The sequence below is a fragment of the Setaria viridis genome, chromosome 2, assembly GCF_005286985.2.
Source record: "Setaria viridis chromosome 2, Setaria_viridis_v4.0, whole genome shotgun sequence".
Lineage (NCBI taxonomy): Eukaryota > Viridiplantae > Streptophyta > Magnoliopsida > Poales > Poaceae > Setaria > Setaria viridis.
In genome coordinates, this window is record NC_048264.2 from 8,705,933 (window position 1) to 8,775,771 (window position 69,839).

A 69,839-nucleotide genomic window follows, 5' to 3' on the forward strand; every position below is an offset into this window, starting at 1 on the left:
TGTCTAGAGAAGAGTGAACAGGATTTTGAGGTTAGAGAAATTAATTTTTGGTGCTTGACTGTAGGGTGTGTAATACAATTCAGGTTAGTACTTATATGTAAATGTATTTTGACATGCTGTAGATGGAAAGAATTAACATGCAAGTGAAAGTGTTAGCATTTAATACTTGTCCAAATTAAAGTTGTTTGAATTGCAAGGACAAGTGAATTGAAGGATAGATGTTCTTCGGTGGAATGAAGATGGTGTACATCAGTACATGTGGGTGCTATTGTAAGGCAGATATGATGTTGGTCATTGACATAGTCACAAGGTCGTGATGCATTTAGAGAGCCAAGATGACGCGCCCTGCCTGACTCCTCCAAAGACAACGACACAATGTGGTGTGAGGACCTCCTGCGCCAGCGCATCCAGACAATGATGATGCAGGTAGACAACATCAAGATTGCCACTCACCACAGTGAGATTAAGCAACCTCATTGTTGGAATGTGATTACGGCCTTTGGTAGTATGCTCATGAAATGTGTCAAATACACAAAAATACATATGATTTCAGTTTGGTCTATGTTTGTAACACTAGGAGTATTTGAGGGGTCCTTAGCACTCGAATTCTATAACCGTCAGGTTTAAAATAGATGACCCACATCAAATCTATCTCCCTCGTTTCCTTCTCATCCCTATCCGCTCTTGACTCACAGCTGGGAGGACAGCCACACACAAGCGCGACCTAACCCATCATCCTGCTCGGCTCTGATGCCGCCACCATAGTAACCCCATCCTACACTGATCTCTTTCGGTGTTGCTCCTCCTCCGTCATTTTCTTCAATTCAGTTGAGCTCTCTACCACCACCACAAGCTCCTTGCCCGGCTCCGATAGCACAATGCTACCTCTGATAGTGCCCACAACCACTGTCGATGCTAACTCATCGGACTCTGATGCCCTCACCTTGCCACCCACCGGGGGTCTCTAGCTTCGATGGGGCCCTTATTGCCTCTGCTACCATGTCATCTCTCCTGCCTCCAGCGCGAATCAACAAGCCATCCAGGGACTCCCTATAGAACCACATGCCACCGGTAAACCCTAACCTAAAAGCTCATCAAAGAAATCTCCATTGCCGGATGAGGAGAAACAGAACACTTGGCTTTCATTGATTTGTAAGAAGTTGAGTGTGAGAACACTTTTTTATAAAGGAGTGGGAGAGCACTTGAGTGTGATTTAGCATTTCCCTTTTAGTTCTCCGAGGAAATGTGCAGTAGTTGGATCGGCTTTAAGGGGGACTCCTATCTGGCTTCCGCGAGCCAGATAGGTAACCTGAGTGACCTTATATATTTGACTAAAAGCAGCGATTGCTTGACCCTCTTCACCGCATTGGTGGCCTGTTCCAGGTGTCCCTCCCCCTTCTGCAGCTCAGCGGTAGTCTCTTCAAGCTCCATGTTAGTCTTTGCGCATTCTTCCTTCCACATCCTTGCATTGTTTTCAGCTTTCAAATTCCTGTTACGATTACTCAATTTTAGCTCCAACATCACTGCATCATTTCTGGCTTTCTTTCTCGTACTCATCATCTCATTGGTGGTCTCCCAAAAGTATCACTTCACCTTGTGCAACTCAAAGATTGTTTCATTGAGCTCCTTCTTCTCAATTCCACATTCTTCTTCCCACATCCTTGCTTCCTCTTTAGCTTTTTCCTTCCTCTTCATCAACTTCACCAGAATACCTTAGTCCTAGCTTCCCATTGAGGATCAACCAACTTAAACGTCGCGCATTTCTCCCCTTCATCTTGCAAACACCGATTATATTCATACAATGAACTCGCCATTTACAACACTAACATCAAAAGTACAAGCAAGATTTATTAGAATTGAAACAAGTTATCGTTTACCTCACAGTAGCATGCATACCAGCGCCTAGGGTTGTCAAATGTCCAATCATACCTCACATGGAGAGCCATCCCATGCTCACACTTGTTTTCAGGATCCACAACAACATCACAATCAAGTGACGGCGATCTATAGCTATCAATGACTCCAAGCATCTATGGAAGCTAGTAAAATATAAGAACCTATCAAACTATAAACTAACTGCATCATGAAATTCATTGTAACTTGAAATCAATGTTTTGTTTTGCAGTTCATAAACTATAGGCTATCAACTTCTAACACCAATCGGAAATCACCTAGTATCTTCAACCCAAATCTCCAAATCAAGAAATCCCCTTCCCTAGGACGATAGGGGAAAGTAGCGGCACAAAACAGGGGACTAACCTGACCGTAGCTCCTCCTCCTCCCTTCGCCGCTAGGATGCACCATTCCCGCCATGGGCCATTGCAGATCTGCGCACCGACGCTCTAGTCTTTGCCACAGCCAATAGGAGCGTGGTGTCGGTGAGTCTCTTGCAGTAGTATACGTCGTGTCGAGAAATGAGAAATATACCCGATGCTTGGGCCTACAACTAGCATGTGGACCACACTTATTAGAAGCAAAATATATAAAATGTGTCCTTTCTAAAAGAATATACATAGTTCCATGTCTAGTGGTATTTCTATCTCAGCACTTTCCAGAGGTCACAAGTTCGAGCCATTGCTACGGACACTCTTTCCTTTCTATTTTTCTTCCCATTTTCATATTAAACTAACATAATTTACCAAAACTTCTGCCACTAACTCACCTGAAACTTACATGTGGGATCCAGTCGTGGTAAAGACTTCCCATTCGATCGATAACAGGTTTGACCCATGGGAGGAGCATGTTTTCCATTTATTTTACCATCCTATTTTTCAGCTTATACTTACATGTGGGATCTTGCTTGGTTTATGACGTTTTAGTGGACCTTATATCATCACAAAACCACCGTGTAACAGCGAGTGATGTTTTCTATTTGGCTTTGGTGCCAACTTTTATAACGTTTCATAACTTTATCAATAAATTTGCTCCGATGGTAAATTTTATGACGTTTTTGGCCAAAAACATCATAAATTTATGATGATTTAAAATGTGTCAGAAAATTATTGTCATAGATCGGAATATTTCTTGTATCATATATCTTGGACTTCTAAAGAAAATTTTTACAACTTCCCTATTTAATTATAAAACTAGATTAGTTGTTGGATATATTGTCTAAAACCAACCGGATTGGATCTGCTAATGGGCTCGGATGAATTTTGATCCATTAGGGTTTTAGAGTCATAATTAATGGGTCACAAATGTTGAGGACCTATTAACAATGTCTATGTACATAAGAGGATGGGTGGAGGTGGTTCCTGACCTGATCATGAGCCGCCGTCGCCACCTCCGGAGGAGTATGTCACAACAAAATAGCCTAAGACATCTCCTTACAAGCACTTTGTGCTAGATATATAACGTGCTACCCTATTCTAATCTCTAAAGAATGAATAATCTCACCCTGACGGATCTCATCAACGAGAATTTTTTACACAGGCTAAGAAAGCTGTTGAATAGTAGCTAATTTAAATTTCAAGCCTTCCTGAAAGGCAAACAATTCAGCTTCTTGTACATTAACACGCACGAAAATCACCTGCCTTGCTGACAGCACCTATTTCATCTCTCGCTACAAGACCAAGCACAGCCATATTTGATTCTCTATAGAAGAAGGCAGCACCCAAACTTAGTTTAATGTGATCCGGACTTGGTAGTTCCCAGCTTCTTAATGAGACCTGATCTGGCCTTGAACTTCTCTTCTTAATTAGTACTGATCTAGTCTTAAATTCCTAAGATAATCGGTCAACCACGATTTACAAATTGCAACAATTGCGCTCGTATTATGAATCATTTCTTGCTGGTTTTGTCAACTGCACCGCCCATGTAACTGGTGCGAAACTAAACTCTTCTCCCCGGTGGTTGACAACCGCTTCACCTGTGGGATCTGGGGTGTTTAACTAAGTTGGGGGACACTAACTGATGAGCGTGCTCCTGCTCTGTCCACAACTATGCTATACAAAGTTCCCTACCTCTATTCATATTATTGGTTCTTAGCTCCGATCCCCTACCAGTTTTCGAGTAATCCAACGTTTTATTCCTTTCGACCTTTTTGTCTGATAGGTTGGTAAATTATTTTGGCATCTAAACAACTTAAAATAAAAAAATAACTATATGGTTGTAGGTTATGTCAAGACCTATGTACAGTTTCCATATATATAAAGTCACCTTTTGAGTTGGTATGAAAAAGTTTTGAATTCATGAAGCGAGCTGAAATTCGAATGGCAACCCTAGAAGAGTACGAGCCGATGCGGGTAGTCAATGAGGTATCCCTATCAGGTCTAACATGATATGGCGTAGATAGTCAATGAGGTATATATATCCATGCTGGTGAATAACACTCGGGGCTTAGCTTATCACTGCAGGGTTGTATTATGATTGAACCGGCATAGATGCCTTATTTGTGTCGATTCGGCAGGGATGAGTGTTTCTTGGTAGTGCACCTGGTTTTCTTGCTCGCATTCTTAGCTTATTACTCTTTCAATAGTAGGTGATGTGCTTGTAGATATCGACGTGCCTGTGGGTACTTCATCTATCTCAAGATTTGGTGACTCGGTCTTGAAGATGTTCACAGGAGGGTAATAAGTTGTGCATGCATGTGTGTTCATAGACATGAGTGTTTGTATTTGTACTGTACATCTTTTTTAAAAAAAAAAACTTGGCGGGGTGGTGATAGTCTAGTAGACTGTTAGCTTTTTAGTGTGGTTTGGGCAATCTCAGCACTTGTTTGGTTTGGACAATGAAATGAATTGGTGTTAATGGCACCTCGTAGCAATTATACTACCAGATTGTCACGAGCCCACTTGTTTGCCCTTTTTCCTGTCAAGTTGATACCAATCAGTTCACCTATAAATACATGTGCTGCAAAACTGTAACATGCTTTGGATTTCATTGACCTGGCTTGATCGAACTCAAGCAACCATGCATTTCTTTTTGTTGACATAATCACATGAAAGTCATCCCTTGCTTAGGTAGTGTGAACATCTACGGTTTGATCGAATAGGTCCCGTATATGATGTCATATTGAGCGAATTATTTTCGTTGTGCTCTTCACCAGAAGCACCTGGGACAGCGACTTTTTACAATTAAGATTATTCTACTGCAAAGAACAAGCCTTTCACTACGGTTGTTTAGTCAAGAAGTAGCTTTGCCAACTAGATTAGGGCTGTGTTCAGCTCTAATATGTATTGGAGAGGACGTGTATTATTAAAAAGAAGTCTTGTCCAAAGGGCTAAAAATTAAACAAATGCACATTTTGCTCGATCCATGTGGCAACAACCAGCTTGCTGTCCAAAAATCCATGAAATTGTGGAAGACACGACCACTATAAAGTAGAGGCAAGGTTGCGTCATATACATGCTCGTGGCATTCTTGACCAAGAACAGGCAGCAAAGGGGGCGCTGAACAGTGCATACAGGTCGTCCGATCGAAGTGTTTGACCTTTGGCCATGGCTGGAGGAGCAGCGAAAGCCGCCGGCGGGCCGGAGATAACGCTGGAGCACACGCCCACATGGATCGTCGCCGCGGTTTGCTCCGTCATCGTTGTCATCTCCCTAGTCTTCGAGCGGCTGCTCCACGGCCTTGGCAAGGTACGTAAGCTAGGTATGTACCTCCAGCATCAGGGAGCTAGCTGCAGTAATTCTTCATCTTCTTTTCATGTCAAGAAAGTATAGATACCAAACCATCTTCTACTGATGCATAAACAGAGGCTGAAGAAAGGCAGCAAGAAGCCACTGTACGATGCCCTCCTCAAGATTAAAGAAGGTTGGACACCATGCATCCTATTGTGTTTTTCACTGTAAGAGTGATGATGAGACTGACAATTGCGCGCGGTGGGTGCAGAGCTGATGCTGCTAGGGTTCATATCGCTCCTGCTCACCGTGTTCCAGGGCACAGCGCAGAAGATCTGCGTCCGGGAGAGCATCATGCACCACATGCTTCCCTGCCCGCTGCCGAGTGCTGGTGCCAAGTACGGCGGCGCCGTCTTCGCCGGCGTGCTGGGTGGTGCAAGGCGGCTCCTGGCTGGAGGCGCCGCCGATGACTACTGCCAGAGGAAGGTATTTGCATTGCTTTCTTAATTTGCCGTCCGAAACTGTTGCAAGCAGCTGGCAAATGACAAAATTCTGGGTATATGGCTTTAGTGCAAATGGCACTGGATGCGTCGGTTCAAATATAATATTGAAATTAGTTTTGCAGATATAATAGAACCTGTCGGAGTTGGTTGATTTTTTCTTTTAGGATATGAGTGTACTGCCAATGTCATAAAAAACTTCGCCGACTTTCAGATAGATTATCTCTTTTTAAGATAGACCGTTTGACTTGGTTCATCCCTTCCTTCTAACTTCATTAAGAAAAAAAACATCTATGATATCACTCCGCTCAAACATTGGTAATTAATTTTGTGTTCAGGGAAAAGTTCCAATTCTTTCGATTGAAGCTATGCATCAGTTACACATATTCATCTTTGTCTTAGCAGTCACACATGTGGTTCTCAGTGCTATTACAGCTATTCTTGGAATCGCACAGGTATCAGAGCTTGCATCTTGGTATAGATAATGACCTATCATGTTACAGTTTGCTAAAGATTTCATTGTCATGCATGTAGACAAGAAACTGGAGACGGTGGGAAGAAAAGATCCAATTCAACAATGACAGTGGTATAATACAACATATACTTTCATACTTCCAAGTTTGCTAATTAGCAACTTCATGGTTTCGCTTATATAAATTCTCTTGTTCTATAGATCCTCAGATGATAAAACATGTGCAAGAATTCAAATTTATCCGAGATCATGTTAAGGGGCATGGAAAACGTTGGAAAATATTTGGCTGGCTGGTATTTATTCCCTTGTGCCTTAAACCTCTAAAAAGTTGACTGTTTTTGTTTTACTGTTAACATCAATGGAATAAAGAAACATTTATACATCTTACATTCAGAGGTCTTTCTTCAAACAATTCTACGGGTCAGTCACTGAGGAGGACTATACAGCCATGCGACTTGGCTTCATCACGGTAGTCAGACATATACTTTGATCTGTCAAACACCTCACCAATTCCATAGTATGTCATGTAAACATACATTTGTTGATCCCATGTCGTAGAAACATTGCAAGGGGCACCCAAAAATCAATTTTTACAAGTACATGATTAGAGCATTCGAGGCTGATTTCAAGAAAGTTGTTGGTATAAGGTAAATGACTGAATTATTACTGTCAAAATATCTGACCTTTTAATATGGTTTGTTGGTATATTAGTAATGTTGAAATATAATGCAAATGTATTTTCCTTTCGCAGTTGGTATCTATGGGCTTTGCTAGTGGTATTCTTACTATTGAACGTCCATGGTATAATTTCTATCTGAGAAAATATCATTTCAATTTTTCTTACTATGTATCGCTAAAGTTCAACATGTGGCCGGATTTTAGACACATCATTTCTAGATCCACTTTTATAAGGTGTAGATCAGACATCTGGTGCATTATAATATATTATATGGTTGTAATATATGAGAGCCTAGTAGAGTTGTGAGAGATCATGGGATTCTTATATCTGAATTTCATAGGGATTCTTTTACCTGATTTCATGATCCCTATTAGATCCAAACAGGGAGTTGTAAATGTTTATACCTGACTTGTCGGGCTTATTCGCAAGCCATCTCAAAAGTTATCTAGAATGTAGTTATATGTTATTATTTACACTAAAAGGTTTGCACCTTACTTTTATAAAGTGCGAGCATACTATTTTTCAAGCATACTTACAGGTTCATTGGCAGCACATGGATATCAAACCCTTATAAATATTTTATGCACTACTAACAATGGGTAAATTGTGCTTATAATTGTGAAAAGTAATGCTACTCTTTGTTATGTTTTTCGTAGGATGGTATGTCTACATATGGTTAACATTGGCCCCTTTCATTGTAAGTAAAACAATATCCTTTGTCAAGACAAAAATTTATATCTACATATATAAAAATTCTAAGTAAATATGAGGGTTATTGGATGTTATTGTAAAACTATATAAATAATGCATATTATTATTATTTTAATAGGATCTCCCCACATTAAAAAATATTATTATACAAATACAATTCAAGGTAAAGTATAGCATATATAATCTTTTTATTATTTGCAGTTGCTACTTGTGGTTGGAAGTAAGATGGAACATATCATTACTGAGTTGGCTGTTCAAGTTGCCCAGAAGCATACCGCAATAGAAGGGGATGTGGTGGTCACTCCTTCGGATGATTTCTTTTGGTTCCACCGGCCTAAATTAGTCCTCCACTTGATACACATTGTTCTGTTCCAAAATGCATTTGAGATTGCATTCTTCTTTTGGCTTCTGGTAAGGATACCAAATAGAAGCTCCCCAACCCCAAATCGTATTGGATTTAGGACAAAGTTACATTTAAGATATAAGGATGAACTCTTACTTAAATTGTGATAATTGGAAATGGTGATGGTAATTCATAGAGTCACAAGTAGATAGTTTACATTCAGCTATATGTCTTAATTCTATGTCTGATGTACCATGCTATTTTGAACAACAAGAAGTATATGTTGAAAGATAACCAGCATAATCAAATGTCAACATCACACGTGTGGTCTATCAAACTATCACCAAATGTTTTACTTTTACTACCATTTATTTTCCTTTCAGGTAACATTTGGATTTAAATCATGTATTATGGGAAAACCAGGATATGCTATTTCCCGACTTGTAATAAGGTACCCTCTATAAATATTTATATTAGCAGTAACACTTGAAATTAACATCTAGGGGAACAAGAATTCATATATGTTATTTATGTGTGTTACCAGTGTCATCAGCCAACTACTTTGTGGTTATAGCACACTACCTCTCTACGCTATTGTCTCTCATGTAAGTTTATAATATTTATAAAGGAATTATATTTCAGTTTCTACTTGATCATTTAGTTTTTCAAAGAACTTTAACCATAGGTAAAATATTAGCATAGTTAAAAAATGAGAAATAAAAATGGCACTCCAAATATTAAAATATCACCATAGCTTTAAATTACTATCCAAATAAATGTTCTGCGAGCACAAAGATAATTTTAACTCATATGAATTTATATACCTTCATGCTAAAAGGATAACTCACATGATTTAAGCATTGAATGGAGTCTTGTACCTTAGTATCAGGGAAATATCTTAGGAAATTAAAGGTACATCTAGTAGTGTATTCTGTATTAAGCATTGAATGGAGAAGTAGTGTATTCTTTATTATATCTTTTGTATGGCATACACACATGTTCAACTATTGTAGCCATCATTGAGCGCTAGTTAACAATGTTCTACCACTACTTTTGCCCTCAAATGTAATGCTAAAATTCTTTTGTTCCATACATGTAAAGATGGGAAATTCATTCAAGAAAGCCATATTCGATGATAATGTATCTGAAGGTCTTGTCACCTGGGCTCAAAATGCTAGAAGGCGTAAAGGAAAGAACACAACAAATGCAGACAGTAGTGCCTCTTCTGTTGATGGGAGATATGGTGGTGCTATTCAAATGACAAATGCATGAACGGCAGATAAGATAATCTATGTGAATAAGGAAAAAACATGTGCTTCACAATATCCTGTAGCGACCTTTAACAACCGGATAGTCCATGCATTTGTTGTGATGCTCCATTTAAATATAATCAAGTTATGTTTCATTTGTGCGTCAAGTTTATGATGCTCCAGTGGCGTATTTCAATTTCTAGCCAATGGTTATTTTTCCAATAGTGTTTCCTTTTTTCTAGCCTCAATAATGTTGTATTACATTTTAAAATGGTTTAAAGTTCAGCAATGTTAACTTCAGCTGTGCTATGCGTTTTAGATAAGTTTTCAACTGAATTAGGTTTGTTAAAAACAAATTTAAGAATGTTTTATCAGGCTTCAAAATAAACTCCATGAATGTGACCATCCAATTAAACAGGTAAAACAAAGATTGACTGAATATTAATAGCATGAGAGGCATCAAAAACAAAACCAGAAATTCTTCTTGGTTGCATCCTCCATCCCCCTGAGCAATATTGGACTACTACCCTATTCTTTTGAAATTCTCACGTCATCTTCTTCAACTGCAGCTAGCTAGCCATCCCTAGATATTGGCCCTATTTGTTTCCCCATATACAGCGTCCACTATGAAAAAAAAAAGCAAGAATGCTATCGAATCTATACAAAAAGCAAGAATGTTACCGAATGAGTTTCAAAAAAAAAAAAAGAATGCTACCGAATGATCTTCATCAGACGCACTTTTCCTCATGACCGTTAAAACGTGGACTTCCAATATATTGTGGACAACTCCAAGACGCGAAAAATAATCCTCGCTTTCTCACTACACGCTTTTGCAAAGTGCTGGTACAGGGCAGAAACAAACGGGTCCAACCTCGTCTGCCCCTCTAATGAGTAGGGTGTTTTTTTTTTCCATTCTTTCCGATGGAAGTGAGCAAGGAAAATAGTATTAGTAACTGAACGTCAGGATGGCCACGCAGCCGTTGTAGTCTAGCTGGTTACGATACTTGGCTCTCACCGGAGAGACCAAGGTTCGAGTCCCCGGCAACGGAAAAAATTTATAATCTTTAAATAATATGTGCAATTGTACACGTCACGACGCTAGAAATAATCTTTGTTTTGGATGAAGTTAATCTAATCAAAGGACATTTGAATGAGCAGATTATTCGGAGCACCTCTGCTGCCAAGGCAGTGTTTCTATCGGGACCTCAAACATTCTTGGTCATTCCTCCTCTCCTGTCTTACAAAGAAACAGAAATTAACTTTGATGACCTATAGTCCCTGGGCACTTTTTTTTTGAAAAAATTAGTAACAAGACACGATCACACGATAAACAAGAGGTCCCACAGATTGTTCTCCTGTCTTCTCTCTTGGGGGAAACAACTAGCCCCGACATACTTATGTTGAAAATTTTGTGCCTGGAAAGAGTGAAAACAGATATATAACTGTTAAGACCAAATTACAGCATGTAAACGAATGAGGGGGAACATAAAGTTTGTAGCAATTTGAAGAGAAAGGGGTATCAAAAAGGGCAACCTAAGACTTCAGTCCATCAAACTAAGATTAAAAACTCCAGAACAAAATAGTGAGGTGATTGATTGAATGATCACTTGACTCAAATTCAAAACAGTATGCTGGAGAAGAATGTCCTATAAAGTATTGGACAAGAAATAAAAAAGAAAAGACAGGTTTTCTCTGAATATGAATGTGCCATTTTCCCCTCTGTTTATAATTTGGAATAGTTTCATCAGTTATGTTACTTAATATTAGAACACATCTGACAAATAAATTCAGAAATGCATATAGAATATCTTTTTTTAAAAATCACAATGATAATCCAATCAGAAGTGATTGCATAAGTGGACCCCAACCTCAAACAAGTGTTAACTGGATTTCCAAAAAAATTATGGTTTCAAAGCCCCAGCTGAACGACAGCCATCAGAGTAGCAAACATACCACATGATGATCAAACTTGCACAAACTAATCATGGAGACAAAACAAATTATGACTGCAATCTTACATATTTGTCTATTGGCAACAATTTATCTCAAGCTCCAGGATATTTCTGGTCAGTAAGTTACCAATCCCTGTTTTTATCATCACATACTGATGCAAACTTCAACTCCAGTTATATTATCATGTGCTTGGGAAAGAAGAGATTTTTCACCAAGTGCACAAGACAAAAATAACACAAGGAGGAGCACGTCAGTATACGATTTGGCTAACTTTCATCATTCCAGGTTGAAAAGTTATTAACCATAGCTCATAATGTTTTTTTAAAAAAAAGACCTAACAGGGTACATTACTCTTTCACAAGGAAAAAAAAGCATCATGTTCTTGATGGCAAAAGATGGAGCCTCACAATATCTAGACTGGCAAAAAAAAATGTAACTAATGTTTAACAGTAATCGGTACAGACAAAAAATAACACAGCAATAATAATACTAGAAAAACAAAATGTATCTTGCATTTATGTTTTAGAAAGTACAAAAGAAAAAGGCAAATCAAACCATTGTGACATTTCTGAACAGGGAATGATACCAGGGGGGAAAATGTATCTTGCCTTTATGTTTTAGAAAGCCTATAAAAAAACAAATCAAATCATCAGAACTGGGAACGAAGTAATGTGTCTGAAGTAATAGATGCCAGAAAATTTCGGTCAGAAACCGGCCAATCTAAGATTTTATGTGACATTTCTGAACGGGGAATGATACCAGGGGGGGGAAATGTATCTTGCCTTTATGTTTTAGAAAGTGTATAAAAAAACAAATCAAATCATCAGAACTGGGAATGAAGTAATGTGTCTGAAGTGATAGGTGCCAGAAAATTTCGGTCAGAAACCAGCCAATCTAAGATTTTATCATCAATGGTGCAAACTTCAACTCTACTATGAAGTCTTAACACATGTGCTTGGTACTTCAAAAAAAAGAAGAACAGGAGCACTGATGAAGAATAGTCTAGAGGTCATCATAGTACCATACCATAATTTGGCTAACTGTCATCATTCTGGTGGCCAAATAGTTGAACATAGACCAGAAACACAAAGGAATAGTTTGAAAAGGTAAACAACACACAAGGAAAAAAACTAAAGTTTGTGCAGTAATTCTATGCCCTGGAGATAAAATAATTAGAAATATAAGGGTGACAAATGCTGCTTAACAAGTAAAGTACAGGACCATTGGGGGCTCACAATTATAGGGAGTTAATGAATTCTTTGATTGAGGGATAGCTACATACACAATTACCTGTCTTGAAGTTTCATTTAAACTTCTGAATCTGCATGCTGAGCCAGGGATTCTTTGACATCTCCAGAGAACAATCCTCAGTAGATCTGAAGCTACCAAGTAGCAATGGAGCAAGACACTGATATTATTCTCCTAGTTAGCTGGCTGAGATTTGGAGATTCAGACCTCCTTTCCATTATCAGCATCGGAAGGAATGGCTGACGAGGTGTTCACACCGGATTGTAGAACACTATCTTAACGTTGAATCACAGTAATCCGGTCAAACAGTACGAAGAAGCCAGATCAATTTGGCTGATGTACCGTAAAGATAGCAACCAGTGAAGCTGAATTTTACAAGGATCTCGAAGCATGCTGGGACTTGGCAATCTCTCTCAAAACTGCACCCACAACAGCAGCCTGCTCAAGACATTCAGCTTTGTTCAAAGCATCTAGAAGACTTATGCATGCCTTTACATTAATTCTACATCCTCGTAATCGAGTTTCTTCAAATACCTGATATGCCTCAATTGCTCTATTTGCATGGCTCATTCCCTCTATAAGCGCATTGAAACTTGCTGCATCGGGGATTCCACCATTGGCCTTAAACCTCTCAAAGAGACTGCAAGCGTCTGTTATGTTCCCTACCTTTGCAAGCCCAGAAATCATGGTTGTGTAAGTCACAACATTAGGAACCAATCCCTGTTTCTGCATTTCTTGCCAGAACACAAAAGCCTTATTGTACTTCTGTACGCGGCAAAGGCCATTTATAAGAATACTGTATGTATAAGTGTTCGGTGAACATTTCATTTCCTTCATTGACTGGAAACAAATAAGGGCTTCATTGATTTCTTCAGCTTTCACTAAAGCATCCAGAAGGCTGTTCCATGTGTAAACATTCGGAGTCAAACCCTTCTTCATCATCTCTTCTAATATTAAATAAGCTTCATCTATCCTACCAACCTTTCCAAACCCATCAATGAGGGAGCTATACACAATAACATTCAATTCTATTCCTTTTGATTTTGCTTCCTCAAAAAGCATATAAGCTTCATCTAACCTGTCAATCTTAGCCAAACCATCAATAATCGATCCATATGTAGCAACTGTAGGAGGTACCCGCTTTACCTTCATCTCCTCAAGAACTTCATATGCCTTGTCCACCTTACCAGATTTACAGAACCCATCAACGACAGCATTATAAGCCCGGGCATCAAGAATAAAACCCTGCTGCTTCATGGCATGAAAAATGTTGGAAGTTTCTCTAGCATGGCCAGCTTTAGTGAGACCATGAATCAAAATGGAATAACTTCGGACATCAGGAAGGAAGCCATAACCCTTGATGTCATCAAATATTGCTCTTCCCCTTTCAATATCACCAGCTTTGAAAATACAATCCATGTATGTATTGAGTAGGGTAAGATCAGGATGGCATCCTCGACGGTTCATCTCTTTGAAGATTTTGTGTCCATCTTCTTTCCTCCCATGCATGAAGAAATTCCTTATCAAGGATGTATATACGACAGGATTAGCATTGTGGCCTGCATCTAACATATTCTCAAATAACCTATAAGCGTCATCAACCATTCCCTTCTTTCCTAATCCGTCAATAAGAGAACAATACGTCACAGAATCAGGATTGCAACCTCTTTGACTTGCAGTTTCAAAAATCTTATAGGCCTCCTCAAGCTTCTTTGCCTTGCAGAACCTATCAACCATTATATTCACTGTCAGCAAGTTAGGGAACAGACCAGCATGCTCCATCTCATCCCGTAACTTATAGGCCTCCTCAACCTTTCCAGCCATGCAAAGCATATCAATGATGATGTTATATGTCGAGGAATTTGGCTCTGCATCCATCTTCATGGCCTCAAACAAGGTCAGTGCCTCTTCAACTTTCCTCTTCTTCCCAAGGCAAGTGAGAATCGAATTAAACGACACGACAGATGGAATACAACCCCTCTCCTTCAACTGATCAAGCAGCTTATAGGCATCCTCAAACTGGCCTGCAGACCCATAGCCCATAATCATTGTATTATACGCATATGCACAAGGCACAGCTCTTTCTGCCTCCATCTGACCAAACAGCTCCTCAGCCTCACTTAGCCTCCCCGCCTTGCACAATACCCAAATCATGCTCGTGTACGAGACATCATCAGGCTTCAGCCCTTGCGCCTTCAATTCGTGGAAGAACTTCCAGGCCATGTCCACATTCCCAGCCTTCCCAAAACAATCAATGCACACATTGTACAGGACGATATCCGGCTCAAGGCAGCTCCCCTTCACCTCATCCACCAGCTCCAGTGCGCCCCCAACGCGCCCCTCACGGGCCAGCGCCCGCACCAGAGTCGTGAACAGCGGCACGCCCACCTCGTACCCAACCTCCTGCATCTGCCGCAGCAGCTCCAGCGCGCGCTCGGGCCGTCTCGCCTCCGCCAGCGCGCCGATCAGCACCGTGTACGCCGAGAACGCCGGACGGAACTTGAGCCGCCGCATGGCCCCAATCGCGCGCTCGGCGTCGTCGAGGCGGCGGGCGCGGACGAGGGTGGCGACGAGGTCGGCGCAGGCGGGGTTGGGGACGCCGTACCCGAGGACGCTCATCTCCTCGAGGATCTTCTCCAGGGCCGCGAGGTCGTGGGAGAGGAACGGGAGGACAGCGTTGTAGGCGTCGGCGGGGAGCGGGTGCGGGGATGAGGCGGAGGAGGCGAGGAGGAAGAATGGGGCGGCGATGGAGGGGTTCTTGAGGACGCGGAGGACGGGTATGACGACGTCCGCGGCGGAGGCCGGGGCGCTGGAGAGGGAGGAGGAGACGGCGCCGGCGAGGTCGGGCGTCCATGAAGGGGCGGCGGAGAGGAGGCGGAGGAGCTCAGAGGCGACGGGATTGGGGTGGTGCGGTGGAGGTGGTGGACTGGTCGACGAGAGGTGGCGGCAGGTGCGAAGGAGCGTGGAAGCGGCGAGGAGAGGCCGGCGAACCGCCGGCGTCCGCAGCGCCGCCGCCGCCGCCGCCATGGGTAGGGAATGGTAAAAACCTAGCTGAGGTACAAGGCGGGTTTGCCCGTTTGGGCCCTCGCTGAAACTTGGAAATGGGCAATGCCAGGCCTATTTGTTTGGAGATGGGCTTGAAGGTTATTTTCTCTTTTCTTTTTTTTTAAGAAAAAATGAGGTTGGTACATTGTTTTGCGAAAAGAACTACCAAACCTGCTTTAAAAAAAATACTTACTCCTATAAAGCTAATTAGACTGAGTACAACAGGTACAATAATGTGTATATATGAAGTTTAATGACAAATTTTCTCCTAGTTGAAGTGACCATCCATTCGGATATTATCCTTGCTGAAAATCCTGACCAGGTTATAAATACTTTCTCAATTAAATTTGGTTCCTTGTCTTTTGGTAAAATGAATATGGAGAGAAGTCGAAGAATAAAGTTCAAGTTACAGCCGTGCCAGGCAATATGGTATTTATTAATTCTAATATTTGCAAGAAGCATCTAGAGAAGAAATCAAAATCAACTGTTCAGATTGGAACCATGCTGTTGGAGATCGATTAGGATTATTTTATATTATTTCTAAATGTGAGTTGCTAGCTTGTGCTGAGTCCAGGTTTGTTTCGTCGGGTGTTTCACCTAAATCTGGTACTCCGGGTCGGTTTGGTCTCTTTTGTTTTGAGTCAGACTTGAGTTCACTTTATGCCAGGGCCTGCTAAGTGCTAGTTAGTGCTTGCGCGCACTTTTAATTGGCCAGGGGTCGGTTTTGTGGTCCTAGACTTAGGGGGTGTTTGGGAGGGGAGGGTTAATTTTTAGTCCAGTCACATCGGATGTTCGGATACTAATTAGGAAGACTAAATATAAGCTAATTATAAAACTAATTGCAGAATCCCTGGGCTAAATCGTGAGACGAATCTATTAAGTCTAATTAATCCATCATTAGTGAATGCTTACTGTAGCACCACATTGTCAAATTATAGACTAATTAGGCTTAATAGATTCGTCTCGCGATTTAGCCTAGGGGTTGTGTAATTAGTTTTGTAATTAATCTAGGTTTAATACTCCTAATTAGTGTCCAAACATTTGATGTGACGGGGGCTAAAATTTAGCCCCCTCCTCCCAAACACCCCTTAGTTTTATTTCGGGAGTTTTTCCTCTATCGTCGGGCGCTACTCCAGAGAAGATAGCGATCCCATCTACTATCTGAAGTCGATCCAATTTTGAATTGTGAAGGAACGCGATCAGATTGTGTATAATCTGGGTGCGTTGTGAGTTCCTCCTCTTTGATCGTGGCTGCTTTTGTCCACGGGTGAAGAGTCGTCAACAGTTAATCTAATTATCCTAGTTCTAGCTGGTTCTATTTACTGTTGTTTTGATTAGTTCCGCTGCTATTGTTCATTGTTTAATGAAATTAGTCTGTGATAGTTATTTGGCTGATAATTTGGAAAGGGAAGATTGTATTGTGAAAGTGAGGGAAATTAGTGCATCGCCGTTTTCTAGTCCAAGATCATTTACTCCCATTTTTTACGAGGTTAAGGTGTGTTGGGTTGAATGCACCACAGGATATATGTATGGAGTTCAACCAATTTGCTTGAACCATATGGTTCACTCCTCTTAGTAGATAGTTATATCAAGTGGGATAACATTATCCTGAATGAGTCGGTACAATTCACCCAACCAAATAAAAAAAAAGATAAATATCTATCTTAAACTAATTCATATATATACCAAATGAAACTAAACATGCCTTAAGCTTTCTGACGGAATAAAGTTGATTCGGGATTGAAGGGTTAGAAACGCAGGGGGTCGAGGGATTGCAAGATCAACCTAGTATCAGTAGCCGATAGTGATAGGTGACCGAGGGAGGATAAGGCAAGGGTAACTCATGTTGATAAGTTATTGCATCTGCGGGATGATAGCAAGAGAGCAAGATTGAGATACCATATATTGCTTGAGGAAACCGATGACACGTTCTTGAAAAAATGACTAATAAGAGAAATGTCTCCTAGTATATATTAATTAATGAGATTATGATGAATTTGTATCATACCCTTATCGTTTCCTATCTAAAAGAGTTTTATTTTTTTCAAAAATATATAGTTAAATCTTCTAAAGTTCTATATAAACAAACATTTAAGTGGGACATAGGAAAAGCCATATATGCATATTCCAGATCAAATTTTCCTTTTGCAATGTATAAATCCTTTAAATTTTGGTAAAAATTATAATATTGTTAGTAGTTGTATTTGATATGAAAATTAGTGTGTCATGTCAAATTACTACAAAATTTCACTGAAATGTCCCTTTGTCCTAAAAGTGCCATGGTCCAGTATAGAAGTGCCCAGAGAGAAGTTTGGTTGAGCGGCGAAAGAGAAAGAAGCAATCAATGTCAGCAGGACAAAGGTCGCAAACAATGGAAGTGGACAGGCAGTCCAGCACGAGAGTGCAAAAAAGCAACCAGAAAAAGCCGACCGGACGCTGGCAAGCACAGGCAGCACGCATTCCTACTCCAGCATTGACTGACAGCGTTCGCCACTGCACACTCACGAGCTTCACTCTCGCAGTCTCGCGCTCGATACTCTCCCCCGGCACCAAGAAACCGCCGGAATCGCCTCCCACCAGCCACCACCTTTCCTTCCTCGATCCCTCCCTTCCGATCTTGCCAAAGAATACGAGATCCGGCCTGCGGTGGCGAGCGGCCCTGTCCTGATCCGATGGCGTCGCCGGCGCCCGGAGGGAAGGGGGCGGGGGAGGGCGGCGACAAGGCGGAGTGGCTGATCTACGCCTTCGTGGCGCGGGGCACGGCGGTGCTGGCGGAGTACACCGAGTTCACCGGCAACTTCCCCTCCATCGCCGCGCAATGCCTGCAGCGGCTACCCGCCGGCTCCTCCTCCGCCAGCCCCGGCGGTAGCGGCGCGCCGGCTCGGTTCAGCTACTCCTGCGACCGGCACACGTTCAGCTTCCTCCTCCACCGCGGCTACGGTGAGGCGTTTTCATCAATGACGCACTCTAATAGTAATCTAGAAGTAGGAAGTGCTACATGTGGAAGGATTCTACTTTTGTGTGGCATCTTAGTTGTGCTAAACATGGTAGTAGCAAAGTTCCAATCTTGATTGCTGCAGCATGTACATCAGTAAAGAGAATTACTGATCTCAGGTTTTGTCACAATTGGATAGCAAGATCACCCCCCTGAAAAGGCATTACCAATCCTTATGGCAACTGACATTCCACACCGGAACAAAATTAGAAGAGAAGAAATGGAAACCATTTTCAGGATCTTGTGTTGAATAGTGCTCTTCATTGTCAACACCAGGATCTTGTGCTCTGTTCCTGACAATTGCAGTCTGATACATGGAAGGAGACATTTATTTTGTGCATATGGAAGAAAACTCTATCCTCCTGTAGCTATAAAAGCTTAACAGCAATGCTGTGGACCTTGAAGATCTGGCCACAACTTTTTAACTGCTATAGATCACACGATGATATAATAATCTGTAGAGTGTAGATCCATGGTGACACCTTTCTCTTTGAATATTTTGTAGCCTATTGTGTAGTTGCGAAGGAATCCGTTCCAAAGAATGTCTCGGTGGCCTTTCTTGAGAGGTTAAAAGATGACTTCATGAAGAGATATGGAGGTGGTAAAGCTGATACAGCTCTTGCAAAAAGTCTAAATAAAGAATATGGGTATGTCTTGCAATAAGTTGTACTGAGAATTTCATACAATATTTTATCTTTTTTTCCTGAGAATTGAGCTTTTTATCAATGCAGGCCAGTTATAAAGCAACACATTCAGTATGTTCTTGAACATTCAGAGGAACTAGACAAAACTTTGAAAGTGCAAGCCCAAGTTTCAGAAGTTAAAAATATCATGTTAGACAATATAGAAAAGGTATGTTATCCTTTCCTTTGTGTAGAAGGAGCATATGCTCTTGTGTTGTTATTGTTAGGCATTTCATGGGCCGAGGTTACATGATTAACGTGTGTTATCCACTTATCCTTGGTTAAGGTGCCATCTAAACCCATCGATTGTAACACATGGACTGAGATCAGTTTCACTGCTGCTATTATTTTATTAATTGGAGTGTCTCATTAGTACATATAACTTCTTAAGCACATAGAGAACAATCAAAGTCAGTTTTCTATTTTCAAAGGGACTGATCATATGCCAACAGTAAAGTTTATTTGCCCGGTTAGGTCTTGTCTCAATTTTTATGCCACCTGACCCTGTTTTTAGATGTTAGTTTGATTTCATCCTCAATAAAATTAGTTGATTTTAGTAGGTTAATGGATTTACATTTTATGTTTCCTTACATTTAAATTTAAACGTCCAGTTCCAATGAGTTGTTTCAGGTGTACATGACTTTCTATCGAAAAAAAATAATGTTCGATGTTAGAAGAATAATAAGATTACACCAGTATGATAGTCACCATGCAGAAATCAGGAAATCATTCATAGTTGTGATCCCTTGATAGAAATGATTAGGGGGCAAGTTTAGTGTGTTGCATGGAAATCATCAACTTGCTCTTATGGCTGATATGGACCTTGTAATGATCATGTAAACAAAGTTAAAAAAATAGTTGGAGATGTTGCCATGCTTCTACATATTGTTGAATTCCTGGAGCACTTCAGCATTCCTATTATTGTTAGCTTGAACTGGGCATCCCTATTATAGTTTCTTCATTTCTGCCTCTTTGGGTATTTTCAGACATTGGGCCGTGGAGAAACATTGAGTGAACTCCAAGACAAGACTTCTGATCTACGTAGTCAGGTACATGTCATCCGATCCCCTTGTCAAAATACCAGTCTTGTGCTGCTTTTCCTTCCTGACGTGCATGATCAACCTGCATGTAATTCAGGCACAGGAGTTCAAGAAACAAGGGGTGAAAATTCGTAGGAAGACTTGGTTGCAGAACATGAAGATTAAGTTGGTGATTCTGGGAATCCTTTTGCTTCTCGTAGTTATCGTCTGGGTGTCCGTGTGCCAAGGCTTTGACTGCACGAAGCATGAAACATAATAAGAACAGTACAGCACTACTATAGTGGTAGCTAGGAGTCAACTGAACGTGAATTCGTGCTGGTGAAATCAAGTGTACCAACATACATACGCTTCTCTAGTTTGATTCCACTGAATATTTACCGCTATACAAATGTAAAGCTGAGTTCATCTTCCTGCACTTATGAGGTGTATTCAGAATGTATGCCCAGCAATGATATGAAGTGATAGTACGGTTTCTTGTGTATCTAGCTGAAAATGCATTCCTTCTTTCCTGTTTCCTGAATGTAGCATATATCCATATAGGGCAAACTAAGAGTTATATGTCAGCTCTATTGTGGCCCTGCGGACAATTATGACAATCTCGTTCGGTAATATATTTTTAAGACAGTTTGGTTTTAGATTAGCTATTTTTCCCATAATCCGAACGATGTCAAAGGGATAAACGCGTGTTTTGAATAACAGTACAGCACGAGTTGTTTGCAATTTCCATTTTGTTTGCTTCAGCGGATTTGTTAAACTCTACAGAATGGGTGATCTTGCGCCTTGTATCTGGAACTCCAATCCACTAGGCACTAGCTTCTCAACTATACCAATCGAATGCATGCGGTAAGCCCACATTGAAACTAAGGTCCCCATTGCACATAATCCATCAGAGAAGAGAGTTATTTTGTAAGGTGTTAAAGAAGATGCAGGCGGAGAAACAGAGCTGAAAGTGCGCCTGCACCTTTCCTGCATCCACTGGAAAAGTGGAAAGCAATATACAAATGGTAATAATACGTCCAAAACAAAGTTGGCCACCAAACCTGGTGAACCAATAAACAAGTGGTCTTTCCAGTAATTGCATATATGTTATAAACTGCAGTAAAATTGTTTGCCCTCCACAAAGGAATATGGATCCAACACTTAGCGGACACCTCTGGAAGACCATATCATTGATTTGTGTATTAACAAATTAACTCCACCATGTTCAGTTGCACAGAGAATACATAGCAAACTAGCAAAGTATAGAATAAATAACCAAAATTACATGCACAAACTCCCATTTCTCATCATCGATCACCATCGCCAACCTCGCCAAGGGGTTGCCAGGGCATGAATAGATATAACTCCCTTTGTTGTAAACCAACTTTAGCATCAAGCTTTGAAACCATAGGAACAAGAAATTGTAAATCTGTACTTTGGACTCGTCATTGATGCCAGCTGCATCTTCAATAACTTATTTGTAAATTGGTTGGACCATAATGTATAAACGAACAATTCCAAGTCTTGGTAGGATGGCATTGTTCATGCTTTGCATGGTAAATCTGATAAAAGAACATCACCATGCACCCTCTTGACATACAAGTATAAACTAAACAAGGAGCAAATTTCAGTAAAACAGAAACCCCAAGGTGATGCCTAATCTGCTCTATAACCTCAAGGTACACACCTAGAACTAGGAACAAAACTCAATCCAGTACACTCCCCCTCAGCTCCCACAATTTCACTGTGCCATCGTCGCTCGCAGATGCCAATAACCTCGGGTCCTAGAAATTTGTTTGAGAAGATAAGTATCTCTACCCGAAATTAAGAAGCCATTATGGGCAAAAGTAGAGGAAAACAGACAGGTAGGTGCAGATGAAATTCATTACACCAAGCCACCAGCTAATTAAATTTAAACTATATTGCTGCTAATTCTCAGGCATTACTCGCCAGTTAAATAAATTGAGATTATTTGTTGATCATTCTCAGAAATTACCTGAGGACACCATCGGACACAGTTTATGTCCATGTCATGTGCCTTCTCTTTCTTCAATATTAGTTTGTACAAAGGCCCCTCAGCCTGCACCATCAAGATTACATCAATCCTCTGAGCAAAACACCATATATCATTTCTTTCCCTTTTCTACAATAATTTCACCGCCAAATGTGTGAAAGCTTATATGCTTTGCAAAAGAAAAATGCCATCTTGGTACTGCAAAATAGTGTCATGCACTTTTTTGGGGGGAAATAAGAGCCATATATCATTTGGCAGTTGATCCAAACCAGTCAAATTGCTAGAAAAATGAGAAAATAAGAAAATTGTTCATAAAAAGGTAATGTGTACTTTCCAAATTTATAAACAGCCCTTGACATTCATTACCTGAAAAGCTTGGACACTAAATTATGACTAGAAAAGTGTATTTCAAAATTTATCGCAAATATGGGACAGGGAAACATACCACATATATTGGAATCATGGAAAAAAAAAGGTGGAATGGAAGGATAGCATACCATGCTACTCCTCTCCTCAGCAAATAAGCAGATCGCATCATCACCAGCACCACTAGCTATAATATCCTCACTGCCATGTACAAGGAACATAGAAATACCAAAGAATAGTATAAGATACAATGCCACTAAATTAGCACGGAATCATTAGACAGATCACAGAATGGGAGTAAGTAATACGTTAGATGATTCAAACCACGAAGCAACAGTGCCACAGAAGCTGGGGAATTAAAACTTAGGCCACAAGAGAACACTCAACCTATAAGATACAGCGATGATATTTTTAAGTTTAAAGCTATAAAAATCATGGTCTGATCCAGGCAGAAATCTGATTTTTACCAGCATAGTCTGATTCAGGCACAAGTTCTTTAAGCAGGTCTTTTTTTGGCCTTTGTCCATTGGTTAATAAAAATCTTGACACGTGGCATAATAAAGTTTATCAACATAAATACAATGGGCCCCAATTTGTCAAATAGTGGACTGCACAATTCTCTCAATTATAAGGCAGAGGCCAATATGACATGATTCATATAGATGGACTCAATTTAGAACTTTCGTTACATTTAGTTGACAAACTTGCCAAAGAATTTCATTCTTCTGATTTATCAAGGATATCTTTGGGGGGAGAATTCAACTTACCTTGACCAATGGGCTGAAAAAATAGTTCGGTCATGATATCCTGTGAGAGTAGAAAGGTGTCGCCTGAAATCAAATAATAACCATTCTGCTTAGGAGGTGTAATGCAGAAAGACAGCAGAGTTTCTGCATCTAGCTTCAGCTTCACAGAGTGATGTAATGATACTATCAATTGTCCTAAAAGATAATATCAATTATCAAGAGAACTTCAAAAGTTATACTTAAGTCAACTTATGTCCGTTAAGTGAAGCATAGTAGGATGTATGTCTTAGCTAGTCAACTTTAACCAATCTGAAAGGACGATACAAGGCAGACACTTCCGTGCAAAGAAAAGGTACATCCTAGTTAGTTGTTCTACATTTGCAATGAGACAAGACTAGTAGAAAAAATAAAGTTTTGATACAGAAAATTCGAAAATTAATGGATGGCATAAAGATATTAATGTGTTTGATACGTAGTCCATAGTAGATGTTTGAGGACTGGTGATGGAATTGTTACTACAACAGGTTCTTCTGCAACCTAATCTTTCAGCCACAGGTTTGCTTTTGCCAGGTTACCAAATACATATGCAGAGAGCGTATGATTAATTATAGAAAAGAAAACTAACATCTTACCAAGATTCATGACCTTCACCAGTTTTTGGTTGAGACAAATCAGCACTGGTGTCCCATATTTTTAATGTGCGGTCATCACTGAATAACAGGTGTATGGCATTAGTAACTGCTTTAGGGAAAAACCCAGCAAAAGAGAAATCTTAATCAAGCGTTGTAGCACAAACCTGCATGTGACCATCCTATCACCTTTATGGTTGAAGGATACTGCCCATACTGTTGATGAATGACCACTGGAATTAAGAAAAATGTGATCAATCAAAAACACACTAATGCAAGCCATCAAGCAGTGAAACTAGAATGGAATTTTCGTGTTCTGTACTTCTGCTATAAGTCAGCGAACATAATGTCAATAGATAACTGGCACTGGACAATTAAAAAGTAAAGAAAATTATCTATTCCATATATTTTGTAAGAGGGGTGGCACAGAATTGATCTCAATGAGGAACTGTGTGGAGAAGAAGATCCTACAAGTTAACAGAAAAATCCAAAAGCACATTGTTAATTTCTTATGTTTGACTTGAACCAAGAGGTGGCATTTCAGCAAAGTGAGAACAGGGGAAAAGACGCAGGTGAAATAACTAATGGAGGTAGAGATTAAAAATACGCAGGGCCAGATATTGAAGGTGGTTGACATAGACAACAATTTAGTCCAAATTTTAGAATCAATAACAATGCAGTGCAGAATAAGTAAAATGGGATGAAATTCATGCATCACATCTTACAGACAAAAACACCATCGGACTTGGAATTCAGTTATTTGGCGGTTTGGATATCATATACAAGTCTACAAAAAATGGAAATATACCAAAGAGTTCCCTACCAGTTATTGGCTTCGGTTAATGTCTGTACACAGTGCCACTCATCGTCCCCGTCATCAGCCCAGACCTATATCATACAAGCTGCCATATCAATCAATTTTAATAGTAGCTGAATATAGATGGAGGCGCTCCACCCTTTTTTTCGCACTCGAGTAATAGCATCCAAAAATAGCAAAGTGACTAGGCAACAGAAGACGACAAACGCAATACACAGAACAAGCAAATGCAATAACACAACTCGTGCATTTGTCCAGAGTCAAACTACTTCATACCTTGATTGTATTATCATAGCTGACGGAGACCAGAATATCAAGGAGAGGGTGCCACTGCACCATCTTCACATCCTGTGTGTGCCCCTGCATCACCGACACGCACTCGTACTCGTTGCCCGGCTGCACCTCCCATATCCACGCCGTCTTGTCCCGGCTGCAGGTGGCGAGCAGCAACCCGGATGGGCTCCACGACACGCTCTTCACCTCGTTCTCGTGCCCCTGCAAACCCACAGCGCCAAAGTCAGCACCGGCATGAACCCAGTGACTAGTTGGTTCTTTCAAGTTCAGCAAGCCAGCAGCTCACCTCCAGTGTGGCGACGCACTCAAAGTCGCCGCCGTTGTACTCCCACACGGCCGTGGTGGCGTCGAAGCTCGCGGTGGCCAGCAGCTTCCCGTCGGGGGACCAGGCACAGGACCTCACCGTGCGGTTGTGCGTGTCCTCCAGCACGTCCTGATGGGAACCAACCAAGCAAGCCGACGGAACCAATCAGGCTTATCGCATCGCGTCGCAGCAATCCGAACCCCCCGCACGCAGCTCGGGACGGGGACCAAACGAAAATCGAAGCTACCGGGGACGGCGGGGAGGGGGAGGAGGCTTGGGCGTTTACCGAGCAGTGCCAGGCGCCGTCGGGGGCGCGCTTCCAGATCCGGACGGCCTTGTCGCCGCCGCAGGAGGCGAGGACGGGGCCGGCGCCCGGGGATGGGTTCCAGGCGAGCGCCCACACGCGGTCGGCGTGGCCCGCCAGGCGGTGGGCCTCGCGCAGCTCCACCGCCGCGCCCGCGCCGCCGTCCATGGCCCCGGGCCGCCGGCGATCGGTGGCGCGCCTAGGGTTTCGGGGATTCGGGGAGGCGCGGCGTACGGTCGCTCGAAGGAGCGGGGGGACGGAGAGGGGACAGGGGAGGCGAGGTCAAACCGTCAAAAACTGCGAGGTGGTGGCTGCGCAGGTGGGGCTACAGACGGCGGGGTGGTGGCTGCGGCAGCCGTCGGTGTCTAAAAACTCCCTTAAATTACCGCCAGTACCTTAATTAAAAATAACCTCTAACAGCTCCCTATAGACCCCGCAAATATACAGCTACTGACTTTCTCGCTCGGCATATTTTTACGAGAAAAAAACTCCTCAATCGCACCCCACCTTGTCTGTCGATTAGGCTAATTCCAGTGGAGGTTTCATAGAGGTTTCATGCACATTAAATACAGTGACACATCAGCATATATGATAACATGACATGATAGTTATGAAGTGAGAGAGGGAAGGAGTTTCATCAGGATGAAACTGTGTATACACTGTTTCCAAGACTACGAAACTTGCATTGGGGGCTATAGAGTTTCATTTCATCTAACCATATCCAATCACATGCCTCACAATTAAATGGCATGGTCATCCTATGAAATCGTGAAATGAAACTATGCACTGGGACTCTCTGTTTCATTCATGAGAATACACCTCATGGGATGATGTGGAATCCTTGGAAACAGTGCGATGAAACCTTGCACTGGGACTAGCCTTACCTCGCGCACCTTCCGTGAGCCAAGCACGGGCGACCCGATCTCCGCGACCAGGAGATTCCGAGGTTGATCCGAGAGATGCCGCTGGGGGCGCCCCGTTCACACGTGCCACTAGCTGTCGGTATTTTATACCCAACAACCTACCAAGGGGTATCCCGAGATAGTAGATTGGTTGGTGGGAAATCGTCGGACCTGGAACTCGATGGTAAAAGCGAGGACACAAGACACAGATTTATACAAGTTCGGGTCGTCAGAATAGCATAATACCTTAGGTCTTATTTGAGGTGTTGTATATTGCACCTTAGCCGCGCGTGGACGCCACACCCACACCGCAAAGAGCAGTATCAGTGACAAACCGATTCGGTTAAATAAATGGACCAGCATCAACAATGGCAAATTTGACTTTACTTCGAAAGTACAAAATGTGGAACTGCTTTGAAATCAAACTTGTGTATGCAGGACCTAATTCATAATTTATGGTTTGAAAACAAAACCTCGGTTATAGTCTGCGATTAGCAATTTATCTATTTTTATGATGGGTGAATGCAAAACATGATTCATAGTTTTCTGAACTGTGAGTGATTTAATGGTTATTCCTAGTTATTCTGAAGATCACCCTAAGTGGCTAAGCAGATTCTCAACAGCTAAAAAAACGTATTTGGTGAAAATCAGATACCCTATGCAACTTTGGAAACTCTTAATCAAGGTCACAAGATGCTAATCCAATGAATAGAGATAGAGATGGGGTTAATTTGCGCTTAAGCGCCCGCTGGCTAGCAATGGAAAATTATTTTTTTGCGAATCCCCCCTGTCCCTTCGCCTCTAGCACTGCCAGCTCTGACCCTTCCATCCAGAGAAACACCGCTGCCGCCCCTGATCCGCTCCGCCAACAGGAGCTCGGGGACGGACTCCACGCGGTGGCCGCAGGTGAGGATGAGCGATGGGACGACGGTGGCAGCGAGCGCGGAGGCAACGGCGATACGTCGGAGGTGGACGTTGACGTGACGATGCCAGCGGCGCCAGATCTTGGTAGGCGTGAACATGCGTCCGCCACGTCACATTTTGCCAAAGGCTCCCTAGCCGGCACGGTGGGTACGGCCGCCGGGAACACGGGAGATACGGGACACCGCACGGCCGTTCCCCAGGACTCTGTGGAGGTCTGGTGGCCAGCGCGTCGAGACACCGCGTAGAGCTGGCAGCTGTTGCAGGACTGGAGCTTGTGGATGAAGCGGACGATGTCGGGACGGATCGACGCGCGAAGGACGTCTGGCAGCGTGGTGCCGGCAGACTCCATGGCCATTTCGCCCTCCAGGGCCTTGACGGAGACCAAAGGACGCGCGGCGGCGGCCATTTGCGGCGGCGGCGAGGGGTAGCGGCGTGCTGGCTGCGGCGGCCGGGTGGAAAAGGGGCAGCGGCGGATCAGGGGCGACGGCGGCGGCGTTTCTCTGGATAGAAGGGTTAGGAGCTGGCGGCGCTAGAGGCGAAGGGGTAGGGGGATTTGGAAAAAAACAATTTTCCTTGTTGTTCGATAGGCGCTTAAGCGTAAATTAATCCCATCTCTAACTTATCTATTGAATTAGCATCACGTAGTTTCTTTTACGTTCCCTGTAAAACCAAGGAGGGGACACAGCTTCGCAGCTTTCGGTCCGCCCCCTCCCGCCTCCCGCTCCCCACGTTTTTTTCCGTGCGACCGTCCCGTCCACCCGATCGGCATCGCGCCCCCTCCGCCCTCCGTTTCTTTCCTCCTCCCGTTTCCCCTCTCTTCCCTCGGATCCACTCCGTCCCCGTTTTTTTCCTCTCAAACTGCCGCCACCCCGTCGCCGCCTTCCCGTGCTCGACGCGGCGCCGTTCCCCGTCCTCCCATCGCGTGCGCTAGCTTCTCTCATCCGCCCGCCCTCGCTCGATCGGCGCCTCCATCCATCCCGCCGGCGGCCAGAGGACCTAGCAGCTTCCTACCCTCGCCTCATCTCCGGCCTCTGATCCAAACGGACCCGCCTTCCATCCGCCGACGGCTAGCTTGTACCGCCGCTCCACCATCAGCACAGGGGCCAAGGGATGGCCTGCTGCCGCTCCCATCGGCGCACGGGCTGAGATGGGGTGCCGCCTCTCCTCCATTGGGCGGGGACGCGGCTCGGCCATACGGAGCAAGGCGGCGTGACCGGCCGGCGAGGGAGGACATGGCGGCGCCTGTACAGGTTCTTCCACCTTTATCTCCCTTAACTTCCTTCCAGCTCCACCGAGGACCACTCCGCCGTCTTCCCCGAGCAGATGTACGCCGCGAAAACCTGCCACCACCGGCCGCGGGGCCACCGACCCGTCGTCATACACTCATACTCCGATGAACAATGCCCCCATAAATCATGCCGGATCGGCCTCCTCCATCCCCTCCTTTCCTCCTTGCACGTGCAGCGGCACCCTTCCTTCCCTCGGTCCCTTTCTCGTACGAGAGCCACCTCCCCGATCTCATCTCATACTCGCCATCCTGGTCGCGTCGGGCCCGACGGCGGCGGCAGCGGGAACTAGGAGTCGGTGAGCGGGATGGGCGCGGCTGTTCGCGCGTGGCAAGGAGCTCAATGAGGCGGCGGCAGCCGGCGGCCGTGGCAAGGTTGCCGCTGCTGGTCTTCTTCCCAGGTGCGTTCTTTCACTCTTTTCATGCCTCTATTTGTTAGGCTTTTTGATCTGAGTACATAATGTTGAGAGTGTTCAAGATTGAGACTGGATTCGCGGTATTGGTTAGCCCTTTTAATCCGCATGCATATTTAATTATTTATTGAAAACCTTGCTGATTGGTGCGTAAATGTGTTTTGCGCTGGTATAGTGACCTTGTGTCTGCAAATTCATCTGCACAATAGTTTTCACATGGCATGTGACAAGAGAAAATGATCTGATTCAGGGGAGGACTATGATCCGTGAGTGTCTTGTTTCTCTGTCCAGATATTGTTGCATAATGAACTACAGTAGCACTAGGCTTGAAGGTCCTGAGGATGTTTTGGTGTAACTGGATAGATGCCTAATGTTTCTTTTCAGATGTTTTGATTGTCCTGTTTCAATGTTTGCTCACTAAATTTCTCCATCAAAGTGTGTTTTCAAATGTCTGTATTTCCTCAGGTAGCCTTGATTTTCTAACCTACTCCTGTTTTTAACTCTAATGCAAGTATATCCTTTTCTTTTATCTTTCAGACATACTATGAATGGCTCATCTATCCATTCAAGAAACGCTAGTAGCATGTGATTGGTGATTCACTGCCTAGGTAGAAGGTGGTATTGCAATGGTTGATACTACCCTTTGAGCCTCCAAAGATGCAGTTCGTCACCAAAGTATGGTATGCAAGTTAACTCCTCTCTGTTATTATTGATGGCTTTTTATTTCTATTCTCGTTACAAAATGTTTCTACGTATATGTGTTGCTATGTTTTCTCTGATCATGAAGAACTAGCACTGACAGTTAGCTTAGATCCATTTCTTCAGCTTTTTGATTGAGTGATTATCATCATCCCATTTTGTTACATGTCTCCCTTTGTGTTCCTAAGTTCTTATGCCCTCTCTTAGTCTTTTTTTAAGTACAACTCTGACTTCTCCAATCTATCTTGAAGGCATCCTAACATCAGCAGCCAAAATGCAGCAATTTGCTTGGACATTTTGAAAGATCAGTGGAGCCCAGCCCTTACTTTAAAGACAGTGCTTCTTTCCCTTCAAGCTCTGCTTTCTTCTTCTGCACCTGATGATCCTCAGGATGCCGTTGTTGCACAACAGGTCTGAACTGGTTGTTTCCTATTATAGTTCTATTTTTAGTGCAGCTATATATTTGACTTCACCATTTAAGCTATAGTTGGCTGAGAGTTAAATTGACATAGCCTGCCATTGGTGAATTCCCATGAAATGAGTCAGAATGTCTGTTTATCCATAAATATGTTTATGTACTTCTGCATAATTGCCTCGTTATGCCCTTGGTTGAATAGCGTCATACAGTTTTGTAGCAAACTAAGCATGACATTCAACGTGAACTTTGTAGCTTTCACCACATGATTGGAAAGTTGCTTCATTGTATGTTTGTCATAGAGCCATGGTAATGAGGTCTTGATGTACTCAGTACTTAACTATGTTTCTATTTCATTAATTATATGTTCGTTATGCTTATTTTGTTCCCTTGGGAATTATGTCTGAATTTTAGTCCCAATATTTCAGTTTAATAGGACAGTTTCAGAAGTCTGTCTAAGGAATGCATGTCTAAAGAATGCATCATGCACTGTCACAAGTAAAATAACAATAATATTTTTTCCTGCAATGGCAAATAATTCATGCCAGTATGCCAGCCATCTTACAGTACTTAAATCCTCAATTCTTAGGTTTCTACAACAGAATAGGAGGAAAAAACAGCAGCTACAGGATGGAAGCCATATGAGGCATTCTCGGGGTTCCTGTTGTCTTGTGGTTGCCATTGATTTGTACTTATGGTGGCGAAGGAATACGCATTGTGGTGGGTTGCCTTCACTGAATGTGAATTACAATGTCTTTTTATGTGTAAGGTTGTGAGTGTCTTACAAAGTAGGAAGCCGATCAATAATCAAGCATTGTTCCTTTGCCCTGGTATTATGGTTTCAGCTGTCATTTCACCTAATGTTATGAGGTGTTTGTGCTGGGTGTGGATTTCTTGTGACTGAGTGATATCCTTCCAGTAATTGTTATTCATCCGGTATCTCCTACCGACAGATTATGGGACTCATGAATATGATGCATTGTTATCCGGTTATCCCAATGAAAGTTTGCTTAAAGATAAATGTGGGTTAATCTGAGTGCTAAATCAATTAGACTTTCTTAAGCATTAATGCCATTGTTCAGTGGTTTCCTCGAGCTCGCTCTCCCGTTGGAATTTTGCTAATGATCGTGGGTTAAGCTGGTGCTTGGTGACTCCAATGTTATTACTGATGAGCAGAGGAAGATGATGTGGTCGTTGAGTTTGTTGTCTAGGTGAAATCATGTGATGTGGTCATTAGCATGTTGTATATCCAAATTGTCGGTTGGAGTAATCACAATCTGATAATATTTTGTATGTAGGGGTGGTAATGGATCATCTAACTAATATTAGTTCAAAAGCAAATGGTATTTTAGCCCGGTCCTTCAAATTTTTATACTAAATTATTAGGTGCTTTACCATCCCTAATTACACGTGCAATTACACATGAATCTTAATTTTGTTTCATTCTATGCTTGGTACCTAATAGCATGCCCAATGGCACTTCATGTTATGTGATGAAATTCTACATTTATTTTACACGTATGGATAATTTATTTCGCCCGTAGCAACGTACGGGCATGATCCTAGCACGCTTAAAACAATCATAGAATTTGTTATTCATCTTATCTCATTTCCACGTGGCAAGTAGCATTTTTTTATGGGAAATGCCTTATTCATCTTTATGCGGAAAAACATCAAACTTCCATGGTTAAAAGTAAGCACGAGGCGCCTCGATGCTCCGAGCAAAATAAATGCTAGAACCGAACATGTTATAAATGGATCCGATGCTGTAAAAATGGATAGAACATAGCTTAGCCTCTCCCATGCTGTAAAAATGGATCCGATAGTCTCACTGGGCTGAGGCCTACAAGCAGAGAGACGTTCCAGATCCAAAACAAAAATAAGGAAGGATTCGGGCTTCTTTTGGTTCTCCCAGGATACGTGTGTATCCATTATCCGAGCAAAATAAATGCTAGAACCGAACATGTTATAAATGGATCCGATGCTGTAAAAATGGATAGAACATAGCTTAGCCTCTCCCATGCTGTAAAAATGGATCCGATAGTCTCACTGGGCTGAGGCCTACAAGCAGAGAGACGTTCCAGATCCAAAACAAAAATAAGGAAGGATTCGGGCTTCTTTGGACCCGGCCCGGTCCAACCCACCACGCTCTTCACTGTGCTGGGCGCGCACGCACTAGAAGAAGCGGAGCCGCCCCTCTCAAAAAAAAAAAAAACAACAAGAAGAAGCGGAGCCGCCTATGTGTGGGCCCGCGCTCCCACTAGTGCGCGAGCAAACGAAAGCGAGACCGAGACGCCACCTTTCCTCCTCCTTGCCTGGCTGCCTCGTTGCCTCCGCCACCGCCGCCCGGAGCCCGCAGCCGTCGACCTCCCGGGTCCCCGGCCGTCGATTCCTCCGCTACCAACTCGCGGTACGACCCGGGCGCCCCGTTTCCCTCTGTTCCCCTCTCTGTTTTTGGTCCGTGCAGCCGTGTTGCTTTCATTCGAGCTCGGCCGGCAGATGTTGCTCTGCTTTGAGCTAGCTACTGCCACCGACTCCACGGTGGTTCGGGATTTATGTGAATCTGAAAGCCGTAGGGACTCTGCTAGATGATTGGTTTTTAGATCAAAGAAGAAGGAAGGGGGGGGGGGGGGGGGGGTAAAGATTCCTTGTTCAGGTGTTGGTGCTATATATAATTTTATTTGATTAATCAATTTGTGGAAGGATAGAGATTTAAGTGTTTTTCCATTTCCCTTTCGGGCCTAAAATTCTGTTGATTCGTGGCGACTGTCGCGTATAGCATCGTGTGACTTGTGCGATTGACTCGACCGATTGTGTCTCATCCAACGAAAATACGGAAATGGTTTTAAGAGGGGTTTAAGAGCAGGGGAACTAAGCTGTATGGTTCTGTGGCTGTGGGTTTATGACAGGTTCTGCAGCCATAGAATTGCAAAAGCACGGTACTGCATATACCTCGTGCTGACTGCTGAGAAATTTCTGTGTCCAGTGATTTCATTTTAATGAAATGGTTCTTTAGCATCTCCACTCTCCAAGGTGTTACAGAATTGCGTCTGGGAACTTTTTTATTATGCTATTATTTTAGTCATTCTCGTCAAAGATGTACAACAAAAGCTGAATTCTGGTATGTACAAAATGGTTAACTGAATGGGGAAAAACATAGCTAGAGTTGCTATTCAGCATGCACCTATGGACTATGGTTGGTAGTGGCAGAGGGGTCAACCTTCATCAGCTTCGTTTTTCCTTTTCCTCAGAAAAATAAAACAAGTTGCATACACTCAGGCATATGCTTGTGGAGTCTTGTTAGAACAGAGAGGAACATGGCACAAAGTTTTGATAGTCCACATTTCGATTCTGAGTCCATATCACAATTTAACTTCAGATTTTCTAATTGGTATCACATAAGGTAAGTTTCATTGACTCAAAAGCTTTCCACTTTGTTTATTTTCTAAGTACTAGTATACTGTAAACTGGATGTCATTATTTGGGTGAATGCAGTATTTAGTTCTGCTTATATGAACATACTAAAAAAGATAGTATTCCTGATTGGTTACAATACAACAAAAGCACAATCATGTATGCTGAATTGCCGATACTCGATCTCCAGATTGATCGAATCTGACTAATTGGGAATACCTGCGTGATTTTTTTTGTCCGAAAAATGTACCTTACTGCATGTCGTAAATTTTTCTAAATTTCCTTGTAGATTCTATTTCCAAACTCGTTAACTGAAATTTTAGTCTTCTTGTTACATCATTTTTTTATGAGAGGGAAATTCTTGTTAAATGATGTTACATGATCTCACTTGTGGTCCATATCTAAATGTGCTCAAGGCTGAACTTCAAGATGATGGCATCCACACTCTCAACTTCATGCACTCTCAGAGGCAACTTTGGCATTCAAGTCTCGGTTGCTGCAGTGAAGAGCCCTTTATCTGCGAGTTTTCTCAGCCACCCCTCTGTGACCTCTAGCCTGAAAACCTCCAGGAAACTTGGTCTTGCTGCAATGGCTGTCTACAAGGTGAAGCTCGTCTCACCAGAAGGGGACGTGCATGAGTTTGAGGCTCAAGACGATACTTACATCCTGGACTCTGCTGAGTCTGCTGGAGTGGAGCTGCCATACTCATGCCGTGCTGGGGCTTGCTCTACCTGCGCTGGCAAAATTGAGGCTGGCATCGTTGATCAGTCAGACGGATCATTCCTTGATGACTCGCAGCAGGCTGAGGGATACCTTCTTACCTGTGTGTCCTACCCGAGGTCTGACTGCGTCATCCATACTCATAAGGAAGGTGAACTGTACTAGTCGGTCCCATTGGGATTGAGATACAGATGCACTCGAAATTGTTAAGGAGCGACATACAGCTCATGTATCATTTTAGATATCCTATCATGCAGAATGCAGCGATGCTCTAGCCTCTAGGCAGTCAATTAATTAGGTTGAGCTAAAAACATGACGCGCAAAGTTAGCTCATTCAACTGCTGAAGTTTTGGATGTCTCCGAATAATAAAATGGAGAAAACAGTGTGACTGAATGTTGCCCATCGTGTTGGTGTTGTGCTATGCATCTTCATGGATTTTTGATCTTGGAAGTTGCAGCAATCTGATTCTGCATAGTTTTATATCTCTATGTATCACTGCAACGTCTGATTTGATTTGGCATTGTAACATGCAGGAACGTTATAGCCTTTTTTTTGTTATATCGTTGTAGCTTTTTCTCAGGTCTATTGGAGCTTTTCTAAATTCTGTGGGCATCAAATTAAGGTAAGCAGCCACAAGATGCTAGATCCACAGCTACTAATTAAACCCAGATGGCTGCCAAATTTGAAACATGATCTAGCTACACAGGTGATGTATTTCTCAACACCATGACCATTTGTCCAACCATGTCAGTTCTTTGTACGCATCTTCATGAAGGCATTCTTGGACTTGATCCTTTGAGGTGTCTGTCATCCAACTACGTCAAATTGCATCCATGAGACTAAACCTTGTACACTTAGCAAACCATATTAGTGACTTACATTGACTCTGTTATCATTATTTACCAATATCAAAAATCCAAACTAGGGTCATTTTCCTTACGACATGTAAACACACATATTCGGTATACAAGGAGTAGTGATACCTTTTCGACCTGACGCAATAATTCAGAGAGCGAGATATTTGCTCCAACTCATATTTAACAGTGTCCGAAACGTTCACCTCAAACTGATCACCTTTAGCATCGACCATCTCTGTTTTCACCTTCCCTCAATCTCGTGACTTGCTCCGGTGATCGTCGGCGATCGGGTGAGAGGGTCGACCTCTTTCTGCCTGCTGAACTCAGGGGTGCTCGTCGAAGCCCAGTAGCTGCTCGTGGTGCAGCCACCGTCCCCGTCCCTGAGCTGCGATTCAGTGATGACGTAGCTTGGCTTCGCCACCTCCTCAGCCACCTCAGCTTTTCCAGTAAGCATCGCCACGACCCTCGACATTGCCGGTCGCTGGTGCGGTGAGCCCTGTGTGCAGATGAGCGCGACACGGATGACTCTCAGAACTTCCTCAGCATAGAATTCCTCGAGCCTCGGGTCCAGGATTTGCAGTGGTTGATTCCCTTCATACAGGCCCCAGGCCTGCAAATCAACATAGGCATATCAATATTCAGTATGCACTAAGAATGGATTGATCAGTGCTCCTGGATGGAAAGATCGTCGATCAGCTTACCCGCTCTAAGAGATAGACGTTCCTTTCCTCGAGGGAGTTATCGGTGTTCGATCGACCAGAAACAACCTCCAGGACGACAACCCCGAATGCGAAAACGTCAGCTTTTTCAGTCAGCTGGCCTCTCATTGCATACTCAGGAGCCAGATAGCCACTTGAGCAATGGTCAGGGAAGTTAAAAGCTTAAAATTGAGCTTCGGTGTTGGAAGGTACAGTCATAAGAAGAAGAATGGTGAAATGATCTTACAATGTGCCAGCAATTCTTGACGTGCTGACATGGGACTTGTTCTCTTCGTAGAGCTTGGCGAGTCCAAAATCGGAGACCTTGGGGGTGAGATCGGTGTCAAGTAGCACATTGCTGGCTTTGATGTCCCTGTGCACGATCCGGATGCTGGACTCCTCATGAAGGTAAGTTAGGCCTCTTGCAATGCCTAAAATAATCTCAAAGCGTGTTGACCAATCTAGCTTCATGCTACTATCTCCTGTGAATGCAGAAATAAGACATTTGAAATTTCGATAATGGCAAAGTGCAGAGAAGGAAATTCTTGAGAGTTGATGAAGTAAGGGACTTTTGTTAGCAGGGATGAAATAAGGCAATTTCGAATGTGCTAGGGATGCAGAAGTGTGCTCACCAAAGAGAGCTCGATCTAGGCTTCCATTTTCAAGGTACTCATAAACCAACAAATGCGTGTTACTGTCAATGCAGCATCCATGCAGTTTGACAAGATTCCTGTGTTGGACTGCAGAAATCGTTGCAACCTCTGCCACGAACTGTCTTTTCCCCTGATGAGATGATTGAGAAAGTTGTTTCACAGCTATCACTCTTCCATCAGTTAGCGTACCCTGCCAAACAAAGGCATTACTAAAGTTACATGTATATTTTGACCAGAGCCAACAAGGTCGCCGTAAAGTTAGATGCAGCTAACATATATACCAATAAGATAAATACTAGTCACAATTTCGCAAGATCAGATTAAATGGGGAAACGTTCACAACCTTATAGACTGGTCCGTATCCGCCTTCTCCAAGAATGTTCTGAGGGCTGAAATTGTCTGTAGCTAACTTGAGTTCAGCATAACTGAAGACATCAGGCTGTCCAATCAGGTCATACAGTTCTGCATGTTTCAAGGACACATGCATGAGAATATTTCATCTGAGAATTTTTATGTACGAGTTATGCGCTACAAATAGTAAATATATCTGATACCTTGTTGCTGTCGCGCTAGCCTTCTTCTCCTTTTTGTGAACATAAGTATTCCAAATAAGGCTACTAATCCTAAAACTGATGCACCAATCACTATTCCAGCGATCGCGCCAGCTTTGCTTTTCTTTTTCGGTACACCATTTCGTACAGTTGGAGTAAAATCTGGAAAAAGCTAAGGCCTAAGAGTTGTGCTTATCTAAGAAAAGCCAATGTAATGTGCTTCTTTACGTTAACCTAACGATTAGGCCAAGCTTACTTGGAGTGACGCTTAATGCTGAGATCATCGGCCCATAGTAACCTTGTTTAGGGATGCAGCAAGTGCCCTTGCCAGCCCAGAAGAGATGGATCTCAAGGAAGTTTTTCGACACAGTTGCTGTGTAACTCTTGCTAACTGCAGCAAAAGATTTTCCACCAGCCGTTTTCCTTATATTGAAGTTCTTTTCTCTAAGAGAACCCTATGCAAATGAAAATATTAGTGCTTTCAGACAAATAATCAAACAATTTATTAAATTATATCATGCATGCATTCAGTTTGTACAAACCTGAACATATATGTCAAAGACTCTCCTTCCTAGGCTTTGCCAAGTCTGTGTGTCGGGATAAGCAGTTTCTGCAAATTGTAGCACAACAGTGTAATTTCCATTCTCAAGTCCAAGACCATAGTATCTCAGTGACGATGCCGACATCCTTGCTGTTTGGAACAGTTCTGAATCTGCTGTGTTTTGAAACTGTTGGTTGGAGCTATATATTATGTTACTTCCATTTGGGGCCTGGTTGAATTTTCCTACATTGCTGACACCCCATCTTGTTTGACCGCTAACATAATATGATGAAGCCCCAAGGTCTGTAGGATCTAAATCGTACATAGTACTATCTGACCCTACCATAGACCTGTTACCGCCGCAGTCTACCGCGAAGGAATAATCTGCAATTGAGATGTGCATAATTACTATAACCTTTTACCAAGATCCCTGACATCCTGTTACCTGTTGGAGTTGATGCAATGGGAAATAATACATTGTGGAGAACCAAGGAAACAAGGAGTGTCTTGCTGGAGGCAGTTTAGTCCTGAAGGTAGAATACTGTGCACATAATTGAAGTCAAAATTACAAGTTGTTAGAAAGATTTTATTAAAACTCAATGCGGAAGTATAACTAGATGCCTACCTGTCATCGGTGCTATCGAGAACGAAGTTGTTTGCCACCAAATTCCTTGAACAAAACAAAAATTCGAGTATACCCAAGTTTCTTCCCTTATCTAGGAAACATAAATTTCAGAAATGTTTAACTTACAGATGCAAATATCTCTCAGTGGCCCAAGAAGGAAATTTTCCAGTGAGCAGGTTATATGAAAAATCTCTGCAAATAAAATAACGTACATATGAATAATGAATCTACCATTGAATTTTAGTCAAAATAATTTGTTCTATACAGGAAGATTACTTCTATGGTGAATTGATTGACATACAAATTTTTTAATGAAGCACTTTTCACATCAGGCAGGCTTCCTGAAAGGCTATTGTTCCCAAGAATCCTGAAAGGGGTGCAGTACAAGATGATCAAACATGGACATTGGCTTAGGTGGTGTTTGTATAGTGGAAATAATCGATCGAGGATGGGATGCCTTACAGGAATTCAAGTTTGTCCAGAGTAAGGATTGATCGAGGAACTTGGCCTGTGATATTATTAAAACTCAAGTCCCTGTGACATTCGACAGCAATGTTACTTGAGTAGACAGTTCATATTAAATTTCAGAAAAAAAACCAATAACGTCATAAATTGGCATAATGGCCCATGACTAAAAACTTACAGCAAGATTAAATTTGCAAGCTTAGAAATATTAACTGCTCCAAGATTACCAGATAACTTGCAGTTCCTCAATATCCTGTAAGAAACTTGCCACTTTGTTAATTAACATATAAAACTGTAAGGTTTATGGTTAAGGGTATCACGCACAGGGTACTCAAAGATGTCAGATTACTGATGAAGGCCAATGAAGAGCTTCCATTTACTATATCACCAATAATTCTGGTCATTGTATTTAGAACATCAGTCATCTCGACAAGCTTGACCTTCTAAACTATCACAGGAACAATGCTGCCAGAGTACGAAATACTTACAAGTTAGTCAACCTAGTTAGATTAGACAAACTTGCTGGAATCGGGCCTTCAAAAGAATTTCCATAGAGTACCCTACAAGTTCGTGCTTTCAGAAAAGAAGTAATATCATACCAAATCCGTTTGAATATAGAAAATACAAGCTCTATATATCCAGATGTTGTGCAGATCAGTTTAATGACATGGTTATGTGTCCTAATTCAAATGAGAAGAACATATGCAGAAAAGTTCTGCTGGACAGTTTCCAGTTGCCTCCTGAATAGGACAATAAATGACGTGTTAACAATTTAATAACTAATCTTACAGGTCTTCCAAATTAGTCAAACTCCCGAAATAATAAGGTATTTTCCCTGTGAAATCATTATCTGATGCTCGCCTGCAAGCACAAAAAAATATTTAAAATTCAACGTCTGGAAGCAAAATGAACATAACAACTGTAGCTCCGTTGTTGACCGTACAGAATCCTCAGCTTCTTAAGCTTTGAGAATGTTGAAGGGAATGGACCGCTAAAGCCACTACTATCAATGTACCTGTTAGGTAAACATTGCAGCAATTACCATGTTTAACAATAGAGGTCTCCTGGTTCAAATTCTAGCTCTACTAGAAGTAGTGTTTGGCAATTAGAAAGGGGGCATCTTACAATTGCTCAAGTTTGGAAAGGTTGCCCAGTTCTTCAGGAAGTCCACCAGTAAAATTGTCCAAACTGATTCCTCTGAAACAAAAGGAATAGGTCAGGAGAGACAGAATTTATTTGCATGCCATGCTACTAGCATAAAAAGGGGCATGCTTTCTCTGATGAGTCTTTTGATTCAAATATTTGAACCTATGAACTTATGAAGCACCATTTGAAAAGGGAAATTATACAGATGTTCTTAATGTATAAGTTACTTTCTTCATGAGAACTTATGCATATAGTTTGTGCCACATGGTTATATGACTTCGGGCTATCATAAATCTATAGATGCAAATTGAGCAGCTTTTTATTTTTTCTCGAACTATGCAGGAGAGCTGCGTGTCATTTCATTAAGATAGAAAAGAAAGTACATAGAGAGGGGGAGAGCCCCCAGACTAAGTACCAAACACACCCCAACACTCACAAAACACTACACACCCAAAACAAGGAAAGACCTGACCAGAGAGCACCAAGCCTAAGATGGTGCTACAAGCGACCTAGCAAGCAGCTCTTTGAGCTTAGAAGCTCCAGCCAAGCACCACAGGGTGCTTTCATTTGTTATGGCCTGCAGGAGCACCTGGGAGTTAGGGAGAACACCTTCAAGCACGCAAGAATTTCTACGTTTCCAAATCTCCCAAGCCACCAAAATGATGAGCGAATTTAAACCCTTTCGCCACTGATTTGGAGCAGCTCTAATGACTTTGCCCCACCACGCTGAGAAGCTAGAGGAGTTTACCGGCACATCAACTACCAGATTGAGATGTGAGAAGACCAAAGTCCAAATTTGTCTGGTAAAAACACAAGAAATTGAGCAGCTATGCAAGAAGTAATCTCTTACAGCAAGTTGACATTCGTGAGATTCCCAAGTTCCTTTGGAAGTGGTCCAGATAATGGATTAAATCCCAGGCTCCTTTAATTTTTGTATTAAAAAAATAAAAGATGGTTCAGACAAAACACGATGTATTACAAGAATCTATAACTCGGGTAAGTATAGCTCCTACAAGTGTTGCATTGCAGAAAAGTGCCCAATGAATGATGGAATGGGACCTGTCAAGTAATTTAGATCCAGGTTCCTGAAACAACACCAGAAACATCTAGCAGGATATTAACTGTTCAGAATTTGAAACATGGGGTTTAACTTATGTTTGCTGCAAAATATTAATTTACAGTTTAACAGTTGTTTATTGTCAAGATAGAAGATAAGAGTTAGAGAGCATACAGGTAAGTTAGATAGGTGAGGTTCTGCAGCTCTGAAGGTATCTGACCAACAACGTTCAGGGCGTATACCTTCCTGCTCAATAAACAAGAAGTCAGATAAATGATTCATATGGTACTAGTACAAAACGGTAATAGAGTGTCAGTTCATAAGGAATGGTTGGTGTCGGATTTTTGTTTCCGATTGCCCGTATATTTAACACACAAGATCTGAAGGGAAGGGTCGAATTTATTTTTCTTTTAAGCATGGAGAGAGGCAGAGAGCCAAGGCGCCCCCTGTGGTCTTCATCCCTGCGCGGGCCTGTGTTCCTGCAACCTTTCATTTGGAGAAGTCCGCAGAACTTAAGCTAAAGATAAACCATTTCGTGACGACATGGCCTGCTGGTGCCGGCGTCGAGCACCTAGCGTGCAGCTGAAACAAGACTGGGCGTACGCACAGCATGGTGATGTGGCAGACGGAGCTGTTGACGCCGAAGGAGCAGGCGCACGTGATTCCCGGGTTGAAATCGTTGTTGCCGTCGAGCCCGGTGCCGTCGACGGCGGCGCCGCTGCAGGGCTCGCCGCTGATGTTCCACGCCGGCGACGGCATCGCCTTCTGGCCCCATCTCCCCAGGATAGTGTTCAGCGCCGCCGCTGCACGCGCGCGCAAACCCGCGTTAACATGCAAGTAAATTGAGCCAGGCAAGAAAGTAACATGCAAGTAATTGTTAACATGCAAGTAAATTGAGCCAGGCAAGAAAGTAACATGCAAGTAATTGTTAACCATGGTAAAGGAGGTAGCGCATGGCAATTTCGAACCTTCGATCGGATCAGTTCTTGCTGCTTGCTGAGCCTGAACCAGAGGTTTTTCGAAGCATGAGCACACGAGCAACAGCCACGCCAGCACACCGCTGCTGCTGCTGCTGCTGTAGCGACGCCTCATCTCTCCACACGAACACGATGACACGATGTCTCTCACCGGTCTCCACAGAAATAATGCCCGGGCTGCTAGCTTGTTAAGTACTCGTCTTCTTACTTTATAGGTGTACTAAGATTTTCTAAAAAAAAGCTTAAATCGAAAAGCTCAATTTACTCTAAGATAATCTGCTGCGAAGGTTCCTCCGCTGTCATGTCTTAAGATTTAAGAACCCAGGGCTAGCAAAAATTAAGGAGTATACATACGTGTGCATTATTGTGTGATGAGCATGCATGTGTCTGCTGTGTATTGAAAACGATAATCTACTTTCTGACTTAAAACACTCGACAAAATGGATCCATTTTACTAGCTAGGCAAACTCTTTGAAAGAGGTGAGCTTGGTATCGCAGATATTGCACATGTACAAACCGGCAATCGTCTATCGAGTCATTTTTGCAATCCCGCATTCAGCCGCTGGCCTTGTACTTAGCACCTGGGAAAATGTTATGCAGGTACGGTCAAGCTCCATGGCATTATTAAGTCGTTATATTAGCACTTATGCATTTGCTGTTTCAAGTGTGAACACTAGACAGGCCTCATCCTACGCCATGTTCGTTTTCTCTAATATAGGCAGCTGTGGTTTGATTTTTAAAGCTAGATTATGAATAATCTAGGAGCTGCGTTTTTTCCATAAAGTTATTCTCAATGCAAAATTTCATATTTATGTTAAATATTTTCAAAAGTGTCACATAAGTAAGAATGTTTTAGTTCATAGATGAAATAGCTCACACAATGCATAATTTTATTTTTTATTATTTCCAAGGCTACATGCAAGACACAAAGATCTTGAAAACAGTGTACACATGATTTCATTCTCATAAAACTACTTTTTTCTCTCACCTCATAAATAGTGTGTCATATTATTAAAATTGTTTACGTGGCAACTCTTTTATTGTCCATGAAACTCCTATTGACAAAGGCATAATATATGTTGTTAAAATAAAAGGACATCACAGTTACATCAGTCATGTCAACCAAGCGTCTTTGTCATGCCTACCGTCGTCAGTCTTTGAAAGAGGCTTGGTGACCTTTATCATCGTACGTGACATCCATCAAATCAATGAGTAAAGACAGTGACATAAGTTGGGAAAAAATATCAAACTTTTTGGCTAAGGGTCGGTACCCATCGGAGAACCGTGACTTTGCGCAGCATCTAAATTATTAGTTCCCTGTAAACCGTTGATTACTCTCCCTCTGATCGAGGTCAAAATTGGCAGATATGAACGATCCGATCTCTGAACCAATCTCCTAACCGGTCATATCGGTTTGGTCAAAGTACTCCAAATATAAATTGGACTTCACTATTGTATAGCTCTCATCGAGTAGATTCAAATTAATATATAGAACGTCCGATAACGTCCGATTTGGAGTTCGGATGAGAGAGTTATGACCTCGGGAAGATCCGCTCTCGAGGAGACATGTCAGACTAGTTCGCACACCGGTCAGACTGGTTTGGGTCTGTAGAGTTTGAGTAGGAGTTGCATTTGCACGAGATTCGTTAAGGTTTCGACTCCATTAGGAGCAAGACCTCCCCTTCCTATAAATATAAAGGGCCACGGCTGATTGAGAGGTATATAATCGATCAAAAACATTATCAATATACTATTTTGCCTTTTATCTTTTCTCTTTGCCCTAGCTTTTCCAATGCCCATCTGTTGTTCTTCCTTCGTCTCTATGACGGCTGAGGATGTTCTAGGTGGCCTGTTGATCCTAGAATAACCCAAGGTATGCCTGCCTTGATGGGGTTCCTCCTAGGCGAGCGTTTGTTAGTTTCATCACCGGGCTTCTCGGTTTCGACCAGTCTAACCGGCCGCCCACACCAGTCTGGCCGGCCCGCACAGAGGAGCTGCAAGGAGCCCCTCTACGCGCTGCACATTCGAGTGCGTTCGTGTGTTGGCCTGATTTTAGTACCAACATATTTTTGGCGACTCCTTGGGGAATGAGAATCTGGCTATCATGGCTATCCATCAAACTCCAGCAATATGATGGCATTAGAAGGATTATCTGAAGAACTACTCAAGGGCGTCAATGAGACAGTGTTGCCTCAATGTTATCAAGTAGCGGAACAAGGTGCCATCATGATGAAGATATCTATCTTCAACGAGTTGAGGAGGTACAATCTACGAAAGATTAGTGAGTCCACTAATTTTATAAGTGGTTTGCTTAGATTTGTGGATGAGTTAATTAATAAAATGAATAGTGTAGATCTGGTTCCTATTAATCAAGAGTCGGTTACTAAAAAGCCAGCTACTATTATGCCTAATTCTTGCAAAAACTTGCTGATCAATGATGTTGTTGGTTGAGAAACAAGTTGTCAATCTCAAGCCAAAGTTGTTGACCCAAAATCCCCTAGCAAGAGTACATACACTGCATCTAGTACTTCCACGCTCGGGGGCAACAAAACAAAAGCAAAGGTGCCGGTTGTGCCGCAACTGGTCTAACCAGTTTGCAAACCGGTCTAACCGCTTCTTTTAGGGTTAAGCAAAATAAACCAAAATTAAAGATGGTCAAACCCAAGAAACTCGAGATTGGTGTTTGGAAAATTGTTGAATCCAAAGGCCGTCATAAGCACGAAAAGGAAAAGCTGAAGCTAAATAAGAAGCTTCTGGCTAAATCCTCAAAACAAAATGATATCAAAGGAAGAGTTCTTCGTCACCAAGAGCAAATAAGTATCAACGATCATCTCATTGGTCTTCATCATTTATTCCAGATATCAAAGGAAGAGCTCTTCATCACCAAGAGCAAAGAAGCATCAACATTCATCTCATTAGTCTTCATCGTTTATTCCATCGATGCATATGCAATGGAATGTGTATTCAAGTATATCTAATTATAATCCATGATTTTGGTATAATCCTTTGTCTTTATTTTTATAATTATCAATATTATGCTTATGATTCACCAAGGAGCCATAATTGGCCGCCATGGCCACATCAAGATTTCAGTTATTAGATATGCTGAGATGCTTAGAAGCCGAAATAGTAGTTTCATACATATTGTACTTGCTAGGATTTTATTTCGGCTACATTGGCATCCATAAAGAGTTTTGAGACCGTCATATGGGCGATGTATTGTTTATCATCATCTTTAGATAATTTTGATTATTGAGAATGTTTTCTGGCACGCAAGCTTTGCCATAAAATAGGGGGGTATGAGTTCGAGGTCAAAATTGGTAGATCTGGACGATCAGGTCTCTGAACCAGTCTCCCAACTGGTCAGACCGATTTGGTCAAAGTACTCCAAATGTAAATTGGACTTCATCTTTGAGCTCTCGTCAAGTAGATCAAAATTAAGATATAGAACGTCCAATTTAGAGTTCGGAGAGAGTTATGACCTCGGGAAGATCTGCCCCTAAGGAGACCGGTCAGACGGTTCACACACCGGTCAGACTGGTTTGGGTCTATAGAGTCCGAGTAGAAGTTGTATTTTTGCATGATATTTGTTAGGGTTTCGACTCCATTAGGGGCAAGACCTCCCCTCCCTATAAATATAAGGGCCACGGCCAATTGAGAGGTATCCAATTGATCAAAAACATTATCAATCTACTATTTTACCCTTTTACCTTTTCTCTTTGCCCTAACTTTTCCAATCCCCATCCGCTGTTCTTCCTTCATCTCTACGATATCTGAGGATGTTCTAGATAGCCTGTCGATCCTAAAACAACCCAAGGTGCGCCTGCCCTGATGGATCCCTCCCAAGCAAGCGTTTGTTGGTTTCATCACCGGGCTCACCAGCGAAACCGGTTTGACCGGCCGCCCACACCGATCTGATTGGCCCGCGCAGAGGAGTTGCAAGGAGCCCCTCCGCATGCGGCATGTTCGAGTGCGTTCGTGTGTTGGCTCGATTTTAACGCCAACACCCTCCATGCATGTTAAAATGTTTATCGCTTTTAATTTTTTTCTTATAAAGTTTGACCATTCGTATTATTCAAAAACTAATTACAAATATACGAAAAGGTAAATTATACTTGAAATATTTTTTGTAATAAAGAGAATCATAAACAGAATAAATGGTATTTACATTTTTTAACAAGATAATGGTGAAATGTCGTGACAAAAATCAATAATGATACATATTCGATATGAGGAGGTATTATATTTTTTTGACATAAGCCTCGATGACCTCTACCACCATATTCTTCCTCTTCCTTTTCCTTTCGTCTCTCTTGGTTTTCTTAGCTTGCATTGGCAACATCTTATCTCTCGGCAGCCTCGGTGATTTCTCTGGCGACTCGCGCACGGCATTGACGAATCCCACGTACGGCGTCACCGACGACGCATAAGGTGTCATTAGTTTACTTGTTTGGTTTAATTTCGCTCACGGCTGTCAAAAAGGCGCGCAGCACGCGCGCGGCGAGCCTGGCGTAAGTTCACATGCGAAGCCGTGTCCAGTGTACGTCCACGGGGGGTGACGCGCGCACAGGCACAGTCTCTTTGCTATAATTTCACAGGCACAGTGCATACAGTTTTCTTTAGGAGGGTGCACTGCATACAGTATACTAGTACAGGATTTATACTCCCCTCGTATAAGTGCCGCAGCCCCATGCTCCCAAAATTTACGAGCAATCACAACCGGAACCCAATCACTACCTCCACCAGCAAGCAACACAGGCTTGCAATATTTCACCACCCAGTGGCGGAGGACGGATAAAAACTGAGGTATGGCGGTGTGGATTGAGCTTCGAGCAATCAAACTTGCCATTTGTTGTGCAGGCCCGTTGCCTCCTTTGCTGCTAAGCTAGGCTCCACCATCCTACCTTCCTATACCATTAAAATGCTTCTCCAATAGCAGAACTAAAATGGAATAACCTGAGAATTAAGAGAGATGATGCATGGTCATCCGCCACTGTCATCACCGGAACAAAGGATAGAATATCGGTAAGTAGTAGGAACAGCGTTCAAATCGATCACTTCAAACCGATCACATTTTTTTTAGCCTAAACCGATCACATTTAGCAGCAGCGATCATCTCTTTTTTTTCACCTTCCTTCGATCTGGTGACTTGCTCCGGTGATCGTCGGCGACTGGGTGGGAGGGTCGGCCTCTTTCATCCTGCTCAACTCAGGGGTGGTCGTCGACCCCCAGTAGCTGCTCGTGGTGGTGCAGCTACTGCTGCCGCCGCCCCTGAGCTGCCAGTCAGTGACAACGTAGCTTGGCTTCGCCACCTCGTCTGCCACCTCAGCTTTTCCGGTAAGCATTGCCACGACCCTCGACATCGGCGGCCGCTGGTGCGGTGAGCCCTGCGTGCAGATGAGCGCGACATGGATGACCCTCAGAGCTTCCTCGGCGTCGAATTCCTTAAGCCTCGGATCCAGGATTCGGAGCGGCTGCTTCCCTTCGTACAACTCCCATGCCTGTAAATTAACATATAGGCACAGCATGATGCATTTATTAAGCAATAGCGCCTATGCAAGTAGGAATGGATTGGGGAATTTTCCTGGATGGAGAAGGTGGAAAAGGTTTTGGAACACCTTACCCACTCTAAAAGATAGATGCTGCTTTCCTTGAGGGAGCTGTCAGTGTTGGATCGACCAGAGACAGCCTCCAGGGCGACCACCCCGAACGCGAAAACGTCGACCTTTTCAGTCAGCTGGCCTCTCATTGCATATTCAGGAGCCAGATAGCCACTTGAACAATGATCACGGAAGTTAGTGTTAGCATCGGTGTTGGAAGGTACAGACGTAAGCAGAGCAACGGTGAATGTTCTTACAATGTGCCAGCGATCCTCGTCGTGCTGACATGGGACTTGTTCTCCTCGTAGAGCTTGGCGAGTCCAAAGTCGGAGACCTTGGGGCTGAGATTGGTGTCAAGTAGGACATTGCTGGCTTTGATGTCCCTGTGCACGATCCGGATGCTGGACTCCTCATGAAGGTAAGTTAGGCCTCTTGCAATGCCTAAAATAATCTCAAAGCGTGTTGACCAATCTAGCTTCATGCTACTATCTCCTGTGAATGCAGAAATAAGACATTTGAAATTTCGATAATGGCAAAGTGCAGAGAAGGAAATTCTTGAGAGTTGATGAAGTAAGGGACTTTTGTTAGCAGGGATGAAATAGAGGCAATTTCGAATGTGCTAGGGATGCAGAAGTGTGCTCACCAAAGAGAGCTCGATCTAGGCTTCCATTTTCAAGGTACTCATAAACCAACAAATGCGTGTTACTGTCAATGCAGCATCCATGCAGTTTGACAAGATTCCTGTGTTGGACTGCAGAAATCGTTGCAACCTCTGCCACGAACTGTCTTTTCCCCTGATGAGATGATTGAGAAAGTTGTTTCACAGCTATCACTCTTCCATCAGTTAGCGTACCCTGCCAAACAAAGGCATTACTAAAGTTACATGTATATTTTGACCAGAGCCAGCAAGGTCGCCGTAAAGTTAGATGCAGCTAACATATATACCAATAAGATAAATACTAGTCACAATTTCGCAAGATCAGATTAAATGGGGAAACGTTAGCATGCCCTGCCAAAATGAAGGCATTAATAAAGTTGCATGTATATTTTGACGAGAGACCAACAAGGTCGCCAGAAAGTGGGCTACCTTATAGACTGGTCCATATCCACCTTCACCAAGAATGTTTTGAGGGTTGAAATTATTTGTAGCTAACTTGAGTTCATCGTAGCTGAAGACATTAGGCTGTCCAATCATGTCGTACAGTTCTGCATTTTTTTCAAGGACACATGCTTGAGAAAATATTTCATCTGAGAATTTTGATTATGAGTTATGTATGACATACAGTAGTAAGTATATTTGATACCTTGCCTCTGTTGTGCCAATCTTCTTCTCCTTTTCGTGAATAAACATATTCCAAATAAGGCTGCTAATCCTAAAACTGATGCACCAATCATTACTCCAACAATTGCACCAGCTTTGCTTTTCTTTTTCGGTACACCATTTCGCACAGTTGGAGTAAAATCTGGAAAAAACTAAGGCCTAAGGATTTTGCTTATAACTGAGAACAAGCCAGTGTAATGTACTTCTTCTTTATGTTAACCTAACGGTTAGGCCAGGCTTACTTGGAGTAACGCTTAATGCTGAGATCATTGGCCCATAGTAACCTTGTGTGGGGATACAGCAGGTGCCCTTGCCAGCCCAGAAGAGATGGATCTCAAGGAAGTTTTTCGACACAGTTGCCGTGTAACTCTTGCTAACTGCAGTAAAAGATTTTCCACCAGCCGTCTTCCTTATATTGAAGTTCTTTTCTCTAAGGGAACCCTATGCAAATGAAAATATTAGTACTTCCAGACAAAGAGTTAAACTGTTTATTAAAGTAAATCATGAATGCTTTTAATTTCTACGTACTTGGATATATATGTCAAAGACTCTCCTTCCTAGGCTTTGCCAAGTCTGTGTGTCGGGATAAGCAGTTTCTGCAAATTGTAGCACAACAGTGTAATTTCCATTCTCAAGTCCAAGGCCGTAGTATCTCAGCGACGATGCTGACATCCTTGCAGTTTGGAACAGTTCTGTATCCTCTGCATTCTGAAACTGCTGGTTGGAGCTATATATTATGTTACTTCCATTTGGGGCCTGGTTGAACTTTCCTACATTGCTGACACCCCATCTTGTTTGACCGGTGACGTAATATGATGCAGCCCCAAGGTCTGTAAAATCTACATCGTAGAAGGTATTATCTGACCCTGTCATAGAACTATTGCTGCCGCAGTCAATCGCAAAGGAGTAATCTGCAGTTAAAATGCGCGTAATCACTATAACCATTTACTGAAATCCCTTGCGTCCTGTTACTTCTACGGAAGATGAAGAGTGAAAAACATACACTCTGGAAAACCAAGGAAACAAGGAGTGCCTTGCTGGAGGCAGTTTAGTCCTGCAGGTAGAATACTGTGCAAATAATTGTTCAAGTTGTTAGAAAGATTTAGTTAAAACTTTAGCTCTTGCAGAAGTCCAACAGATTCTTACCTGTTGTTGGTACTACCAAGAACAAAGTTGTTTGCCACCAAATTCCTTGCACAGAAAAAAAAATCGAGTATATCCAATTCTTTTTCCTAGCTATAAGACACAAATTTCAGAAATGTTTAACTTACAGACGCAAATTGCTCTCAGTAGCCCAAGAAGGAAAGCTTCCGGTGAGCTGGTTGTATGAAAAATCTCTGCAAATTAAATAAAGTAACTTACATATGAAATAATGAATATGCCATTGGTATAGGTAAATAATTTGTGCTATGTAAGATTACTGCTACGCTGAATTAATTGGTTGACATACAAATTTTTTAATGAAGGGCTTTTCACATCAGGCAGGCTTCCTGTAAGGCTATTGTTCCCAAGAAACCTGAAATGGGTACAGGACAAGATGGTGAAACATGGACACCGGCTTAGGTGGTGTTTGTATAGTGGAAATAACCGATTATGAATTCCTTACAGGAATTCAAGTTTGTCGAGCGTAAGAATTGATGGAGGAACTTGGCCTGTGATATTATTAAAGCTCAAGTCCCTGTGCCGTAGGACAGCAATGTTACTTGAGCAGACACTTCAAATTAAAATTTCAGGAAAAAAACCAATAACATCATAAACTGGTGCGATAACCCATAATTAAAAACTTACAGCAATATTAAATTTGCAAGCTTAGAAATATTAACTTCTCCAAGATTACCAGATACCTTGCAGTTCCTCAGTATGCTGTAAGAAAGATACTCAATCTCAGTAACATATAAAACTGCAATGTCTACAGTTAAAGGTGTCACGCACAGGGTACTCAAAGATGACAGATTACTGATGAAGGCCAACGAAGAGCTTCCGCTTAGAATATCACCGACCGCTCTGTTCATTGTATTTAAACATCAGTTGTCTTGGCAAGCTTGACCTTCTAAGTTCTAATAACCACAGGAACAATGTTGCCAAAGTACAAAATACTTACAGGTTTGTCAACCTGGTTAGATTAGACAAACTTGCTGGAATCGGGCCCTCAAAAGAGTTTCCTTGGAATGCCCTACAGGTTAGAGCTTTCAGAAAAAAAGGTAATAACATACCAAATACATTTGAGTATAGGAAAAAGAAAGCTTTATATATCCAGATGTTATGTGGACCAGTTTGATGACATGGTTACGTGTCCTAATTCAAATGGGAAGAACTGGACACTTTCCAGCTGTCTCCCGAATAGGACACAATACATGATGTGTTAACAACTTTTAACAAATATAATCTTACATATCTTCCAAATTTGTCAAACTCCCCAAATAATCAGGCATTTTCCCTGTGAAGTCATTATCCGATGCCCGCCTGCAAGCACAACAAAGTATTTAACATTGAGCATATGGAAGCACAATGAACATAAAAGCTATGGTTCTATTATTGACCATACAGAATCCTCAGCTTCTTAAGCTTTGAGAATGTCGAAGGGAAGGGACCACTTAAGCCACTGCTATCAGTGTACCTGTTAGGGAAACATTGCAGCAATTATCATGTTCAACAACAGAGATCTTGCCTGTTCAAATATTTAGTTCTTTCAGAAGTAGTGTTTGGCAATTATAAAGGGCCTTACAATTGCTCAAGTTTGGACAGGTTGCCAAGTTCTTCAGGAAGTCCACCACTAAAATTGTCCAAACTGATGCCTCTGAAACGAAAGGAAATGCTCTCCTTTTGGATTTCACTCTAACATATATGGAACACCATTTGGAAATGAAAAATACACTGCTGTGCTTAATATATAAGTTACGCTATGCATTTAGTTTGTGCCATATGATTATATTACTTCAGGCTATCATGAATCTACAGTTGAAAGTTGAGCATCTATGCAAGAAGGATATCTTACAGCAAGTTGAGATTCGTGAGATTCCCAAGTTCCTTTGGAAGTGGTCCAGAGAATGGATTGAATCCCAGGCTCCTGTAGTTTTGGTATGAAAAAATGAAAGATAGTTCAGACAACACTAATAGGTGGAGATTACAAGAATCTTGAACTTGAAGTATAACCCCTACAAGTGTTGCATTCCGGAAAATTGGCCAATGAATGATGGAATTGGACCTGTCAAATAATTTTGATCCAGGTTCCTGAAACAACACCAGAAACATCTAGCGCATTAACAGCAAAGAATTTGACACATGGAGTTAGTTGTTCATCACTGGGATAGAAGATAAGAGTTACATAGCGTACAGGTAAGTTAGGTAGGTGAGGTTCTGCAGTTCTGAAGGTATCTGACCGACAACGTTCAATGCGTATACCCTCCTGTACGAATGAACAAGAAGTCGGAAAAATTAGTTCGCTTGGTACTAGTACAAAAGGATGATACAGTGTCAGTTCATAAGAACTGGTTTGCGTAAAATTTTCGTTCCCGACTGTACAGTTGGTTGGTAACCTCCAAGGCTCCAACCTTCACAAATAATTTTCCAAGGCTCCAGTGCCCAATGAACCAAGGTACTACTGCAGTCTTTTCCGCAAAAAAAAAACAATTTTGCCCCTTCGTTTCAGTTCTTTCCTTTCATTTCCTTCCTACTGAGTAATTGTCTAAGGTTCAAGGATGAACTGCGACTACATGTTTGCGAAGAGGTTCGCAGCACACAAAATCTTAAGAGGGGATTTGAATTTTTTTTTAAATATAACGGAGAGAGCCAAGGCTCCCCCTAGCCTCCTGGTGTATTCATCCCTGAACGGGCCTGTGTTCCTGCCAGCTTCCATGGACAAATCTGCAGAACTTAAGCAAAAAAGCAAAGGATTTTCATGACGGCATGGCCTCTTGGCGTCGAGCACCTAGTGTGCAGCCGAACCATTACCAAGACAGAGGGCATACGTACAGCTTGGTGATGTGGCAGACGGTGTTGTTGTCGAAGGAGCAGAGGCACGTGATGCCCGGGTTGAACTTGTAGTTGCCGTCGAGCTCGGTGCCGTCGACGGCGGCACCGCTACAGGGCTCGCCGCTGATGTTCCACGCCGCCGGCGACCGCGTCGCCTTCTTGCCCCATCTCCCCAGGATGGTGTTCAGCGCCGCCACTGCGCGCCCGCGTTAACATGCAAGTAAATTAATAACCATATATAGTAAAATAAAGGATGCAGCGCATGGTAGTTTCGAACCTTCGATTGGATCAGTGCTTGCTGCTTGCTGAGCCTGAACAAGAGATGCTTCGAAGCATGAGCACACGAGCACCAGACACACAAGCACACGGCTACTGCAGCTGTAGCGACGCCTCATCTCTCCCCACGATGCCGAGGCTGCTACTTTCTCTCTCACCGGAGAAACGATGTCCGGGCTGCTAGCTTTTAAGTACACATCTTATTGATGGGTGCAATAGGACGTTTTAAAAAGCTTTAGAAATAGAAAAGGTTCATTTTACTCTAAAATAATCTGGTTACGGCAAAAGTTAGTTGTGGCTGTGGGAGACCACCTTATAGTTAAAATATCATCCTTAGTGCGGGTGCTCATCATACTTTTGAAATATTTAATTTCTTATCATCTTCATCTTTGCAAATGCTCCTACTTTTTTTACCATGGAAGAGAGTGAAAGATCCCCATATTTTTCAACTTATTATTTCTCTAATAACAATAAGCAACGTGCATGTCGACACAGATAAACGCTTGTAGCACTCAGAGATTAGTTGACACGTCGGCCATGACCGGAATTATTGTTTGCCCAAAATTTTAATATGGTGATCGAAAGATACACTATTTGATCTAAAATTTGGATGAAAAATTCACGAATTTTGGTGCGGCTAACCGAGAAAAAAAAATCAGAAAATGAAATCTCAATACCTGAAAGTGCATACATGTGAGCGCATGTCTGTGCTATGTGTTTTTGAAAACAATAATCTTTGGCAGAGGAGAGTTTAGTAATTCTTTTCTTTTCAATCTCGCATTAGGTCAAGCTCTGAGGATGAATGCTGCTATTATGGCATCATTAGCACTTGCTGTTGCAGTTTGGATAGGCTTCATCATCTTTTGAGTGAAGCTGGTTTTCTTTGGAGGAGGTAAGCCGGGTGGCCAGTATCATCGTACGTGCACATCCACATCCACATCCACATCCATCCATCAAATCAGCGTGAGTAAAGAGGGTGATCGACATATGTTGGGAAGAAACAGAGGAGAGGGGTGTTTGGTTCTTTATTCCCTTGTCACATCGAATGGATATTAATTAGGAGTATTAAACATAGACTAATTACAGAACCAATTGTACAGATGGAGGCTAATTTGCGAGACGAATCTATTAAGCCTAATTAGTCCGTGATTTGACAATGTGATGCTACAGTAAACATATGCTAATCATGAATTAATTATACTTAATAAATTCATCTCGCAAATTAACCTCCACCTGTGTAATTAGTTTTATAATTAACTCATGTTTAATCCTCCTAATTAGTCTTCGAAGATTTGATGTGACATGACCTAGACTTTAGCTCAAGGATCCAAATACCCCCCGTATATCAAACTTTTTACTGGTTATTACACAATGGTCGATGATGTCTCGATCCAGGAACGTGACCTTGTTCGCGCGATATTTCGTTGCAGTTTGCTTCCCTACGAACCTTAGTTTTTACGGACGTCGTGGAATATGTGTGGCTCGAAGCTAGCCGATGGCGACCTTTGACCAGCCCGTCCCCTTTGCAACTGCTAGAGAATAGTGCTAGTATACCAAGCTTTGGCAGTGCATGAGAAGCACGTCAGATCGAGTCCCCGCAACCCGTACTGCATGCACTGCAAGTTGCCTGAATTGAGACATTGCTACGTAGTGACCTGCATGCGGACATGTGGACGACGACTTGACCCAAAGGGGCGGAGGAGTGTTAATAGTTAGATCAGGTGCGTGCATCTGTCCTACTCTTTTATAGGTAATGGATGAGTCTTAGGACTTCAACCTTCAACCTTCCGCACCAGCTTTTGTCACCCTCATCGTGTGCAGGAGGATTGTGGGCCGGCCCAACTGGGGACGGACGGGCTCAGTAGTGCTGCACACGACAGGAATTCGGGCCCAAACTTTTGTGTGCCGAGAGAGAGAACGGATCTTTGGGCCGGCCCAAGCTTTTAAGCAGGCACGAATTCTTTTGCAGGCTCCGTTTCGAGTCTCGTTCGACTCCCGACGAGATACGCAGCTACGCTTTCCTCCGAAAGCGAGAAGAAACCGTGCGCCTCACCTCTCACGACGCCTCCTCCCTCCCTCTCCTGCCCCGCGGGCCCCACTTTCCAGCGACACGTCCCCCCGACCGCAGCACGAGCAGCAGTACAGTACAGTAACCGCCCGGCGCCCTCCGCTTTCGTCGCGGCCACGGAGGCCGGGCTGGACTCTCGTAGCCCCCAAGTTTGCCGCAGCCACGCCCCAGCTGGCCGAGTCCCACCCGCACACGCCCCGGCCCCTCCCCCCATATAACCGCCGCACCCCCGCGCTCCCAAAACCCCACCACCACCACGCCTCGCCTCGCAACCGAAACGCAATCGCCGCCGCCGCACCGCAACCCGCCGTTTCGAGATGAAGTTCGTCGCCGCGTACCTGCTGGCGTGCCTGGGCGCCGAGTCCGCCGCCGAGGGAGGCGCCGCCCCGGCGGCCCCAGCGCTCCCGAGCAAGGAGGACGTGCGCCGCATCCTGGGCTCGGTGGGCGCCGAGGTGGAGGAGGACCGGCTGGACCTGCTGTTTGCGCAGCTGGAGGGCAAGGACGTCGCCGAACTCATCGCCGCGGGGAGGGAGCAGCTCGCCTACGCGCCGTCCGGGGCCGCCGCCGTCGCCGTCGGGGGTGCGCCGGCTGCCGCCGCCGCCGCCGCCGCCGAGGCCAAGGAGGAGGAGAAGGAGGAGGAGAAGGAGGAGGAGGAGGAGGAGGAGGAGGAGGAGAACATCTTCAGCCTCTTCGACGACTGATCGCCCGGACGCGCGCGGCCTCTCCTCCCGACGAGATGATGAGTTGAGATGATCCCTGTGCTGCGTTACCTCCTGTTGTTAGCTCTAGTTGGTTGCTGGTAGTAGTAGTAACAGTAGTAGTCTTCTGAGTTTGATAGATCTATGGTCGCTTGTTGTCTAGCTTTTGGGTGGCCAGATTAGTCTTGTTGATCGGAGATCTGAGTCTGTTCTAATCGAGTACAAGTAGCGTGTTCCAATCTTGTTAGCGGAAGATACTATCCCGCATTGCAATCCCAACTGTTTTGGTCTTTCCAGTGTCATGGACATTCAACGTTGGCGATCCTGCATTGTGATTCTGGTGTTACGTAGGTAGGACGCATCATGGGAGGATGGCGATCGATCGGATCCAACTGCGGTTGCCATAGATTTTCCCTTCTGAACGACTGGACCAGGAAGCCTGATGCTCCTGCCAATGTGGCTTCGTCTCAAAAAGAAAATGAAAATAAATAAATAAAAAAGCAAGAAACAACCCGAGTGGTGAAAACAGAGCACAACAGAGTCGCCTACAACTTCCCTCCAAACTCCCAACTTTGATACTATGCAAAAAGAAGATTCCCCATCACATCAAACTTGCGGTACATGCATGGAGTACTAAATGTAGACGAAATCAAAAACTAATTGCACAGTTTTGTTGTACTTTGCGAGACGAATCTTTTGAGCCTAATTAGTCAATATTTGGACAATAATTCACAAATACAAACGAAACGCTACAGTGTCGCATTTATGGCAAAATGCCAATTTTGCAACTCCCAACTTGGGAAGTAAACAAGATCCTGGGATGCAAGTGGTGAAAACAAGGTAAGTCACGGATTCAGATTTTAGTCGGTTTCATGCATGTCGCAAATATACTTCTAGAATATAGTTGTAGTGGTGAAACTATGGTGCTGGTCTGCGTTTGATCTGTACTCCCTTCTTGTCTGGAGATGGACCCTGTCTGTTCTAATCGAGTTGGAGCAGTGTGTGGTTCAATCTTATTAGCGGTGATAATTTGCTATTATGCTGCATTGCCATCCCAGCTGTTTGGACATTCGAGTAAAAACAATCGGAGTGGTGAAACAGAGGAAAACAGAGCCGCCTAGTAAAAACAATCGATTGCAGAGGAAAACAGAGCCACCAAAACCTCAAGCTTGCTTTCTTGCTCTCTGACGCTGCCTGCATGGTATCACGCTGGAATTGGTCCCGATGCTAACGGACAGTTAGCGAAAATCTGAAGTTAGACTTCAACTAAAATTTCAGTATTGATGTTTCAGCTCCCTGTTTCGGGTGAGACTCAGTGAATTTACTATTTCCTGCAAATATCGGCTTCAGATTTTAGGCAGTTTCATGCATGTCACAACTCACAAATATACTTCTAAAATATAGCAAGTAATATTGTTGCTCCTGCAAGTTTCAGATTCAGATTCAGGCAGCTTGGCACGTCTCAAATGAAACACGAATTGAAAACAAAAGTTTCAGTGGTGTGGTTTAGATAGCTTTTGGCAGAGGCTCCAAATGCGATGAGCGTTTTATTTCAAAACCCAAACATGACGTTCTAGGAAACATAAGAGCTGCATTCAAAACAATTTCTTTCAGGTTTTGTGACAAAATTAGCCACATTATACTAAGCAACAAAATTCAGTAAAAGACGTCACAGACTATACAGGGTAAATCACTTACCTGGCATGGGCTTCCGATTCTTTGCTGCAGGCCCACATAACTTCAAAAACTTCCTTTCCATGAGAGCTAAATTATTGGGTTGACGTCACGGACTATACAGGAGTACACACCACACACACATTCCTGACATGGGCTTCCGATTCTCTGCTGCAGGCCCACATAACTTCAAAAGCTTCCTTTGCACCAGCCCATGAGATCTAAATTGTTGTTTGATGCGGCCCACGGACTTAATTCCCAATAGTTTTCTGCAGAAACCACACATGTACGTTGTTGGGCTGCCTCTCGTCTAGTGGGCCCAATTCACTAAAATACATTTTTGCTCCGAGGATGGTATAACGTGCATTCCTAGTCAAATCACATTGCTATCCTTATCAAATAACAAAGATCAAATTGCTATAAATAAAGTCATCAACTACCGGTGAATAGTGGTTGATCCCCACAACATAACAGCTTTTTATTATTACAAATAAAAAATTAGAAAAGGAATCGTAGGACCTCACCTTCACCAACACAGCAGATAGGCAAGGAACGAAGCAGAGTTTCCATTCCAGGGTTCGGGTGGGAAGCACAGTCCCAGACCTAGAACCCATGGTGGAAGAAAAGCCAGGAGAGGAGGTACGTGCGGCTCGATGGGGTGATGCTGCGAGCAGCGGAACCACGAGCTGAGGTACCGTAGCCGCTGTCTTTTTTTTCATTTTAACCCTTTTTTGAAAATTTTCACAAATAGATTTCTGACGGAACTAATTCCAAAAATGAACTCTTAGCTTGGCGCCAAGATAGCTGACGCCAAAACGTTGTAGCTTGACGCCAGTCCATGGCGCTAAGGTCCCCACCATGGCGTGGCCACGTGGCGTGGCATGGATTACGTGGCGAGCGGGCGGGCGGGTGTCTGGTGCCAAGATTGGTGGCGTCAAGCCTTGGCACCAGCCTCCATGACGCCACCGATCTTAACGCCAAGCCTTTTACCACAGCACTGCTCGTCCTTCTTTTTGCGCGTCCGTTTCTTTTGCATCTTCTTTCAAACCCGCGCCGCCGCCGTAGCAGAGGCTCCGTAGCTGCACACAGACGGCAGCACACGCGGTCAAGCGGAAAAAAAGTAGAGGAAGTAGATCCCGTTCCTAGTAGCTCAACTTGTCCCATGGAAAATGCGGTCAATTCTATTTGTTCAATTGTGCTGTTCCGCAATATTTAAGCATTTTCAGCCATTGTAAAATCGTGTATCTCCTGAAATTACAAGACGTACTTTTTGTTTAGCTAGGAAAAGGCTTTGGACCAAAAATAAAATAAAATAAAAATTCTATTACTACTTTACTTGGGTGACACAGAAGTAGAAAATGTTTTTGAATATCAACCAAGCAGCGTAAACTTTGTGATGCAAAAACTACTAACTGTTTGTCAAAAACTTGGTCTAACAAAACGAAATGTACACTACAATTCCAAACGGAAGTGGAAGGTCTTGCAAAAGAAAAGAAAAACAATATTGCATTTCAGCATATCCACTTGCGCTTTCGAGCAGGCACAACCGCACAAGCATGTCTCTCTGGGACTCTGGTGACGCGACGCAACTAACGCGGTGATCGCCGCCGCGTCGCCTCCGCGTGCGGATCGCGGGACGTTACTATCCACACGCGGTGCTTTGTATGACGACGCTCTACTCTTTTGCCATGTGCCATGACGAGTAAAGACTGACGAGATGTCAGGTCCTTGTTCAAAATACGGACAGAGCATTAAATGACAGCCGCGTGCATATAAACATTAAAACATGTAGTGTAGTCGTAGTATCTTAACCTAGCGTATGCTCGGCAGAAATTTGATCTTTGTGCTAACACGCTTCTAGGACTTGATAATGGTGCATATGCACATGGCTTAGCCAAATGCTTTAATACTTGAATGATTAGCTCCTTAATGGTTGTACTATTTTTTTTAAAAAACTTCTGCTGGGTTAATGACAATTGTCCAGGATCAGTCAGGAAAATTTAATCAAATGTAAAATAAAATTACTAAGTGGCGCACCTCATGTGGAATTTTCTAGTCTTTTTTTTCTCTCTCTACATTTGTGGAACTGACTTTCGATGCGCCCCTTTTGTCCCGGTTTAAAGTTGACCCGGGACAAAAGGGGGTACGCCACGGTAGGTAAAAATGGAGAGGAGATTTACTCCCGGTTGGTATCTGCAACCGGGATTAAAGACCCTTTTGTATTAATAACAACCTCTACATCTCATATTGTAGTCTAGGGCTTAGGTTTTAATGAGTTCTCAAATTGCCCATCTGATCGTTTAATTTGGTATGGCTCCCATATGCTTTCAAGCACGTCTTTAAGTGCTTTACCATGGACTAGGGAATCGTACCTTCATTTTGAATCACTTGGATTTCAATTTCGGAGGAAGAGTTTGAAAAATGATGCGACGATAATGCCACATGTAGGACGAAGAAGAGGAAGAGATGATTATTTGTCATCTAGGCACTGGTGGAGCTAAGTCATTATGGAGGTTAGTCATAATCAATATATAGCGGTTAACTTTCCAAGCAAAACATGAAAACTTTACTAGTAGGGAACTAACCTTCCATCCAACACTTTTAGTCCCGGTTAACATTGCACTCGTGACTAAAGTGGTTTTAGTCCCGTGTCAAAAATGTGCCACCGAAAGCCACCGCAGACCCTTTTGTCCCGGTTGGAAATTCCAACCGAGACAAAACCACCAACCGGGACAAAAGGGGTGGTAGTTTATCCCAGTTGGAATTTCCAACCGAGACAAAATCTCCTCTCCTATAAAATTGCCAGACCGAGAGCTCTTCTTCCTCCCCCAGCCCGAGCCACTCCACTCCACTAGGGACACTTGGCCTCCTCGCCATGGCGAGCAAGCAACCTTAGGGGAGGTGCTACCCGAATTTTTTTCCTCATTTTCGTGGGGATTTCACTCATCCAAAGTGTTGTGAAGGTTAGCTACTTCATCCTATCTTCATTTATTATTATTTTGCTTTGTTTTATGCTTTAGAGAGGGAGGAAAATGAGTTTTTTAGAATGAGGGAGAATGGAGAGGATTTTTATTATATATATTTTTGAGCTAGAATTTGATGGATAACTTGCTTGTTATATATTATTCGTATTAGTTAAAAGAACTTGATCAATATTAGGTATGAGAAAAAAATAGAGTAAATGTATTTTTAATATTTAGTCATTGCAATAAAATTAAGGGAAATAAATTGTAGGTGTAAGAAAATAGAATTTGGTCCTTGCTACAATTTTTCATGTCACTATAATTTAACAATAATTCTATTTCTTTAACCAATAATTTATTGATCTCATGTTTAATACAAGAATTAAATATTATAAACAATAATCCTATGCGAAGCTCTATGTTCATTTTTCACGTAATACGATGCAGATAGACCGGCAATGGATGTACCACCTCCATTCCTCCAATCCCAATTAACAATGTCTGCACATGGTATAAATGTGCTTACACTATTCTCTGCCCATAACTCAATCTTTTCCGAAGTCTATGGAGAGTCACCTCTGCTCCTCCAGTACCAGAAAATAATGATAGAACAGAAGAGTTTTGAATCCACAAACTCGGGCTGAATACCATAAAAGAATCTTGAAATAGTATTCCAAATGCCTTTTAGAGCCTAATTTCTTATAATAGAAGTATGCTGGCCCAATATCCTCTTCAGGCAATGATCTGTTCACTAACCTTGACCTAGCGGCTTTTAGTTGGTTTTGGCTTGCCACCATGAGCCATGCTCAGTGAACAGATCTTTTGCCTGGACGAACTATTGTGTGTGTGCCACCACACTTCTATTATGAGAATGTGGCACTTGCTCCAAAAAACGTTTGGATAATTATTTCAAGATTTCTTTATGAAATTCAGTCTGAGTATGTGGATTTGAAGATCTTCTGTTGTACCATTATTTTCTGGTACTGGATATGTAGAGGTGACTCTCGATATACTTCGGAGAAGATTGAGTTAAGTGCAGAGATGGCTTGGAGGGCGAACATTCTGCTATGTTGTACCATTATTTCAGGATAATTGACTATGTGAAGTTCACTATGGAGCGTCTATAATATTTAGTGTATATGTATTTTTATTGTTTTGTTATGAGTGTAATCTTTATGTCTCTTTAGTGATTATTATGAATGGTGAATGGTGAAATTTTCATGTGAATTGTTTTTATCTTTATGAAGGTTGATTGGTGTAAATTATGAATATTGATCAAGTTCTTTATCTAATATGAAGACCTATGTCCATTTCTCACGTAATAATTTATTTATCTAATATTTTTGGCAAGGCTTAAATATTATAATCACATTAACTCTATTTTTCCCCTACCTAATATTGATCAAGTTCTTTATCTAATACGAAGACCTATGTCTATTTCTCACGTAATACGATGCAGATGGACCGGCAATGGATGTATAACGTGGACAAACGGACCAATGAGTTTGTTGATGGCTTGCATTATTTTCTCGAAGTGGCCAAAGCGAACAAGCCAGAGAACAGGTTCATATGTTGGCCATGCTTCCAATGCAGTAATTAGAAGGACTACTCTTCCTGGGGGACTGTTCACATCCACTTGTTCAGATATGATTTCATGCCTAACTATTTGGTTTGGACCAAGCATGGTGAAAGAGGGATTATAATGGAAGACAGCAAAGAAGAGGAGAATGATAACAACATTCTGGACTTGGCTGCAGGCTAAGCTTTTGCAGATACTACAATGGGCGAGGCTGATGAAGATGAGTTTGCAGAAGATGACTCTGTCGATAATCTTGATCATGTGCTACGGGATGCACACAGAGATTGCAAAACTGAGAAGGAATCAGAAAAGTTGCAACGCATGATAGATGATCACAAGAAATTATTGTACCCAGATTGAAAGCATGTGTATAAAAAACTGGGTACCACACTAGAATTTCTGCAATGGAAGGCCAAAAATGGTGTGCCCGATAAGGCATTTGAGGGGATATTGAAAATTGTAAAGAATATTCTTCCCGAGAATAATGAATTGCCGTTCACGATATATGAAGCTAAACAGATTGTTTGCCCTTTGAGATTGGAGGTTCAGAAGATACATGCATGCCCTAATGACTATATCCTTTATCATGGTGATGAATACGAGAAATTGGATGCTTGTCCTATGTGTGGAGCGCTGCAGTATAAGATTAGGCGAGATGATCCTGGTGATGTCGAGGGGCAGCCTCCCAAGAAGAGAGTTCCCGTGAAGGTGATGTGGTACCTCCCTATAATACCACGTTTGAAGCATTTATTTAGAAACAAGGTGAATGCTAAGTTGATACGATGGCACAAAGAAGAACGTAAGCAAGAGAGATGCTGAGACACCTTGTGGATGAGGTCTAGTGGAGATGAATTGATAGAGCATTCCCGGACTTTGAAAGTGATGCAAGGAACATAAGGTTTGGTTTAAGTACTGATGGATTCAATCTATTCGGTGAGTTGAGTAGTGGTCATAGTACTTGACCTGTGACCCTATGTATGTTCAACCTTCCTCCTTGGCTGTGCATGTAATGACCGACCCCTAATCTTTCCCAGTTAAGTTGATCTCAGCCTTTAACCTCAGTCAGTTGCTCTGTTGACCGCACCTAAGTGCTCAGTCTTCCGCCAGTCCCGACCCCTGAGATCCGACCCCTACCGTTCGTTCCTTTTTCCCGACCCTGGCGAGTTCAGCCCTCCGTCGGATCCTGCTAATCTTCCTCACCCGTCCGATCTTTTCCCCCGGTGAACCCGTGAGATCTTTTCCAGATCCCCCGCACCAGCCGCACTCGAGTTGCATGGCGCCTCAGAGCTTTCCTGCCGCGTGGCTCGTCTTCTCCGACGCCACCGCTCAGTTTTGTCTCTGGCAAGCGACCAAGTGGGTTCCCGCGCCCTTTTCCCCAATAGCAGCGGAAGCCCTCTGCACCCCTTTCTGCAGATCCTCGCTCCCCGCGCCCATCATCACGATACCAGATCTCGGCCCCGGAGACCGATGTCGCCCGTCTTTTCCGTCCTTTCCAGCAACAGTTGCGCCGCCCGGTCGTCGCTACACGACGATTCCCCAACCGCCAACCCCGACCGCGGCCGCGACAGTCCCTTTCCCCGCTCTGTCAGAAGCCGCCCGACAATCTGTTGTTCCACGCTCTCCCCCGCGCCACGTCCGCTTGTTCTCCCACCTGTGCGCCCTCGATCCTAGCGCCGTTTAACCGGTCGCTTCTATCACTTCTTCCGCACGACGACGCCCACTCTCCGCCAAATCCCAACCACCGGTCTACCCGCGCCTACGCCGCCCTGACGGAGTAGCGCAATGATCGCTGGCGTCACCCCCGGAGTTCTGCAGCACCGCCCGGTTTGCTCAATCGCCGCCACGGCAGAGCACTCCATTGCTTCTCCCCGGCCTTCGCGCCGCTCCCCTTCTCTCTCTCCGCGACGTTCCCGTTCCTCTGCTCCAGCAGCTATAAAAGGAAGGCCCCTGTCGCCGGAGTTCCCTCCGCATCTGTTGCCTTAGTTTCCTCTAGCTCCCTGCTCAAGCTTTTAGCGCCACCCACCCAGTTCTTGAGAAGTTCATCTCCCAGTTCCTTCTCAGTTCCTCCAAGTCACCCAGCAGCTTGCTCCTCCGTGCTGCGAAAAAGCTCTCTTGTGACCCGCAAGAAGCAGCGCCGCCGTCGGAGCGTCGCCAACCTTAGTCCCTGCTCAAAGCTTTAGATCCGCGCCCAAGTCTGCCTCTTCCCGACCCCAAGCTTTCCTTTCAGGAAGAAGGTGAGTGCCGACCCTAAGTCCGCCTCGACCGACCCCTCCTATCCGCCCGACCCCAGTTCCGTCTCGTCCGACCCTGTCTGTTCGCCGACCCTTGCCCGCCTCGCCCGAGGGCTTGGCTGTGATCTTTTTCTTCAACTTGAGGGTGTAAGAGTAAAACGTGGGAACCCTTCAGCGCTTCCGTCTGAGGATCCCAGTTATCACATCCTCTAGTTCAAGGATCAGACCACTAGTCTCCTTCCTATCCTTACCTGTTGATCATCATCAGCTCTCTCAAACAGCCTTAACCTCCTGCTCTTTGTCGCAAGTTTGTCGCGAGTTCAGCCCTCCGTCGGATCCTGCTAATCTTCCTCACCCGTCCGATCTTTTCCCCCGGTGAACCCGTGAGATCTTTTCCAGATCCCCCGCACCAGCCGCACTCGAGTTGCATGGCCGCCTCAGAGCTTTCCTGCCGCGTGGCTCGTCTTCTCCGACGCCACCGCTCAGTTTTGTCTCTGGCAAGCGACCAAGTAGGTTCCCGCGCCCTTTTCCCCAATAGCAGCGGAAGCCCTCTGCACCCCTTTCTGCAGATCCTCGCTCCCCGCGCCCATCATCACGATACCAGATCTCGGCCCCGGAGACCGATGTCGCCCGTCTTTTCCGTCCTTTCCAGCAACAGTTGCGCCGCCCGGTCGTCGCTACACGACGATTCCCCAACCGCCAACCCCGACCGCGGCCGCGACAGTCCCTTTCCCCGCTCTGTCAGAAGCCGCCCGACAATCTGTTGTTCCGCGCTCTCCCCCGCGCCACGTCCGCTTGTTCTCCCACCTGTGCGCCCTCGATCCTAGCGCCGTTTAACCGGTCGCTTCTATCACTTCTTCCGCACGACGACGCCCACTCTCCGCCAAATCCCAACCACCGGTCTACCCGCGCCTACGCCGCCCTGACGGAGTAGCGCAATGATCGCTGGCGTCACCCCCGGAGTTCTGCAGCACCGCCCGGTTTGCTCAATCGCCGCCACGGCAGAGCACTCCATTGCTTCTCCCCGGCCTTCGCGCCGCTCCCCTTCTCTCTCTCCGCGACGTTCCCGTTCCTCTGCTCCAGCAGCTATAAAAGGAAGGCCCCTGTCGCCGGAGTTCCCTCCGCATCTGTTGCCTTAGTTTTCCTCTAGCTCCCTGCTCAAGCTTCTAGCGCCACCCACCCAGTTCTTGAGAAGTTCATCTCCCAGTTCCTTCTCAGTTCCTCCAAGTCACCCAGCAGCTTGCTCCTCCGTGCTGCGAAAAAGCTCTCTTGTGACCCGCAAGAAGCAGCGCCGCCGTCGGAGCGTCGCCAACCTTAGTCCCTGCTCAAAGCTTTAGATCCGCGCCCAAGTCTGCCTCTTCCCGACCCCAAGCTTTCCTTTCAGGAAGAAGGTGAGTGCCGACCCTAAGTCCGCCTCGACCGACCCCTCCTATCCGCCCGACCCCAGTTCCGTCTCGTCCGACCCTGTCTGTTCGCCGACCCTTGCCCGCCTCGCCCGAGGGCTTGGCTGTGATCTTTTTCTTCAACTTGAGGGTGTAAGAGTAAAACGTGGGAACCCTTCAGCGCTTCCGTCTGAGGATCCCAGTTATCACATCCTCTAGTTCAAGGATCAGACCACTAGTCTCCTTCCTATCCTTACCTGTTGATCATCATCAGCTCTCTCAAACAGCCTTAACCTCCTGCTCTTTGTCGCAAGTTTGTCGCGAGTTCAGCCCTCCGTCGGATCCTGCTAATCTTCCTCACCCGTCCGATCTTTTCCCCCGGTGAACCCGTGAGATCTTTTCCAGATCCCCCGCACCAGCCGCACTCGAGTTGCATGGCCGCCTCAGAGCTTTCCTGCCGCGTGGCTCGTCTTCTCCGACGCCACCGCTCAGTTTTGTCTCTGGCAAGCGACCAAGTAGGTTCCCGCGCCCTTTTCCCCAATAGCAGCGGAAGCCCTCTGCACCCCTTTCTGCAGATCCTCGCTCCCCGCGCCCATCATCACGATACCAGATCTCGGCCCCGGAGACCGATGTCGCCCGTCTTTTCCGTCCTTTCCAGCAACAGTTGCGCCGCCCGGTCGTCGCTACACGACGATTCCCCAACCGCCAACCCCGACCGCGGCCGCGACAGTCCCTTTCCCCGCTCTGTCAGAAGCCGCCCGACAATCTGTTGTTCCGCGCTCTCCCCCGCGCCACGTCCGCTTGTTCTCCCACCTGTGCGCCCTCGATCCTAGCGCCGTTTAACCGGTCGCTTCTATCACTTCTTCCGCACGACGACGCCCACTCTCCGCCAAATCCCAACCACCGGTCTACCCGCGCCTACGCCGCCCTGACGGAGTAGCGCAATGATCGCTGGCGTCACCCCCGGAGTTCTGCAGCACCGCCCGGTTTGCTCAATCGCCGCCACGGCAGAGCACTCCATTGCTTCTCCCCGGCCTTCGCGCCGCTCCCCTTCTCTCTCTCCGCGACGTTCCCGTTCCTCTGCTCCAGCAGCTATAAAAGGAAGGCCCCTGTCGCCGGAGTTCCCTCCGCATCTGTTGCCTTAGTTTTCCTCTAGCTCCCTGCTCAAGCTTCTAGCGCCACCCACCCAGTTCTTGAGAAGTTCATCTCCCAGTTCCTTCTCAGTTCCTCCAAGTCACCCAGCAGCTTGCTCCTCCGTGCTGCGAAAAAGCTCTCTTGTGACCCGCAAGAAGCAGCGCCGCCGTCGGAGCGTCGCCAACCTTAGTCCCTGCTCAAAGCTTTAGATCCGCGCCCAAGTCTGCCTCTTCCCGACCCCAAGCTTTCCTTTCAGGAAGAAGGTGAGTGCCGACCCTAAGTCCGCCTCGACCGACCCCTCCTATCCGCCCGACCCCAGTTCCGTCTCGTCCGACCCTGTCTGTTCGCCGACCCTTGCCCGCCTCGCCCGAGGGCTTGGCTGTGATCTTTTTCTTCAACTTGAGGGTGTAAGAGTAAAACGTGGGAACCCTTCAGCGCTTCCGTCTGAGGATCCCAGTTATCACATCCTCTAGTTCAAGGATCAGACCACTAGTCTCCTTCCTATCCTTACCTGTTGATCATCATCAGCTCTCTCAAACAGCCTTAACCTCCTGCTCTTTGTCGCAAGTTTGTCGCGAGTTCAGCCCTCCGTCGGATCCTGCTAATCTTCCTCACCCGTCCGATCTTTTCCCCCGGTGAACCCGTGAGATCTTTTCCAGATCCCCCGCACCAGCCGCACTCGAGTTGCATGGCCGCCTCAGAGCTTTCCTGCCGCGTGGCTCGTCTTCTCCGACGCCACCGCTCAGTTTTGTCTCTGGCAAGCGACCAAGTAGGTTCCCGCGCCCTTTTCCCCAATAGCAGCGGAAGCCCTCTGCACCCCTTTCTGCAGATCCTCGCTCCCCGCGCCCATCATCACGATACCAGATCTCGGCCCCGGAGACCGATGTCGCCCGTCTTTTCCGTCCTTTCCAGCAACAGTTGCGCCGCCCGGTCGTCGCTACACGACGATTCCCCAACCGCCAACCCCGACCGCGGCCGCGACAGTCCCTTTCCCCGCTCTGTCAGAAGCCGCCCGACAATCTGTTGTTCCGCGCTCTCCCCCGCGCCACGTCCGCTTGTTCTCCCACCTGTGCGCCCTCGATCCTAGCGCCGTTTAACCGGTCGCTTCTATCACTTCTTCCGCACGACGACGCCCACTCTCCGCCAAATCCCAACCACCGGTCTACCCGCGCCTACGCCGCCCTGACGGAGTAGCGCAATGATCGCTGGCGTCACCCCCGGAGTTCTGCAGCACCGCCCGGTTTGCTCAATCGCCGCCACGGCAGAGCACTCCATTGCTTCTCCCCGGCCTTCGCGCCGCTCCCCTTCTCTCTCTCCGCGACGTTCCCGTTCCTCTGCTCCAGCAGCTATAAAAGGAAGGCCCCTGTCGCCGGAGTTCCCTCCGCATCTGTTGCCTTAGTTTTCCTCTAGCTCCCTGCTCAAGCTTCTAGCGCCACCCACCCAGTTCTTGAGAAGTTCATCTCCCAGTTCCTTCTCAGTTCCTCCAAGTCACCCAGCAGCTTGCTCCTCCGTGCTGCGAAAAAGCTCTCTTGTGACCCGCAAGAAGCAGCACCGCCGTCGGAGCGTCGCCAACCTTAGTCCCTTCTCAAAGCTTTAGATCCGCGCCCAAGTTTGCCTCTTCCCGACCCCAAGCTTTCCTTTCCGGAAGAAGGTGAGTGCCGACCCTAAGTCCGCCTCGACCGACCCCTCCTATCCGCCCGACCCCAGTTCCGTCTCGTCCGACCCTGTCTGTTCGCCGACCCTTGCCCGCCTCGCCCGAGGGCTTGGCTGTGATCTTTTTCTTCAACTTGAGGGTGTAAGTGTAAAACGTGGGAACCCTTCAGCGCTTCCGTCTGAGGATCCCAGTTATCACATCCTCTAGTTCAAGGATCAGACCACTAGTCTCCTTCCTATCCTTACCTGTTGATCATCATCAGCTCTCTCAAACAGCCTTAACCTCCTGCTCTTTGTCGCAAGTTTCTGGGCGCAGGAGAGCCAGTGTTGCTGTCAAATCAAAACGTTTAAGCTAACCCTTGCATTGCATTCGTGTAGAGCTGCATCTCGCTGACGGCTTCTACGAGCTGCACCCGACGCCCGAAGAAGAAGCTGTAGCCGAGTTCCTGCCCGCTGAAGTCGAAGCCGCCCCCGAAGTCGAGCAGTTTCCGCCCTCTTTGTTTGCAGGCAAGCCCCGGTTGCATGAAAATCCTACGTGTTTTTGCCAGACTTGCACATGCCTTCCGAATAGCATGTTTGTGCATTTACGTTTAGGAGTTGTGTGAAACCCTAGATGCATGACTTAGTAACCCTTGGTATGAGCACTAGCTGTTGGACCGAGTAGCTGCATTGCTTAAATAGGAGACGGTAAAAGCCGAGTGATCTCCTGTCACTCGCGAGTTGTAGGAGTTGCATGTGTTACTCTCCTGTTACAACTATAAGGACGATGGACGGGGCAGGGTTTGGTAACTCTTTGGTGGTCGGATGGTCGCCCCGTCTGTCTATGAAAACTTGCTAAGGCCCGACAGTGGTGGTGTTCGTGATCAAGTGTTTGAAAGTACTAGCCTCATACTTAGTATGGGATGAGGAAGCCTAGTACCTGATTGAACCTAGACGTGAGCGGTCGCCCCATTGTTCTTGGAACGGAGTTTCCCCTGCTGGTTGTCGCACGTGGTGGCAAAGCGTGGTCACA

At 44.2% G+C, this 69,839-nt stretch overlaps 6 protein-coding genes and 1 non-coding gene across 10 annotated transcripts; 3 read left to right on the plus strand and 4 right to left on the minus strand.

The window, feature by feature from the left end:
- The first annotated feature begins 5,237 nt into the window (after positions 1–5,237).
- Positions 5,238–9,671, plus strand: LOC117845949 (MLO-like protein 1). Of its 2 annotated transcripts, none has more exons than XM_034727032.2 (14): positions 5,238–5,579; positions 5,697–5,754; positions 5,833–6,047; positions 6,400–6,516; positions 6,596–6,647; positions 6,735–6,826; positions 6,928–7,002; positions 7,092–7,180; positions 7,285–7,334; positions 7,869–7,909; positions 8,125–8,334; positions 8,650–8,717; positions 8,811–8,871; positions 9,368–9,671. In XM_034727032.2, exons 1-14 carry the CDS (start codon positions 5,439–5,441, stop codon positions 9,536–9,538), a joined length of 1,440 nt encoding a protein of 479 aa, XP_034582923.1. In that variant the 5' UTR covers positions 5,238–5,438; the 3' UTR covers positions 9,539–9,671. The 2 variants fall into 2 exon arrangements, with proteins under 2 accessions (XP_034582923.1, XP_034582924.1); XM_034727033.2 differs by having other exon boundaries at positions 5,462–5,592.
- Positions 9,672–10,615: 944 nt separating this feature from the next.
- LOC117845948 (uncharacterized) lies at positions 10,616–15,812 on the minus strand. Of its 3 annotated transcripts, none has more exons than XM_072292083.1 (3): positions 12,760–15,812; positions 12,078–12,095; positions 10,616–10,931 (listed from the first exon to the last, which is right to left on the minus strand). In XM_072292083.1, exon 1 carries the CDS (start codon positions 15,742–15,744, stop codon positions 13,090–13,092), a length of 2,655 nt encoding a protein of 884 aa, XP_072148184.1. In that variant the 5' UTR covers positions 15,745–15,812; the 3' UTR covers positions 10,616–10,931; positions 12,078–12,095; positions 12,760–13,089. The 3 variants fall into 3 exon arrangements, with proteins under 3 accessions (XP_072148184.1, XP_034582922.1, XP_034582921.1); XM_034727031.2 differs by having other exon boundaries at positions 12,056–12,095; XM_034727030.2 differs by lacking the exon at positions 12,078–12,095.
- Positions 11,579–11,754, minus strand: LOC117846670 (small nucleolar RNA snoR127). The gene has a single exon (XR_004638397.1). It is a non-coding gene; the product is annotated as a small nucleolar RNA snoR127 (small nucleolar RNA).
- Positions 15,813–18,163: 2,351 nt separating the features above from the next.
- On the plus strand, positions 18,164–20,961 carry LOC117845951 (vesicle-associated membrane protein 724). The gene is made up of 5 exons (XM_034727035.2): positions 18,164–18,702; positions 19,263–19,404; positions 19,489–19,609; positions 20,427–20,489; positions 20,578–20,961. Exons 1-5 carry the CDS (start codon positions 18,435–18,437, stop codon positions 20,734–20,736), a joined length of 753 nt encoding a protein of 250 aa, XP_034582926.1. The 5' UTR covers positions 18,164–18,434; the 3' UTR covers positions 20,737–20,961.
- Positions 20,962–21,907: 946 nt separating this feature from the next.
- Positions 21,908–26,268, minus strand: LOC117845950 (protein CIA1). The gene is made up of 10 exons (XM_034727034.2): positions 25,916–26,268; positions 25,612–25,758; positions 25,308–25,526; positions 25,038–25,102; positions 24,382–24,447; positions 24,218–24,295; positions 23,607–23,669; positions 22,971–23,040; positions 22,456–22,539; positions 21,908–22,243 (listed from the first exon to the last, which is right to left on the minus strand). Exons 1-10 carry the CDS (start codon positions 26,099–26,101, stop codon positions 22,166–22,168), a joined length of 1,056 nt encoding a protein of 351 aa, XP_034582925.1. The 5' UTR covers positions 26,102–26,268; the 3' UTR covers positions 21,908–22,165.
- Positions 26,269–35,540: 9,272 nt separating this feature from the next.
- On the minus strand, positions 35,541–53,635 carry LOC117845315 (uncharacterized). Its single transcript, XM_072291784.1, is given in 47 exon segments — positions 35,541–36,173; positions 36,265–36,415; positions 36,509–36,743; positions 36,894–37,104; positions 37,258–37,376; positions 37,469–37,627; positions 37,722–37,920; positions 38,008–38,390; positions 38,483–38,547; positions 38,632–38,676; positions 38,758–38,823; positions 38,933–38,998; positions 39,094–39,165; positions 39,275–39,375; positions 39,378–39,492; positions 39,585–39,656; positions 39,886–39,957; positions 40,040–40,111; positions 40,222–40,293; positions 41,093–41,164; positions 41,256–41,327; positions 41,474–41,545; positions 41,907–42,102; positions 42,268–42,496; positions 47,406–47,777; positions 47,900–48,050; positions 48,134–48,368; positions 48,520–48,730; positions 48,964–49,082; positions 49,181–49,339; positions 49,440–49,638; positions 49,726–50,108; positions 50,201–50,388; positions 50,469–50,534; positions 50,648–50,713; positions 50,804–50,875; positions 50,986–51,060; positions 51,130–51,201; positions 51,299–51,370; positions 51,589–51,660; positions 51,743–51,814; positions 51,923–51,994; positions 52,193–52,264; positions 52,357–52,428; positions 52,532–52,603; positions 53,170–53,365; positions 53,447–53,635. Coding segments are annotated over 47 exon segments (6,471 nt in total). The 5' UTR covers positions 53,565–53,635; the 3' UTR covers positions 35,541–35,804.
- Positions 53,636–55,187: 1,552 nt separating this feature from the next.
- On the plus strand, positions 55,188–56,513 carry LOC117845829 (large ribosomal subunit protein P2B). Its single transcript, XM_034726914.2, has one exon. It carries the CDS (start codon positions 55,831–55,833, stop codon positions 56,212–56,214), a length of 384 nt encoding a protein of 127 aa, XP_034582805.1. The 5' UTR covers positions 55,188–55,830; the 3' UTR covers positions 56,215–56,513.
- The last annotated feature ends 13,326 nt before the right edge of the window (positions 56,514–69,839 follow it).

Excerpts from the sequence above, each read along its gene's own strand:
- LOC117845949 (XM_034727032.2), top strand. The coding sequence starts at position 5,439 with ATGGCTGGAGGAGCAGCGAAAGCCGCCGGCGGGCCGGAGATAACGCTG. Across the intron at positions 7,335-7,868 it reads CTTACTATTGAACGTCCATG|GATGGTATGTCTACATATGG; the intron begins GTATAATTTCTA and ends TGTTTTTCGTAG. Across the intron at positions 8,872-9,367 it reads TCTACGCTATTGTCTCTCAT|ATGGGAAATTCATTCAAGAA; the intron begins GTAAGTTTATAA and ends ATACATGTAAAG.
- LOC117845948 (XM_034727030.2), bottom strand. The coding sequence starts at position 15,744 with ATGGCGGCGGCGGCGGCGGCGCTGCGGACGCCGGCGGTTCGCCGGCCT.
- LOC117845951 (XM_034727035.2), top strand. The coding sequence starts at position 18,435 with ATGGCGTCGCCGGCGCCCGGAGGGAAGGGGGCGGGGGAGGGCGGCGAC. Across the intron at positions 19,610-20,426 it reads TGTTAGACAATATAGAAAAG|ACATTGGGCCGTGGAGAAAC; the intron begins GTATGTTATCCT and ends GGGTATTTTCAG. Across the intron at positions 20,490-20,577 it reads CTTCTGATCTACGTAGTCAG|GCACAGGAGTTCAAGAAACA; the intron begins GTACATGTCATC and ends CATGTAATTCAG.
- LOC117845950 (XM_034727034.2), bottom strand. The coding sequence starts at position 26,101 with ATGGACGGCGGCGCGGGCGCGGCGGTGGAGCTGCGCGAGGCCCACCGC. Across the intron at positions 25,759-25,915 it reads ACGGCGCCTGGCACTGCTCG|GACGTGCTGGAGGACACGCA; the intron begins GTAAACGCCCAA and ends GGTTCCCATCAG. Across the intron at positions 22,244-22,455 it reads GTGTCCGATGGTGTCCTCAG|GACCCGAGGTTATTGGCATC; the intron begins GTAATTTCTGAG and ends ACAAATTTCTAG.
- LOC117845829 (XM_034726914.2), top strand. The coding sequence starts at position 55,831 with ATGAAGTTCGTCGCCGCGTACCTGCTGGCGTGCCTGGGCGCCGAGTCC.